This window comes from Spea bombifrons, chromosome 3 (genome assembly GCF_027358695.1).
Source record: "Spea bombifrons isolate aSpeBom1 chromosome 3, aSpeBom1.2.pri, whole genome shotgun sequence".
Taxonomy (NCBI): domain Eukaryota; kingdom Metazoa; phylum Chordata; class Amphibia; order Anura; family Pelobatidae; genus Spea; species Spea bombifrons.
Window position 1 is genome coordinate 118,331,246 of NC_071089.1, and position 72,089 is coordinate 118,403,334.

The following is a 72,089-nucleotide window of genomic DNA, read 5'->3' on the forward strand; positions in this document are numbered from 1 at the left end:
AAGACTTTCCTTACCGTTCTGATTACAGAAAATCAATAGTCATATCCCCAGCTTAATAAAAAAACACCTTTCATTAAAGCCCCATACTTTACTGAGAGGGTAGTAGATAAGTGGAACGGCCTCCCAGCAGAAGTGGTAGAGGGTAATACAGCGAGGGTATTAAACATGCATGGGATAGACATACGGCTCCTGAATCTAAGACGAGACCAACGACTGATTAAGGTTTGAGTCTTTACAGCAGGAGAAACGGGCGACTAGACGGGGGCCGGATGGGGCCGATCTGCCAGCAGAGTCTCTGTTTCTAATTTCATGCTTTTTCTTTCATCCAGTGTAGAAAAAGTGAAATAGATTTAAAAAATAAATACATCGTTTGTTCTGAACTTACGTTATTTTTGCCCAAAGGTGATTTATATTTAACGTTTAATACTTTTTACTATTACATAATCCAGAAAAACGTTTAAAGAGGAACTACATTATACAGCGCTGGGGGTTATATTACTGTATACATCGCTGGGGGTTATATTACTGTATACAGCGCTGGGGGTTATATTACTGTATACATCGCTGGGGGTTATATTACTGTATACAGTGCTGGGGGTTATATTACTGTATACAGTGCTGGGGGGTTATATTTCTGTATACAGCGCTGGGGGGTTATATTACTGTATACAGCGCTGGGGGTTATATTACTGTATACAGCGCTGGGGGGTTATATTACTGGATACAGCGCTGGGGGGGTTATATTACTGTATACAGCGCTGGGGGTTATATTACTGTATACAGCGCTGGGGGTTATATTACTGTATACAGCGCTGGGGGGGTTATATTACTGTATACAGCGCTGGGGGGTTATATTACTGTATACAGCGCTGGGGGGTTATATTACTGTATACAGTGCTGGGGGTTATATTACTGTATACAGCGCTGGGGGGTTATATTACTGTATACAGCGCTGGGGGGGTTATATTACTGTATACAGCGCTGGGAGTTATATTACTGTATACAGCGCTGGGGGTTATATTACTGTATACAGCGCTGGGGGGTTATATTACTGTATACAGCGCTGGGGGGGATTATATTACTGTATACAGTGCTGGGGGTTATATTACTGTATACAGCGCTGGGGGTTATATTACTGTATACAGCACTAGGGGGTTATATTACTGTATACAGCGCTGGGGGAGGGGTTATATTACTGTATACAGCGCTGGGGGTTACATTACTGTATACAGCGCTGGGGGTTATATTACTGTATACAGAGCTGGGTTATATTACTGTATACAGCGCTGGGGGTTATATTACTGTATACAGTGCTGGGGTATATTACTGTATACAGCGCTGGGGGTTATATTACTGTATACAGCACTGGGGGTTATATTACTGTATACAGCGCTGGGGGTTATATTACTGTATACAGCGCTAGGGGGTTATATTACTGTATACAGCGCTGGGGGAGGGGTTATATTACTGTATACAGCGCTGGGGGTTACATTACTGTATACAGTGCTGGGGTTATATTACTGTATACAGTGCTGGGGGGTTATATTACTGTATACAGCGCTGGGGGAGGGGTTATATTACTGTATACAGTGCTGGGGTTATATTACCGTATACAGCGCTGGGGGGTTATATTACTGTATAGAGCGCTGGGGGTTATATTACTGTATACAGCGCTGAGGGGGTTATATTACTGTATACAGCGCTGGGGTCTATATTACTGTACACAGTGCTGGGGGTTATATTACTGTATACAGCGCCGGGGGAGTGGTTATATTACTGTATACAGCGCTGGGGGAGGGGTTATATTACTGTATACAGCGCTGGGGGTTATATTACTGTATACAGCGCTGGGGGAGGGGTTATATTACTGTATACAGCGCTGTGTGGGGACTTGCAGCTTGCTGAGTCTTGCGTAATAAAACCGCAGTGTGAGGGGAAGCAGGAACGTGAGTATGGCGGGGGGCGGTGTGTCTGCGCAGGCTCGTGATGGGATGTCATACGCTGTAATCAGAAACATTTTAACATTCTTAGCAGACACTTTAAACAGCAATGAGTTTTATTTATACATCGCGCAGGACACAGGGCCACTTTACGTGCGGCATATAACTTTCCCGTCCCTGTGCTCTGTATTTTCATATCTTTGCTGTGGAGGGGTCTGGAATGTGCGTACCTCATACAGATCTCACTGTGTGAACGGGGCCACAGGGTATGAATATTCCATGCTCATACAACAAAGCAGAAGTGTCCCTGTTAATTTGGCCAGTCCCTTTTTCCTCCCCTGCTGCCCTCTTTTCTAGGAGGTCAGAATGTTTGCTGGGTATGAGGGGATCGCAGGGTTCTACAGCCCTAAAAGCCCCGATAATGTGTATAGAAACAACAGGGATAAAAAAAGAGTTAAATAAATAAATATTTGATCAGGGGGCGTGTCGTGTTTAATAAAATACGTCTAAAATGTTTTTCCCAGCATGCACCGCTGCCATCCTGCTTATCAATGTTATTGAACACAAGGAGGAAGTTTCAACCGAGTGCCCAAAAGGGTCATTGTTTTCACAGCAGGTCTTAAAACCCCCGGGCTGAGGGACTCGTCGGCGCGGCGACAGCCCCTGCAGTGTGCGGTTTGGGGTAGAATAGAGCGCTTTAGCTATTTGTGGAAACTGCGCTATTCATGGACTGACGAGAAGGCGGTTGTTATGAGGTCTCCAGCGTTCTGCCGCCATCAGAAATCCATCCCGCCCAACTTCTACCCCCGGCGAATCAGAATGCTGGGGGGCGGAGCAAACTGGTAGTGCTGCTGAGCATGCGGAGATCTCCCTGACTCTGGTAGCCCACCTTGCGGGATGAGGGTAGGAGGTCCCGCCGACTTAAGTGGGCGGTACCTCTGATGTCAGTGGGTGGCCCCGCCTACATCAGTGGTTGGTCTTGCCGACGTTGCAGGCATTCCCACTGATGTCACGGGACACACTCCATTTTTGGAGGGGAGTGGGCGGGGAGTGGGGAGGGCGTGGTGCAAATCCCCTCCCCCGCGGAATTAAATCTCATACAGCTGTCCCAAAAAGCAGGACAGGGTGGTAAAATCGGGACTGTCCCATGCAAAGCAGGACAGTTGGGAAGCGTGGAGATCGGGACCGGGTTATTTGTAACCTCTCTCTGCGCCGAATGCACCGGCATCGGGGCGGAAAAAGTCATCAGAGGTTTGGACTCATATCCTGTTCTGACACGCGTACCGATAGTCATATCCGTAATCATCCCATACGGGGGGGGGGGGCATCATGAAGAGTCCCTGTAGTGACTCACCAAATGTGTCACCCAATGGCTCTGATACCGGTCGTCATGGAAACCTTGACTTGTCATTATTTAAGGATACATTTAATTGAGTCACCTGTATTCAAGCAGGGAGATCAGCCATAACATAGTGGGAGAAAAAACACCAACTGGGAGTCTTATATATGATCCCAGCGGGGGAATAGGAAGGAGTCGGATCCAGACTGTGTGACCCCGAGAATCTGCCCCAGAGACCCTGAGACTGGGGCAAAAAGGCTCAAACTCTGAGAGTTCCTGGGTATGATTACTGAAAGAGTAGTGGATGCATGGTAGCGGATCTAGGCTAAGGTAGCTATAAGTCCAGGGACTATTGGGGCTTTTAGGGCTGTAGAACCCTGTGATACCCTCATACCCGCCCACCTGCCCAACCTAAAGAGCCCCGTTGGAGCTGCAGCGGAGGCGAGACCCTCATTGATTTTACATCTCCTGCATCGGTCAGGAGATCAGAGGAGGGCAGCGGGGCAGCTACACGGCACTGTACCCCAAAACGTGGACTGTCCCGCAGAAAGCAGGACACTTGGGTGGTACCTTATCTGCCGGGGTCTATAAGCTCTTTACTGCGCCAAAATGACTACAAATCCCATGATGCTTCTGCCAACAGATGTCCAAAAGCATGATGGGATTTGTAGTCTGCGGCATTGAGCGCCCGAGGTTTAATATCATCTGGCGTTGGCTGCATTTCCGGATGGCCTGTTTCCAAGGGCTATATAAATGTACATCGCTGTCTTGGTTTTTCCTCCCCGTTGAGAGCACGCGGTTCACATGTATGATCAGATGTTTTATTATTTGTGCCAATGTCAGCTGTAGCTGGTTATCCGGGGCCCGTCACTGCTGGGTATCGAGGGCCGGCTCTCTGCACAGTGACGGAAGGTGCCGCACAGCCCGGGTACAATCAGTCCTGTGATCGGCATCTGCGCTCCTTCCACCTCGCGCCAAGCAGGCAGCTGCGATGGAAGCTGATTAACACCGCGCCTGCCGTGCCAGTCTCGTCTTAGATTCAGGAGCCGTATGTCTATCCCATGCATGTTTAATCCCCTCACTGTATTACCCTCTACCACCTCTGCTGGGAGGCTGCTCCACTTACCTACCACCCTCTCAGTACAGTAAAACATACATCACACCTGAGGCTCTGACCCTCTGGTCTCTTGTTCTGGCAAAAATGAAGCTTCGTTCTTCGTGCAGCGGGGCAGGTTGAACGGGGGCCGCAATATCACAGCCCAAAAAACACAAAAAACACAGCAAATCTGTCTAGTATACTGCTATCCATACCTCCCAAGTGCCCCTGTTTAGTTTAGCCAGTCCCTCTTTGGTCCCCAAATCCTTCATGCCCCCTGGACGATACCGGGAGGGTTCCCAACGGGCCTTTTTCTCTATTATTCTACTAATAATATGATTTTAACAGATTCATCTTTTGGGTGACTTTCCCTGCTCCACCACACTGAGCTGATGCTTTATGGCGATGCTAATGAAGTCCGTTCCTCCATAGACTTTCATTAGTCAGAGAGTCCAGCTGGTTGATTAAGACTGAGTCATTCAATTGTTCCCTACAGGGAGTATGATAAGGAGTTGGGGGGGGGTTCTAGTAGATTGGGGCTCAGATAACAGAGCGAGAATCATACAAATTTGTACAAAAAAAAGGAAAAAGTGCAATATTTTTTAAAAAAAACTATTTTTTGACATTTTGAATCTGATTCTAGTAACTGCTGACACTTTACCCGAAGAAACTAATATATTTTGAGGGCAATTTAACCTTTTTAGTAATTCCTAGTTCACGATGTGTGTATATATAATTATATCACTTTATTTTGTGTATAGAACTAAAAAATGGAGATTGTGGGAAAAGTGACAAATCTGCTTTAAATTGTGTGTTTTTTTTGTGTCAGTCCTAATTGTTGATGATTCTATTGAGTGGCTTATATGTGATTTCTTCACACAAGACGGGACGATCCCTGAAAGTTTCTCTGGCCCGCTGTACGTTGGGACTGCGGGATTGACCGCGGGGAAGTGTGCATGTGTAGTTGTATCTCACGGCTCGGCCCTCTCTTTTTTCCGCAGATACGGGATGCGCTCTTCCTAGGCGGCTCCTCTTTGGGCTCCGGGATGTCTCTGGACGCTTTAAGCCGCTCGCGAGGGGGGACGTTTATCCGGCCGGACGCACCCGCCGAGCCGCTGCTTGATGGAGACGTCAGCAAGGAAGACACGAGGATCCTCAAAGTGTGTTTCCATAGCAACAGCTCCAATCTTGTGAAGAACTTCAAACTGGTGAAGTGCAGCATCCATACCGAGATCCGGGTGAGTCTGGGGCTCCTCGGCCTTCTTCTGGTAACAGGACTTATAACCCGCGTCGGAACGTTCCGGAGCACAGCCATGAATCTTCTGTATATCAGTAACAATGCATCGGCGGGGGACCATCCTTTACTGAGAGGATAGTAGGTACGTGCAACAGCCTCCCAGTATACGTGGTAGAGGTTGATAAATAAATGGGGTTGATGTCTCGAGAAAAAAGCCTCAACCTTGTATTTCCAACTATTTCCTCCTGCTGTAACGACTCAAACCTTAATCAGCCGTTGGTCTCGTCTTAGATTCAGGAGCCGTATGTCTATCCCATGCATGTTTAATCCCCTCACTGTATTACCCTCTACCACCTCTGCTGGGAGGCTGATCCACTTACCTACCACCCTCTCAGTAAAGTAAACATTACTTCTAAAGTATCTGAAAGTTCACCTTTGCATTTAATGCATTGTTTATAATAAATTTAACTTAATTTTTTACATGACAAAAAAAATAAAAAATAAAAAAAATAATAATAAAATGATATATTTTAACAATAATAATAATAATGCTAATATACCGGTATATAGTTTTCTATATTATATCCATTAGATATATAAATGATTATTAATTATAATCCCAATATATATATATATTATTGTTTTCTATATTAAATAGATTGTAAGCTTGCGAGCCGAGCTCTCCTAATGTATCTGTTTGTCTCAGTCTGTCAGTTCTCGTCTTGCCAGACGCCTTGAATTTATGTATTGTATCAAGCGCTGCGTAAACTGTTGGCGCTATATAAATAAAAGATAATAATAATAATATATATATAAATGATTATAAATAATAATCCAAATATATATACATATATATATATATATATACCGGTTTATAATAGTTTTCTATATTATATACATTATATATATAAATTATTAATAATAATAATTCTAATATATATATTGTTTTCTATATTATAAATGTTATATATATGTGTATATATATATATATATACATGATTAATAATAATAATCTTAATATATATATATATACACATGAATGATCTCTTTTAACCCTTCAGAGTGTTGCTCTGGGAGTTTTAATAGAGACAGATATGTGAAGCGGATTGGTGTACGGCGCGGATGAATCACCGGGAGATTGATGTAACGCGCGTTGCTGTGTTTGTTCCGCGTTCTTTTTTATTTATTTCATCGGAGCGAGACGTCCTGATTGTGAAGAGATCCATCGAATAGAGAACATGACGACGTTTCGCCCACGCTTTCTTGCGCGGCTCCCTCGACGACCTTCACAGATTGAATCCTGCACGGTGTTTTCATTGTTCAAGGACACGCTGCCGGGATCAAAACTGTCGGATCGGCCTGGCAACCCCGGCGACAGAAGGTCTCGCTTTTCAGGAGACAGTCCGCCAGCTCTCTTCTTTGTAGACCCTTATTCATCGTCTTCTAGATTGTAAGCTCTTTGTCCAGGGCTCTCCTAACCGTCAGTTCCTGTAAGTCCAAAGTGTTACGCGATGCGCTAGTCGTGAAGTCCTGTTTACCCATTGTACAGCGCTGCGGAATATGCAGGCGATATACAAATCAATAAATAATAATAATTATAAGATTAAAGGTAAATTATATTTTTAGCATGCAGCACGTTTAATGCTTTAAGAAATTCTCACTAGCCAATTTATTTAATTGGAAAACAAATATATCAGTGATCTCAAACCAGATAAATCATTATTTTTCAGAAAAAAAACTAGTTTATCCCCGGCAACAGCAATTTATTAAACCAGATACAGAGTATACTGCTGCTTTGACTTAGAAATAAAGTTTAAAAAAAATTCACCAGCCAACAGTAGAACCTGCTGGGTTTGGCCTGGAGTCTCCGGGGGGAATCTCTGCTTCCATGGGTCTCCTGGTCAGTTCCTTTTGGCCACTCCCACTCCACTCACAGGTGCCACCCACTTCCTGCCTACTTCTACTCCTATTTAATGTCGAATGGTTGCTAGCCACACCCCCTGAAGAGACAGAGATCTGGGCAGCAAACCCTTGGAAGCTCCCAGACGTGGCCACAGCGTCTTGCTGCTGGGCAGGGCCGGACTGGGACTGAAAAGCAGCCCTGGAAACATTTGGAGAGCAGCCCCATATAGTTTATCTCGCGTTCGAGCTCTTATACCCTCAAGCACCCCTTATACATACCCGCGTCACACTACTTGCAATACAAAGAGCTTTAAAACATTATTTTTATCATATTATTTGTATTAAAATGCCAGAAAGCAAAAGTGTTAAAAGGCCCTAATGAATGAAATACATTACACATAATGGGATCAAAACATTTGCTACTGATGAAAAGTTCCATTTTATTCAGTGGAACAAAACAGTGATCACATTATTTTTCACGATATTCTTGTAAGACCCTTTTGGCTATTAATACCACAACTGTTCTAGCGCTGCATCATCCAATGAATACCTCAGCCCAGATACATTATTATTATTATTATTTTTAATGTACGCAGTTCATGGTGCAAAGTGGTCTGCCAGTATGTTTAAGTAAAAGGTCCTCTCTTAAGGGGGAAGGACTGTGAAACCAACCAGGGAATAACAAACAAAATTGGGTTTCACTCTGAAGATCCCAACCACCATTGAAGTTTCTGCAATTAACCCTTTGTGATAAAATATGCAGATTAAAATAAGAGTAAATAACACAATACCTTTACTTTTCCTCTCACTCATTTCTGGGCCTAGAAAGTTTTGTCCTCTGAAGTGACAACAAATTCAGGAGGGCGTTTTATCTCTGGATAAGTAAAAATTAAATAAATCAATTTATTACTACAGTAAGTACAGTACACACCGACACCCAGACACACGCACACCAGGACAGCCTCTGCCATACTGAAGCATAAAACACTATGTTCTACGCTGCTTTGTCATTAACTCCCCCTGTCATTAATCCCCTTGTGTATTGATGCCCCAGCCAGGTCCTCCTTTAGTATTGATTACTGTCTTCCCCTCACAACACAAACTTGGGTATTGCCCCTTTTGTGCCTTTATTCCCCCACACCCTTGGGTATTGCCGCCCCCAGCATTGATTTATGTGATACCCCAGCTAACCCCCTCCCTTGATGCCCCTAACACTTTTGTGAAACACACTTGTCTTTTATTGATGCCCCCCCCCCACTGCCATGTGTATTACCCCCAGCCACCCCCTCCTTTTGTATTATTTAATTTTAAAATTTAATGAAATTAAATCTCCTTTGAATATTGGTCTGCTTTCCTCTTTAACCCCATTACTATATTTTGGTAATACTAATACCGGTACTTAAAGTTTTGTGTTTTTGTTTTTTTTCTCCTGCTCTCCTCGTCGACGCGACGATCCTTTCCCTGTCACGAGGAACACTTCTGTGAGGCTGAGCCCGCCTCCTTGAGTGTCACCGCGCCGCCCAATGGCCATGCCGCAGCTCTTCGTCCCACCCCACAACATGTTCCACACAGCCGCCGTACGGCTGCAGCATAAGACGGCTGCTAAGCGACTGCGAGCAAAATTCAAAGCGGCCACTGCGCAGCCGTCACGCAATGCGCTGCCCAATGGCCTTCGTCCCACCCCCACAAAAGGGGGCAAGAGCAGCGGCAAGGCCATTGGGCGGCGCGTTGTGTGCACACCAGCCACTTTAATTTCATTAGTGGCTGGTGGAGGCGGACTGGCGGCCACGCAATGGCCGCTTTGAACTTTCCTTGCAGCCGCTCAGCGGCTGTCTTACGCTACAGCCGCACAGCTGTGTTGAATGTGTTGTGGGGTGGGACGAAGAGCTGCGGCACCGTCAGCCCGCCTTCACCGGCCACTGATGAAATTAAAGCGGTTGCTGTGCACGCAACGCGCCGCCCAATGGCCTTCGTCCCACCCCTTTTGTGGGGTGGAACGAAGAGCAGCGGAAAGGCCATTGGGTGGCACGTTGTGTCCACACCAGCCGCTTTAATTTCATCAGTGGCCGGTGGAGGCGGACAGGCGGCCGCGCATTGGCCGATTTGAAGCTTGCTCGCAACCGCTCAGCGGCTGTCTTACGTTGCAGCCGCACGTGTTGTGTATTTACAACACTTACGGCCGCTTTGAATGTTGGCTGACTGGGCGGAGCGGCCCACGGACCGGCCGGCCCACCGGGAAATTTCCCGGTATCCCGGTGGGCCAGTCCGGCCCTGCTGCTGGGTGTCAAAAAATGATGTCATATCCTGGCGCCCAAATCTTTTTGGCATTGGGCAGCTTTGGGCGGACTGTGCCCGCTCTGTGCAGTCCTCTGTAGTGACGACGGGTCGGCTGGGGGGATCTGTGGAGCAATTTGTGCCGCGGTTCCATCGGAAGCCGCGTTCGCTCCCCCCCATCCCGCCGCAGTGACTGAAGTCTTGTGTGGGGTTTAACCCCTCCCGGGCTGCGTCTCCCAGCGTACGGCAGAAGCTGCTGCTGCAGAGATAGGCCTGAACACGAGACGAGGCGCTCGCTGCTCTTTTCTCTCTTTCTCGTTGTGTTCGGTAGAGATGCGTAGGCTGCCGCGGGGTACGGGGGGGGCAGCAATTACTGAGCGTCATCTCAATCCACGAACATCGTTCTCCTAGTCTGAAAATAATCCTGCGCAGGAGCCGCAGATACAAACCCTGAGCCTAATACCTGCCCCGTGTATCGTTACACTGCATTCTATAAATCACTTATTGGGGGTTATTAACCAAGCTATTATCATCCAAATATTTCATACCTTCCAAGTGTCCATACTTAGTTTGGCCAGTCCCTCTCTCCTCCCCTGATGCCCCTCTTTTCTAGGAGCTCGGAATGTTTGCTGAGTATGAGGGTATCACAGGGTTCTACTGCCCTAAAAGCCCCGATAATGTGTATAGAAACAGCAGATTGCTTCATTAAAGTGATCTGCCAGTTTTGCCCAAATCTTTCGGTTTAGTCCCAGAATGACCGGGGATCTTCTCTGCAGTCTGGCCGCTCCCCTTACCACTGATGTTTCGCTGTTTTCATGGAAAACAAGGACATTTCTGGCTGTAACATAATTATAAAAGGGTTTCTAACCATCAATTATCCTTTTATACTTAAACTTGGATCAGCGAACACAACGTGCCATTGGAACACAGGAGTGATGGGAGTGATAAAGGGCCATTGGGACACAGGAGTGATGGGAGTGATAAAGGGCCATTGGAACACAGGAGTGATGGGAGTGATAAAGGGCCATTGGAACATAGGAGTGATGGGAGTGATAAAGGGCCATTGGAACACGGGAGTGATGGGAGTGATAAAGGGCCATTGGAACACAGGAGTGATGGGAGTGATAAAGGGCCATTGGAACACAGGAGTGATGGGAGTGATAAAGGGCCATTGGAACACTGGAGTGATGGGAGTGATAAAAGGGCCATTGGAACACAGGAGTGATGGGAGTGATAAAGGGCCATTGGGACACAGGAGTGATGGGAGTGATAAAAGGGCCATTGGAACACAGGAGTGATGGGAGAGATAAAGGGCCATTGGGACACAGGAGTGATGGGAGTGATAAAAGGGCCATTGGAACACAGGAGTGATGGGAGAGATAAAGGGTCTCTGTAGGCCCATGAAGAGATTCCATTAAAAATCAGCCGTTTCCAGCCACAATAATCATTTACAACATTAACCCCGTCTGCGTTGGATTTCTGATCCATTTCATGTTATTTTAATGGACAAAATGTGCTTTTCTTTCAAAGAACAAGGTTTCTAAGTGACCCCAAACCTTTGAGCGGTAGTGTGTGTATGTGTATATATATATATATATAGTGTATATAGTGTGTGTGAATAATATATATATATATATATACGATAAGGAAAGAGTATTGCTCAGATTATATGTGCTGAACGGGAGAGAAGTCACTTTTCTCGATGTGTTGGTAAAACCCGTTGGTTTTAGCGCGTTTTGGGCGCTCGTTTAGATAAACAGAGTCTGAGTCAGCGCTCCACCTGTCATGAAAATTCAAGGACGACAAAAATGATTTGTAAGTGTCTCATACTGTGAGTAATGTTATTGATGTTATGAATGTTATTAATGTTATTAAGTGGGCTTCACGCTCCGGGGGCCGCTTCTGCCGTTTCTCCCCCTCCCTCACTAATTTTTTATTATATCATCACATGTCAGGAGACATATCCATCATACAATAAAACGTATATCAAATATATATCATTTATATACATATTACCCGTTTTCATTTAAATTAATAAACTCTGTACTTTGTTAAATCTCCATGTATTTAAATGTCTCATCCCCTCTCTCTCCTCTCCCCATGCCCTCTCTCTCTCCTCTCTCTCCCTCTTCTCTCCCATCCCCTCTCTCTCCTCTCCCCATGCCTTTTCTCTCTCTCTCTCTCTCTCTCTCTCTCTTCTCTCCCATCCCCTCTCTCTTCTCTCCCATCCTCTCTCTCTCCCTCTTCTCTCCCATCACCTCTCTCTGTTCTCTCTCTCTCCCCCCTCTTCTCTCCCATCCCCTCTCTCTCTCTCTCTTCTCTCTCATCCTCTCTCTCTCCCTCTTCTCTCTCATCCCCTCTCTCTCTTCTCTCCCATCCCCTCTCTCTCTTCTCTCCCATCCTCTCTCTCTCTCTCTCTCCCGCTTCTCTCCCATCCCCTCTCTCCCTCTTCTCTCCTATCCCCTCTCTCTCTTCTCTCTCATCCTCTCTCTCTCTCCCTCTTCTCTCCCATCCCCTCTCTCTCTTCTCTCCCATCCCCTCTCTCTCTTCTCTCCCATCCCCTCTCTCTCTTCTCTCCCATCCCCTCTCTCTCTTCTCTTCCATCCTCTCTCTCTCTCTCCCGCTTCTCTCCCATCCCCTCTCTCCCTCTTCTCTCCTATCCCCTCTCTCTCTTCTCTCTCATCCTCTCTCTCTCCCTCTTCTCTCCCATCCCCTCTCTCTCTTCTCTCCCATCCTCTCTCTCTCTTCTCTCCCATCCCCTCTCTCTCTTCTCTCCCATCCCCTCTCTCTCTTCTCTCCCATCCTCTCTCCCTCTTCTCTCCCATCCCCTCTCTCTCTTCTCTCCCATCCCCTCTCTCTCTTCTCTCCCATCCCCTCTCTCTCTTCTCTCCCATCCCCTCTCTCTCTTCTCTCCCATCCTCTCTCTCTCCCTCTTCTCTCCCATCCTGTCTCTCTCTTCTCTCCCATCCTGTCTCTCTCTTCTCTCCCATCCTGTCTCTCTCTTCTCTCCCATCCTCTCTCTCTTCTCTCCCCCTGATCTATTTATATATTAGGATATGGTATTCTGGGTCAATGAAGTGGATCATCCTCTCTCTCTTCTCTCCCATCCCCTCTCTCTTCTCTCCCATCCCCTCTCTCTCTCTCTCTCTCTCCCATCCTCTCTCTCTCCCTCTTCTCTCCCATCACCTCTCTCTGTTCTCTCCCATCCCCTCTCTCTCTCTTCTCTCCCATCCTCTCTCTCTCCCTCTTCTCTCCCATCCCCTCTCTCTCTCTTCTCTCCCATCCTCTCTCTCTCTCTCTCTTCTCTCACATCCCATCCTGTCTCTCTCTTCTCTCCCATCCTCTCTCTTCTCTCCCATCCTCTCTCTCTCTTCTCTCCCATCCTCTCTCTCTCTCTTCTCTCCCCCTGATCTATTTATATATTAGGAAATGGTATTCTGGGTAAATGAAGTGGATCATTTATATAAAGGAGACGTAAATGAAGCTGACAGGAGGTGAAAGTGTTAATGATTGTTTCTCTTTGTACGAAGTGCGGAAAGAGGTTTTTAACCCTTTTGTTTCTCCTTGTAGGAAATCATCAGCTCCATCCTTCTGAGCGGGAGGATCGGTCCGGATATCCAGCACGTGGAGTGTTACGGACTGCGCCTGAAGCACCTGAAATCCGATGAGATTCACTGGCTGCATCCCGACCTGACCGTCGGAGAAGTCCAGGAAAAGTACGAGTGCCTGCACTTGGAGGCAGAATGGAGGTAAACGGGATTTCTCTGCTGCTTTTACTGCTAAGTTTCCGTTCCGTATTCAGCCTCCAGATTTAGTGAAATTCCCTCAAAACACCGAAAACCCACAAAACCGGGAATATAAACCACTAAATATTTGATTTGGGCTTCGTGTCTCAACACAAAGCAAAGAGACTGACTATATCCCTAGAAATAACCCCCAGCGCTTTCCCGGCTCAAACACCACACTGAGCTGATGCTTTATGGCGATGCTAATGAAGTCCGTTCCTCCATAGACTTTCATTAGTCAGAGAGTCCTGTTGGTGATTAAGACTGAGCCATTCTATTGTTCCCCACAGGCAGGATGATAAGGAGTCGGGGGGTTTAGTAGATCGGGGATCAGATAACAGAGCGAGAATCATACAAACGGCTGATATGCAGCTGCCTGAAAACTTTATATTATGGGGCAAAAACTACAACTGGGGTGAAAAAGTAAACGGCCAATATTTTTGAAGCTGTATCTGATGCTAGAATAATAAAAACGCTTGGTGCTCTCCTCGAGTTGCTTCTGCTATTTTATCTATTTTATCGCTTCTGTACCCAATAATATTTGATGACCGTTTCTAAACATTTAAATCATTTTTTTTGGGGGGGGGGGTTTAGAAAACAATAAAATAAAAAAATCTATGTATAAAACCGAAAACGCCGGTTCCCGGGCGTCTACGGCGCGGTGATTGCACGGTTCCGAGGCGTTATTACAAAGGAATTCTATGGAACGTAGAACACAAAGCACTAAAACACTTAAAAAAACATTATTTTCTAGTAAAAGTCAGCACAAAATACACGGAATGTGTTGATTTGGCTAATTTTCACCTGCGGATTCATTTTTTTTTTGCGTTGTTTGCACTTCGGCAGAGAAGTGCGAAGCCAAAGAGTGTTAATGCAGTTTATACCCCAGGGCCAGAAACCCGCAAACGTTAGAAACAATTCCGTGAAAATTTACACTTTTCTCCATGGTAACCGGAGAACCTTAAAATGGATTTTTTCACTAAATTTATAAATCCTGCATAATAACTCCACGTAACGGCAGGTCCCGATTAAAATAACAGAGATGTAGAAATCCTTTATATTTATCCCTCGGGAGCAGTCCTCTTAACTTCCTGTTCTCGGGTTCTGCATGATTTATTCCTCCCCATTGAGTTATCTCTCCCCTGTTGTTAAGTTGCTGATTGTTGCTGATTGGTTCAGGCAGCCAGAGGAGAAGGGAGAGAGCTTCCGGACAGGAGATTGAGTAAATAACGCTAGTTCAGCCGCAGATCTTTTATTCAATGAAAAAAAAAAATTGCCCCTCACTTTTAACCCCGTTGTGCCCAAGGGTCTCATACCCGAAAGACCAAAGATTTTTTTTTATTTTTTGCCCCGTTTTCCACACAAATTATACATTGAATATTTCAGGGCTAGTAGAGCCTTCTGCCGAAATAATATTAATACAAATAACGTGATATTTATTAAAATCAAAAAATATATTTAAAAGGGGGAAAAAAAAGTTTTTCACATTACATAATAATAAAATAATTGTTTTAATACTTCTGAGTTGAGGTTTTTATTTTATAGTTTTTATTTTTTTTATTATATCTATTATTTATATATTTCTGACTATAGATGGCTGGATGGACTATTACATTGAAATAACTTGTGGCCCCATTCGGCCCCCCAGCCTAGTATAGAAGGGGTTAAACGAACTATTTCCATTGATTGAAGAGAAAAAATGCTGTGAAGGAGTCGGTTCTTCATCACAAATAAAACCTTCTCGACGTTTCTATAATATACCATCATTTTCATCACTAGAAGAACCTATCACACAAAGTTGGCCAGCGGCCCCTGTCGGCCCCCAAACGTTTTTCCCCACGAAATTCACGTTTATTTTGTTAATTTTCTGATTTATTTATTTTTTAAACATTTTTCTCCGGTATCCTGCAGGGCTGGACTGTCCAGCATGATACATTTCCTAGGAAGGTTCCCCATTAAAAGGAGGCAGGTGGTCACCTTTGTTCAAGCACGCCACCCAACCGGCAGAATGCTGTCTGCATTTAATAATTAACTATACATCTAAAGGCCATCATCAGGAGTGGGGCTTAATTGCTTATATATGGGGGGTCACCCCGGTGCCCAATCTTCTACGGGTTGCCCAAAGTATTAGGAGAAGAGAAGTAGAGAAGTCACACGTTAATAACAGAAACCTAATAACTAAACCATGACTCCTCAGGAGGTGAAGAATAAAGTCACCTGTTTTCAAGCAGGGATTCCTGCTGTGATATAGCAGGGAGAAAACCACCCATCAGAATGTTCCGGTAACATTAAATCAGAGTAGGGCATGAAGGAGTTGGCTCTTGACTGTAAAACCCCGAGGATCTGCCCATTTACTCTGAGATTGGGGTAAAAAACCTTGAGATTTGGGCAAATTCCGACCGCGATAAGCTTAGCTGCTTTCAATACCCAGGGGTATCATTAAATACTGATTTATTGCATAGACCCCAAACTATCTTGGATACGTTTCATGGTGTGAGGTTGAAGGATCTTTTATTATAAAATGCTGTTTTTTTGCATAAGTAATCATTTTTCTGAAAATACTCGTTTTCTGTCGTTTTCCAGGTACGACCTCCGGATCCGCTATCTGCCGGATGACTATACTGAATCCTTCAAGAAAGACAAAACCACGCTGCTGTATTTTTATCAGCAGGTTAGTTCGGTTTCTCTTATCCTGTATCTTAAAGGCACAGTCGCATACTGCCCAACTGTACCATTTCTCATGGGACAGTCCTGCCGTATAAAGCAGGAAATACAAAATGTACACTTTACATAGAACATTCTGAGAATGAGAGAAGTTACTCTAAGAGGTTTGAGGTGTAAATACTATTTTTAGACAGTCTTTATGTTCATCTTTAAAGCGTTTGAAGCTCTTGATGACCTAGCAATGCGCTTAGGTGTTAATGCCCTTTAAACTCCACGGACCGAACGTCCCTTTCAACTTCATAAACCCCTCTCCAGCTCTAATGAATTATATATATATTTATGAGGTGTTTTCCCTCCAAAGTGACATCATATTCCACAAAGGATGTATTCACCAACCCGGGAATTTAACCCACTGAATTCACTATAATGTAAGACGGGCCGGCCCCTGGGGCTTCTCCTGCGGAGAGGGCTGAGCCGGCCCCGTATAATGTATGGTTAATGAACAGTAGGAGGAGAGGTGCCCGTAAATATGACCAAATGTCACTTCTCTGCCCGGAGGCAGAGCGAAGTGACCCGGAGACCCAGAGAAGGAGGGCTTCACCCGGAGACTCCGGATCAAACCCGGGGGGCCGCCAGCGGTGATGACATCGATGGGAGTGACTTGGGTAATGTTTTGTGGGGTCTTTCGTCCGCAGCTCAGGAATGATTACATGCAGCAGTACGCCACGAAAGTCAGCGAAGGGATGGCGTTACAGCTGGGCTGCCTCGAGCTCCGGTAAGCAGTCCTGAGCGTTATGTGTCTGTAGGGGGTCGGCAGGTCTCCTGGGGTCATTCTATCGCCACAACCAGGGCATCAAAGTGAATTAAGTGAGCGTATGTGGGAGCCGGTTCTACTTATTGATATTACCGAGTGAGGATTTTTTTTTAATATAAAATATTTTTTTATTTAAATCACATTTTAAAGGAACAGTGTCGTCCCAAAATTATTAAAATCTATTTAATGCATATTGTCTCATTTAATTAACGCCTCACTGGGCTGCATCTTCTTGAACCAGGAAGCATACGAAGAACCATATTTGGTAGAAAGGCAGTGTCGTCAGCCAATCGAATTATGACGGTAAAACGTCAGTGTTCTGCTGGAATAGATGTGATTGGCTGTTAATTTTTCTATTGATTTCAATTGGAGCGCTACTGAGCATGTGCAGGAAGTGTACTAACGGACGCTTCCTGCTTTCAGTAGAGGCAGCTGGGGGCGGAGTTAAAGGAAATAATGTTTCTGCGATACCCTCATACCCAGCAAACATTCTGACCTCCTAGAAAAGAGGGGGCGTTAGGAGAGGAAAAAGAGACTGAGAGTTTTTTTTAACCTTTAAATGCCTATATTTTTTTTTTCACTTATTAAATATATATTTTCCCAACGGTTTGTTTGTTTTACAGGAGGTTTTATAAAGACATGCCTCACAATGCCCTGGAGAAGAGATCCAACTTTGATTTCCTCGAGTAAGTGTAACACACGGCACGGGATGCGCATCTCCTGCACGGCGCATAACCGGACTGGGGGGGGGGGTCAGGCCGTTGCAATCATTCTTGCTACTGATTGGCTGCTTGAATATGGCGGCGGAATAATATATATGAGTTCCCTGTCTCGTTGCGGGCGTTTAGCTCTCTGGTCTGAGAATCAGGCCCCCACATACATCCTGTGAGAAGCCACAGGGGACGGGGCGCGTTCACGCTTCGGTACTAATGACAAACACGCCGACGCGTCATCGTGTAACAGGAAATGCTTACTTCTAATACAGACTTTTTTGTTAAACTGAATTCTACTTTACTAGCTTTCCAAATTAAAAGGAAATAAAAAAATACAAATATATGATTATATTAATAATTTAATAAAATAATTCATAAATATAAATATAATAAATAATAATTAATAAAATACATTCCGTGAGTTCCCTTTCCTATTGGCTGTATTGTCTCTAGATCCTCCCCCAACCAACAGGATGCAGCCAATGATCTATAGGGCCTCCCAACGCCAAACTGGGGAAGAAGTGCAGAGCTATGTACAACCCCCCCTCCCCCAACCACTGCTTCATCTGGAGTTGTATGGTGGTAAAACGTCAGTGTTCCGCTGGAATAGATGTGATTGGCTGTTAATTTTCCTATTGATTTCCATTGGAGTGCTACTGAGCATGTGCAGGAAGTGTACTAACGAATGCTTCCTGCTTTCAGTAGAGGCAGCTGGGGGCGGAGTTAAATGAAATAATGTTTTTATACACATTACCAGGGCTTTTAAGGCTGTAGAACTCAGTTTTCTGTGGAAGAAGTGCAGACCTATGTACCCCCCTGCCCCCAACCACTGCTTCACCTGGAATTAGGAAGAGAGATATATTTTTTAACTAAATATGAAATCATCCTGGGTGATAAAATGTGCATGTTTTATATCCACATAAAAAACCCCAAACTTAATCGTTCTTACGTCTCGATATTTTTAGGAAGGAGGTAGGACTGGATTTGTTCTTCCCGAAACAGATGCAGGAAAGTCTGAAGGTAAGGAAAACAGCACATCTCTGAAAATTAGACGCCCCCAAACCCCCCTCCCAAAAAAAAAACAAACCATGATCTCCTTGAGCATTCTATAATGTAACGCTATGATGTCATAGTTCAACGTAACAATTTCACCCGCAGTTGCTTTTTGGTGAATTTCTCCGCAGCCCAAGCAGTTCCGTAAGATGATCCAGCAGACGTTCCAGCAGTACGGCTCCCTGCGCGAGGACGAGTGCATCATGAGGTTCCTGAGCACGCTGTCCAGCTTCACCTCCATCGACCAGGAAACCTACAGATGCGAGCTGGCGGTGGGTCCTACGCTTTTATAATGCCTTGCGGGAAGCTGACTGTCGCTGATTGGTTGAGGCGGACTTTTGTAAGGGTGGAGGAGGAGGGAGAGAACTTCAGGACAGGAAGCTGATTAGATAATGCAGGCTCTGCCACGGGCTGCCACCGACCCTGGCATCTGTGAGGTTTACTGCTTAACTAATTGCTTCTAGAACAATTCCGCCGATTAGCTATTGGTGGGTTCAGTAAATAATTTATTTACGCAAAAAGCTTTATTATGAATTGTTCCCTATTTATATTTCTTAGAAAATATTCATGTTTCGATAATTGTTTTATCCCTGGAAACGAACAAAATCGATATGAAACGGTTGTATTAATTTATGGGACTCCCACCATGTTTATACGACAAATATTTTGTATTTCGAGGTGAGATTACAAGTAAGTGTCCCGGTACAAGGTTTCTAATGTGGTGCTATTACCATAGCAACCAAAAACACTGTACTGCTGATTGGGCCATCCCATTGGCCGCTATAGCGATAAGACCGCTTTCGAACCATTATGACCAATTTCCAAACTCACCCGACAGCAAGGTATCATTAGATTGCAAGCTCTTTTCAGCAAATCCCCCGTTGCCTCGAGTAACATTTAACTGTGAGGTCTGTGTGAAAGCAAGATGGCGGCCAGGTGCTATCATTCTGTTTCTTTATTATTCTTATTTATGGATTTATATGGCGCCGTCATATTTCGCAGCGCTGTACAATCGACTACATTGAATAAAGTTGCTAAATTGTGCTTTTTCCCCGATCTTCTCTTCCAGCAAGGATGGAGCATCACCGTAGATCTGGTCATTGGTCCTAAAGGGATCCGGCAGCTTACCAGCAAAGATGGCAAGGTATGGGGAGCACAGGGGTCTGGGAAATCACCATTTTATCACAGATTTTATCTATTAACCATTGATTTATTAACGCCATCTTAACATCCTGTTTTCAGGATCTGCACGTTTATTCCTCCCCATTAAGTTATCTCTCCCCTAAGTTGCTGATTGTTGCTGATTGGTTCAGGCAGCCGTTGTATGGGTGGTGGAAGGAGACAGCGGATTGATTAGATAATGCTGGCTATGCCACATACATGTTTTGTATGGTGTTGCATTTGCCTGATGGGGTTCTCTAGGGGTTAATTAATTATGCTATCCAGCATGGGTTACCCTGTAGGGGCCGGGAACATAATACCGATTTATCTCAAATGGGTAGATCCGATTGCTGGATGAGCATTATGGGAGCTGTACAAAGCATTATATACATTTATAATGTGTGTGTGTGTGTATATATATATATATATATATATATATATATATATATATACAATGAGATAAAAGATTCCACCTGGAAATTCCAGAATCTCCCCCTAGTGGCTAATCCTGGTCACTGCTCCGCACCAAGTCATTAAACTTGATTTTTTTTTAAATCTTTTTTTATGTGCCATTGGAAGTTTGGGGTCATTTAGAAATTCCCTTGTTTCTAAAAGAAATGCAAATTTTGTACCTGAAAATATCATGAAATGGATCAGAAATCCAGCGCAGACGGGGTTAATGCTGTAAATCACTATCGTAGCTGAAAACGGCTGATTTTTAATGGAATCTCTTCATAGGCGTACAGAGGCACTTTATCACTCCCATCACTCCTGGGTTATAATGGCCCTTTATCACTCCCATCACTCCTGTGTCCCAATGGCCCTTTATCACTCTCATCACTCCTGTGTTCCGATGGCCCTTTATCACTCCCATCACTCCTGTGTCCCAATGGTCCTTTATCACCCCCATCACTCCTGTGTCCCAATGGCCCTTTATCACTCTCATCACTCCTGTGTTCCGATGGCCCTTTATCACTCCCATCACTCCTGTGTCCCAATAGCCCTTTATCACTGCCATCACTCCTGTGTTCCAATGGCCCTTTATCACTCCCATCACTTCTGTGTCCCAATGGTCCTTTATCACTCCCATCAATCCTGTATTCCAATGGTCCTTTATCACTCCCATCACTCCTGTGTGCCAATGGCCCTTTATCACTCCCATCACTCCTGTGCTCCAATGGCCCTTTATCACTGCCATCACTCCTGTGTTCCAATGGCCCTTTATCACTCCCATCACTTCTGTGTCCCAATGGTCCTTTATCACTCCCATCAATCCTGTATTCCAATGGTCCTTTATCACTCCCATCACTCCTGTGTTCCAATGGCCCTTTATCACTCCCATCACTCCTGTATTCCAATGGTCCTTTATCACTCCCATCACTCCTGTGTGCCAATGGCCCTTTATCACTCCCATCACTCCTGTGTTCCAACGGCCCTTTATCACTCCCATCACTCCTGTGTTCCAATGGCCCTTTATCACTCCCATCACTCCTGTGTTCCAATGGCCCTTTATCACGCCCATCACTCCTGCGTTCCAATGGCCCTTTATCACTCCCATCACTCCTGTGTTCCAATGGCCCTTTATCACTCCCATCACTCCTGTGTTCCAATGTCACGTTGTGTTTGCTGATCCAAGTTTAAGTATAAAAGGCTAATTGATGGTTAGAAACCTTTTGTAATTATATTACAGACAGAAATTTCCTTGTTTTCCGTGAAAGCAGCTGAGTGACCCCTATCTTGTGGCGGGTGTCGTGTATTTAATGCACTTGGTATATTATATCGGTATCGTTTCTGTCCACAGCCCACGTGTTTCGCTGAATTCAAACAGATCAAATCGATAAAATGCTCGTCCCTGGACGACGGTCGGGCGCTGCTGCTGCTGGGGGTGTCTGGGGCTCCTCAGGTAAACGAGACGCGCCGACGACGCAGAATTAGCTGCGGGAAGACAGAGACCGTTATGTACAATAAGCCTGTTTCACAACAAAACTTAGTAGTAGAGATAGGTCGGGGTGGCCCGGCTTCCGAAATATTTTGGCTTAGTAACGCCACATTGGAAACACACCTGATCTCAAGTAAATCATCTCTGACTCATTCCTTTATAATTGTAAAGAATTCATAAGTTGAGGGCTTTTTTTGTTATCCTTCTGCCCGTTTTTAATGTCTATTTTATTTCACTTTTGTTTTAAAAGCCATTAGCCATCAAAACATCGTCTCTGGCCATCGCCGAAAACATGGCGGACCTCATCGACGGTTACTGCCGGCTGAAGAACGAATCAGAAGAGTCCCTCATTGTCCACCCCAGGAAAGGTAATGCGTGTTCCACGTGTGATGTACATTACATAAGTGCGTGTCACGTGCGCGGAGACGTTTATATCGACTCAAATGAATTAAAAGCGAAACCTGTGCTTTATAGATCAAAAACAGAAATAAACTACAACGTAAAAGCCTTAATTAGACCCCAAAAAGATTGTTCTGATCCGCGGGATTTTAAACACATGTCACTTAGACACAGGAGTGATGGGAGTGATAAAGGGCCATTGGAAGTGATCACTCCCATCACTCCTGTGTTCCAATGGCCCTTTATCACTCCCATCACTCCTGCGTTCCAATGGCCCTTTATCACTCCCATCACTCCTGTGTTCCAATGGCCCTTTATCACTCCCATCACTCCTGTGCTCCAATGGCCCTTTATCACTCCCATCACTCCTGCGTTCCAATGGCCCTTTATCACTCCCATCACTCCTGTGTTCCAATGGCCCTTTATCACTCCCATCACTCCCTGTGTTCCAATGGACCTTTATCACTCCCATCACTCCTGTGTTCCAATGGCCCTTTATTACTCCCATCACTCCTGTGTTCCAATGGCCCTTTATCACTCCCATCACTCCCTGTGTTCCAATGGCACGTTGTCTTCGCTGATCCAAGTTTAAGTATAAAAGGATAATTGATGGTCAGAAACCCTTTGATAATTATGTTACAGCCAGAAATATCCTTGTTTTCCATGAAAACAGCCGAGTGACCCCAAACGTTTTTCTCTTACAGAAAATGAGAAGAGAAACAGTTTGCCCCAAATCCCAACCACGTAAGTAACCCGTGCAGATGCTTTTTCCAGAAAAGTCTTCGGACAGATATTAGGCATTCTGGCCCCAGCTAGCTGTGTATGGGGGGGGGTCCTTTTGAAACATTACTTTCCAATGGAGAAACTTTATACATTTTGAAAAGTTGTTTTGCTAATAAATGAGACTAATTTAAAAAAAAAGCCTGACGCGTTCCATCAACAGCTTACATGGAACGTAAGGAAGTTTTATCTTACTGAGAGGTTGGTAGATAAGTGGAACAGCCTCCCAGCAGAAGTGGTAGAGGGTAATACAGTGAGGGTATTAAAGATGCATGGGATAGACATACGGCTCCTAAATCTAAGTTGAAACCAACAGCAGGAGAAACGGGCAGACTAGACGGGGGCCGGATGGGGCCGATCTGCCGGTGGGTTCTGGGTTTCTACTTGAGGGTAAACATTGAATTGTTTGGATTTTTCAGGAGTTGCAGAACCACACTTTAGCCTCTAGATGGCGCTGCAACACAAGCAATCATTTCTAGGTGCACAGCGTTTTTCTCGGTGACACAAAGTTTTGATGGCGGCCATGTTGTGAGTTCTCTAGGCTTTCGTGAATCCGCCGCCCCACAGTACGACGCTGCTTTATGGCCATCGTGTGAAAGTTATATTACAAGGTCTATCACACGCGGAAGATGAGTTACGAGACAGACTATACTTAGAATAAGGGGAGGGGGTTAAAAGTGCAGTATTACTTGTGTCGCTGAGATACATAGGGGTAACATACCCCCCCGCGGGGCAGTTTTCTTGAAAGAGGTGTAGTTAGAAGTTTGATGTGCGACAGATACATTTAAAAGGGAAATATAGTTGTTTATTCTATGTAGTTATCACATGACTTATTTCCCATGATGCTGCATTGCCATTAAATTTAATAGCAGGTCTCGCTTTACGACCTGCTGTTCGCCGGGGGGCAAAGCCTAAGCGCTGAGTGACAGCATGATATGATAAGACACGCCCCCCACATCCTTGTCTGGTATCTTGCGATGTTGCTATGGAGTCTGAACGTTCTCTAGTGACACTATGAGACGTAAAGTGAGACCGGACCGCTGTCACACGGAGGCGAGGGGGATAGTTAACGCCCACAAACCTCCCAAAATGGCAGCACACAGGCAGGTAGATAACATATTTAAGTAAATAGGCAGAATATGTGGAAAAAATGACATATTATGACATCAAATTAAATATTCAAATGAATAATAATAATATTTGATGGTAAATGGTTAAACGGATTAATTTGAATGTATTATTAGCCTGGAATTAATTTAATTCATTAATGGGATTTTTTTCCTCACTTAATCGCATTGGGTCAGCGCGGGGCGCTTTATTATTCTTGTAAAAATGAGTAATTATCTCACCGCGCAGAACGTCATTATAAACGAAGAGAGAATATTCCAGATCATTTCTCTAACAGGCAGAAGGATTGTACTCACTTTACAGCAACGCTGCAAAACGGTATCAGATAAGGGGGGAAAAAACCCTGACTCGCCTGACCTGACTTTGAGGTCTAGCAAACCCCTCCCAAATATTTGCATATTTGGCGCTCTAATTAATTTAAACAGGAGCTCTTCATGCAGCCGAAACTCGCGGGGGTCCCAGGAATTCATTCAATTCAAAATGCATATGAAGGTTTAACCCTTTCTTGGCCAAACAAATAACCAGTGGGCCGCCTGCCATCAAGGTGTGCCGCTCCACCACGGTGCTCCAGGAGTCTGGGCCTCCGCGTATTATGGGAGATCGGGGGTCGCTTCTGGTTGTCACGACCTCCACCTAACTGACGAGTCTAATATGTAGACCGGCAGCGAGGAGCATACAAAATAATGATGGGGAGGAAAAAGTATTAAGAGCAGCAGAGATCTGTCACAAGCATAAACACCCTCCGCTCCCTACGAATCCTTGCGTGACGGAGTGTTTGTGCATTCCCTCCGCTGAGTAAGATGCTTGCGCAGGCGGCAGTCCCGTCAGCCTACCTGGGAGCTCTCTAAATGAGCTGAAATATTAACCCTTTAATAGCCCATCATGAAGATTCTATTTACCGCCTCGCCAAATGAATTAACCAAATGCCTCTAACACCATCCCCCTTGACCTTATTTAGAGATACACTTAATTGAGTCACCTGCATTCAAGCAGGGAGATCAACCATAACATACTGGGAGCAGAAGCACAAACTGGGAGTCTTATATATGATCACAGTGCTCTCCTCTGTCTGTTGCTTTCTCCAGGGAGGTCCCAGAGCGGCGATCGCGACTCGGCCCCGGGAGCAGTTTCGGTAAGTTTTAAATACCGAAGGTTCCTCAATCTGAGCTGTAAGTATTTACAAAGCCGCGCATGTTCTCATGTATCTTCTTCTCCAAACATAACAATAAACAAGTGTCTTCAACATCTTGTGTCCCTCAAACAGGTGAAAGCCCCCAGTATGAACGCGGTCCCACCGAGCCAAACGCTCTCAGAATGCGTGTTATGGATACAGTTACATACATATCTGGGGGCTGATAGATTTTGCCCCAAACATTAGAGTTTTTACCCCAATCAGAGGGTGAAGGGGCAGAAACAGTCTAGAGCCAACGCCTCCATATTGTACTTAGATTCAATGATATCCGAGCATCGATGCTCTTCTCTGCTGAAATCCCTGCTTGAATACAGGTGACTTCATTTAGAATGCCAATGCCGCATTAGAATCAATGTGATTGGCTACTTCTCCGAGATGCTTCTAGGTCTCAAGGTCTGGTTCCTAGGGCCACCAGTTACTTAAAGCCATAGGTGCTATAACTACTAGACCGCTACTATATGTAGAATTCCTGCGCGAATTTTCCTCCAATCCCACCCCCCCTTCATGATAAAATGTTTATTTTTATTTTTTTTATTTGATGTTCTTTTAGATTCTGAAGTTTATGCTGAAATACCAGAGGATTCTGATTCGAGAACTGCAGGTAAAAAACTACAGAATATAGATAAAAAGCCCCATATTAACCAGTGTCTCGTTAAGGGTTAATATACTGGGGTAATTATTGTGTTTAGAGACTGAGTTTAAACCAATAAAACCATCCCAAACCTGCTCTGTTACCCAAATAAATGAATTAGTTGGCCAAATCCACCATTTAATCCAAAATATGTTGGTGTGAAAATATTTAGCAAAAGAATTCCACCAGAAAAATGATTTATTACAAATAATGATATATTAGAAATAATGATATGTTATAAATGGAGCAGGCAATTCATAAAATCTTTGCCACCCAGAAAATAACCATTGGTCTGAAAATGATTTCCCGACGATACGGAGGCTTTGAAGGGTGGTGGTGGTTGTGGTTGTGGTGATGGTGGTGGTGGGATTCCATACATCCAAGACGTTGGTTAAGTGGACGTTTTCATCTGATTTCCGTTGTAGTTACCCGGTACGCGATCAGCCGGGATGATGTTCTCCTCGGCAGGATTCTTGGAGAAGGCTTCTTTGGAGAGGTCTACGATGGAGTCTACAAGAACCAGGTCAGAAGAACAAGGCGGCGTGGAACTTATCGACAAATGTTTATGTCGGTAACAAGACCGGGTGGTCTGAAATTACTTGTGACTTATTGCCCATCGGAAGAAAGCCCTCCTAGATGCTTTTATTCCTGGTTTCAGATGGATGCAATCTTTGGGGCAACAAAAATTTTTTTATTGGACAACGTGTCCAGGTGCTTATTTCAAAAACCATGGACACTTCCGTGGCCAACATTCTGTTTTTAAGGTTTCAAGACCTTTAAGGTATCTTCAGGTATCTCGAGGGTCTTCTTCTTATTCTAGACATATGTTGGCCACTAAAAGGTATCATAAACTACCATAAACCAACTTCTTGACCTTGACCGTGAGCTCTATGTTTATTTCTCCTACTCCTCTGGAGAATTTATTTTTTCTAAGCCAGTATCCTAATTTCTCCATAAACGACCCCCTTCCTTTATCACAGTAGACGAACGCCCCTCCTATTGGCCAACCTGCCCTTTTTGTCCAGTCCGCGCTCAGGAAATATATATTATTTTTCGGGTCCTTGAGGTTCTTTTTCGCGTTTCCGGGAGACATATTTACTGGAGGAATTTTATTTCCATTCTTGTTACTCATTTTATTGTAGAAAGGAGTAAGAGTCAACGTTGCCGTGAAGACGTGTAAGAAGGATTGTGCTCCGGATGTCAAAGAAAAGTTCATGAGTGAAGCGTGTAAGTGGCATGTAGTTCCTATTATATATATATATACTGTATATGATCAACATGTAGTCTATGAATTAATAATAATAGTACTTTTATTGACAAATTCCTGCCTTTTTCCTACTTTTTCAAGCAGTCATGTCTAACTAAGAGACTCTCGAAATTGAGTTTGCAAAAAATGTGATTCATTTCTTTTTTTTCCTCCTAAAAGGGGGTATTTTTAGTATCAGTATGCGTTGCGGGGTATTAATGGGGCAGATATTATTTTCTGCTTTACTCTCCATGCTCCTCTGTAATCCAAGCAGCACTCCATGCCGTCGGCACCTAATACCGTCGGCACCTGTGATTAATTTATTCGCGGAAGCAGATCTGCTTCTCGCCGTAATTTTTTTTCAAATTATTTTTATAAAAAAAGGACACTAATTAAATGCTAATTTTGGAATTCTCAGAATTCATAGAAAATAAAGTTCCTAGATTATATTGCCTGGAAAATATATCGGCGGCAATAGATACGTAAAAGGTACCCTCCAGCCTTCAAAGCACCTTAATGTATTTACCCATTGCACAGCGCTGCGGAATATGATGGCGCTATATCAACGAATAAGAAAAATAATAGCTGAGTGTTACCTTGTATTTCCCATTTTTTGTTACATACAATGCATACAGGGATTCTGTATAATGCCCTATACATTTAGTATGATTCTCTGCCCCTCCCCCACCTTGGCCTAAGTCCATTGCAGAAGAAGGGTTCACCCAAACCTTAAACCCCGGGAGCTCTGGAAAGCTTAAAGCTTCATATAAGAATTAATAAGAAAAAGCGATTCAACAAGTGAAGCCTAGAGGGGCCAATTGGTTCTCTCCTGTCTTCTATTTATGTATCTCGTATCTTCCTGTCCGTAGACCTAATGAGGAACCTGGACCATCCGCACATCGTCAAGCTTATCGGAATCATCGAAGAGGACCCCATTTGGATCGTGATGGAGCTCTACGCGTACGGAGAGGTAACACAAACACAAGCGCCTCCCAGAAATACTTCTTTAACGCTGTCACGTGACACAAACAAGCAGCACTGATAGGTTGTTGCCATAGCATGTGATTAAACCTGCAAGTGAAATAATTTTATTTTTTGGACAAAAAATGTATCCCGGTCTATATCTATAAATCCCATCATCCACTGGTATCTCGGTGTTGTCCAGTTACAAAAGACTATGCTCTGAAGCCAAAGGATTCTGGGACTTGTAGTTCAATCTAGCCAAAGAAGTTGGTATCCCTGGATTTAATATTATTCCACCCCCTTTTCACAGAAATAAATGAATGTATTTTTAACGGATCTCTCTGCAGCTCGGCCAATACTTGGAACAGAATAAGAGCACCATCCAGGTCCTGACCCTGATCCTCTACTCGCTGCAGATCTGTAAAGCATTGGCCTACCTGGAGGGTATTAATTGTGTTCACAGGTAGGGGGAGCCACATGGGGCAGGCTGGCGGTAGGGGGGGATACACCTGGTCGAAGGGGGGAATGCCCTCAGGGCTCGTTGGTGGGTACGTAAGGGCTTTGCTCTTGGGTTCTCGATGACCCAACTGGGTGCGACCCACCGCTTCCCTCTCTCGTTCCAGGGACATCGCGGTGAGAAATATTTTGGTTGCAGCACCTGAATGCGTGAAGTTGGGGGACTTTGGGCTCTCCAGGTACTTGGAAGAGGAAGAGTATTACAAAGGTGGGTATTGTAAACTCTAATGCCATGGGTTTGGAATTCACGCGTGTTCCGCTGTGTTCTAGAACACGTAAGATGAAACGAATAAAGAAAAGAGGAGCGGCTGAAGCCTTTCTCATCCCCGGCGAACCAACGATGGTTTTTGGTAGAGATTCTTTAAAGACACAGGGAAAAAAATATATATTTTTTGAATTTAGTGAACAATTTTATTTTAGGAAGCAGATGAAATTTCTAAAGAAATAACATTTTTCATGTAATTATTATTATTATGAGGTTATTGCTATTTTTTCTTATTTTCCCCCGCAAATGCTCCATGAAAACCCCCTAACGGAAAATAATATTTTCAAAAGCATTTTTTCCCCCCTTAATCCATCGTTTAATGGATACTAAAAAATAAATAAATAATGAAAAGTGATAATATTAAATAATAAAAATTATAGTAAAGGGATAAATTATTTAATTATATTTCAGGCAAAGCAAGGTTTTTTTCTTGTGACGTTTTCTTTTATTAGGGATACATTCCCTTTATTATTCTACCAAATACAGAGTATGATTCGTACTTTATTGTAATTCTATAAATAAAACATTTAGATGTTTTTTATTTAAATAATTCTGGTATTTTGAATGTCTTTGATGCTAATGACCCGTCAGCCATCTGATCATTAAGATCCATGTTTCATGTAATACAGAACTTGAAGTATTTAACAAAACAAAAAAAAATTACATTTTCACACGGAAGAAATGCTCAATTTTGCAACCTAAAAAAACGTTGGTCCTCCCTCTTTGCACTGAATATGATGATGTGATGATGATGTGATGATGATGATGTGATGATGATGTGATGATGATGATGATGTGATGATGATGTGATGATGATGTGATGATGATGATGTGATGATGATGATGTGATGATGATGATGTGATGAGGATAAACACGGCAGTCTCTTCTTGCAGCTTCAGTGACTCGGCTCCCAATCAAGTGGATGGCCCCGGAGTCAATCAACTTCCGACGTTTCACGTCAGCCAGCGACGTCTGGATGTTTGGTAAGAATCCATTATTATGTCAGCGTGATTCTAGATTCAAAAAGGGCAGATTAGATGGGCCAATATTTTTTTTCTATAGTTTATGGATGTAGTTAATGCTGTAAATAATTATTGTAGCTGGAAACGGCTGATTTTTAATGGAATCTCTTCATAGGCATACAGAGGCCCTTTATCACTCCCATCACTCCTGTGTCCCAATGGCCCTTTATCACTCCCATCACTCCTGTGTTCGAACGGCCCTTTATCACTCCCATCACTCTTCTTTTCCAATGGCCCTTTATCACTCCCATCACTCCTGTGTTCCAATGGCCCTTTATCACTCCCATCACTCCTCTGTTCCAATGGCCCTTTATCACTCCCATCACTCCTGTGTTCCAATGGCCCTTTAATTATCACTCCCATCACTCCTGTGTTCCAATGGCCCTTTATCACTCCCATCACTCCTCTGTTCCAATGGCCCTTAATCACTCTCATCACTCCTGTGTTCCAATGGCCCTTTATCACTCCCATCACTCCTGTGTTCCAATGGCCCTTTATCACTCCCATCACTCCTGTGCTCCAATGGCCCTTTATCACTCCCATCACTCCTGTGTTCCAATGGCACGTTGTGTTCGCTGATCCAAGTTTAAGTATAAAAGGATAATTGATGGTCAGAAACCCTTTTTGTAATTGCCTTGTTTTCCATGAAAACAGCTGAGTGACCCCAAACTTTTCAAAAGTAGTTTCTGTATAGGTAGATATTAGTTTTGTGAACATGGAACATGTACGGGCTCAAAATGCATTGTTTTCAATGGGTTTTGGGACCGCCCATTGTCCTTAAGGGGTTAATGTCTCCTCACCACTTCCATGTCCCTGTATCCTTTCCTGCAGTGGCTCTTCTTCTCTTGCCTCTTCTTGTTCTTCTGCCTTCTTTCTTCGCTCCGTAAACTGGGCGTCCTGGAGCGCTTCCACAAAAGGGCGGAAGATATGGGGGAGTGGCTGTCTCTGTGGCTCCGCCCTTTTTGCGGTAGTGCTCCAAGAGGCCAGATTAATGCAGACAGATTCACGGAGAAAGAGAGGGAGCGGCATCTTTCAGGGATCACTTCCTCAGGAGCAACTGCGAAAAATGAAAATGAGCCCATAAGCGGGGTTTTTAATGATATTGTAGGCTGTAAACCATCTAATAGATTGTAAGCTCATGGGAGCAGGACCCTCTTCTCCTTCTGTACCAGTATGTCTTAACATGTGTCAATCTTATTGTCACTTCTGTAAATTATCATCTTTAATGTTATTTTTACCCACTGACTCTGTAATTATATAACGGATTGCATTACGCTTTATTGATTGGCTGAGTAGAACTCACCGATGATGTCATTATATCAGTCCGTCTTCGTGGTGACCTCATTAAATAAGGGTATTCTTCCTGCTGTTCTATAACCTTTTTTCTTCCATATGCTGTTCTAGGGGTTTGTATGTGGGAGATCGTTTCCTTTGGGAAGCAGCCATTTTTTTGGTTGGAGAATAAAGACGTGATCAGCGTCATAGAAAAAGGAGATCGCCTTCCAAAGCCGGAAATATGTCCCCCGACCCTGTACACTTTCATGACCCGCTGCTGGACTTACGACCCCACCGAGAGGCCAAAATTCACCGAGCTCGTCTGTAGTTTGAGGTAGAGCTCCATGCAAATTTAGCTGCATTATGGTTCATTCAATTGGGATCATTTTTTTTTTTTATGTGAAAATATTAACTTTGAAAATGCATTGTTTTAATATGAATGTTACAGAATGTTTACAGTAATTTGAACCAGAACACAGCCCCTATTTTTTAATGCGCGTTGGAGTCCATTTTTTTTCATGGACTCCAACGCATTTTACGGCATGCAAATCGGGGCAGGCATTCTTAAGTTATTGGAGTTAGGAAATGAGACTTCTGTCTCGTTTAACTCCACCCCCAGCTGCCTCTACCGAAAACAGGAAGCATTCGTCAGTACACTTCCTGCACATGCTCAGTACCACTCTCACTGAAATCACTGAAGCAGCAGCCAATCGCATTTATACAAGCATCACATGAGTGTACATGTCGTTGGGCGCTACATCTCTCACTGATTTCAATGGAATGTCACCCCCCATTGACCAGAATGGGAGCTCTATTGCGCATGTGCAAGAGGCATACTAGGGTACGCTTTCTGATTTCAGGAGAGACAACTAGGGAGGAGCTAAATGAGAAATTCCACTAACCAATGAATGTGCGTGAATTTGCATGCAGTAAAGTGCACTGGAATCCATGCAAAACGGGCCCCGATACGCATTCAACATGCAAAAAGGTTAAAAAATGTATTTTAAATAATTGTTTAATAATAAAAAAAATTCCTGCTGTAGAACCCTGCGATACCCTCATACCCAGCAAACATTCTAGACTCTAGAAAAGAGGGGCATCAGGGGAGGAGAGAGGGGCATCAGGGGAGGAGAGAGGTGCATCAGGGGAGGAGAGAGGGGCATCAGGGGAGGAGAGAGGGGCAACAGGGGAGGAGAGAGGGGCATCAGAGGGGGAGAGAGGGGCAACAGGGGAGGAGAGAGGGGCATCAGAGGGGGAGAGAGGGGCATCAGAGGGGGAGAGAGGGGCAGCCAGAGATGGGACAGATAAAACAGGGTTACTTTTTGGGTGTATTGAAGCAGGACCATGGGGTGCATTGCATTTGGGTGCCACTAGATGGCAGGAGGCATAGCAGGTGCAGGTTGGGGAGACGATATCCACCTCTCTGACCGGCCCATTATGGGGGAGTGTAAAGGGGCTGTAATATAAACCAGCAGATCATCGCACCCCCTTTATGTGTAATAAAGTTTTAATGCTTCAATATTCTAATTTTTTATTATAATTTTGTTGTATTATAAAATCATTTTCTATTTTATAACAGTTCATGTATGTGGGCGTACTCCGTCTTTAAGAAGCGTTTCGAAGCATCTCTTCTAGTAAAACACGCAGCGTCGTTCCTGAAATCCTCTAAATACCCGTTAAATTCCGTTTTCATAGAACTTCATAAATGAATTGATTTGCCGTATAAAATCTTACATTTAATCTGATTATTTATCTTTAAAAGTGGAGAAAAAACACCCAAAAATTGAATTTTCTGCAATAGGTTATAATATTTATTGAGCGGGAATAAAAATGAAGTTTTGTCTCCACTTGATGTCTCGGGGCTTCTAAGGACTCGATGATTTTTTCCGGCGACACCGTGATTGATGGGCGTAATGCATGCGCTCAGAGCTCTCCTGGGAGCCAAAACATAGTTCACGTCGCCAAATCTATACCTTCTCACCGTGATTATCCGACAATAAAAAGCCCATCTGCCGCTTCTGATTTTATCTAATTTTAGATTCGAGAGCCTTCTTTTAAGACACAAGAAAAAATAATTAAATTTTATATAAATATAATATATATTATATAAATATAATATATTATCATTAATAATAATATTAATAATAAATAATGATTCCTTTTTATTTTTGTAGGCAGAGGTTTAGAAACGTTTTTTTGGGATGGAGGCTAAAGAAATAAAGATATTTTTTAATGTAATTTTCAGATTATATTAATTAATAATTAATAGAATTAATAGGATAATATAATTTAATAATTTCTGTGCGAGTTTAACCCTGATGTATCCAGCAGCCGTGAGTTCTATATTCCAAAAAACACAATAATTGTAATTTAACTTTTCTTCGTTGAAATTCTTTAGTATTAGTATAATTATTAACATTTTTGGGATCAGTTAGTTAAATAAGATAAGTTTTTTTTTTATTTTTTTGTTTATTTTTTTTTAAATCTGTTTTTTTATTGTTTTTATTTTATTTTCTAGTGATATTTATCAGACAGAAAAAGAAATCGCAAAAGAGAAAGAGAGGAATAACAGACAGCGGCCTCCGAAAATCATTGAACCTCCCCAAATGCAAGAACCTCCCCCGAAGGTGAGCGGCGCTCGGCCGGGGGGCTTATTCAGCTGCTTAGCAATCTGGACGTGAAGGCGGCCATTTTGAACTAGAAACGTTCCAGTTTCATTTACTAGGAAGCGACAAAAATGTTTTAAACCGTGATGATTACTTTATTTAGTGTTTAGTAAGTCTGAAGAAGAGACCTCTGAGCTTCCTTTAACCAAAGACTGTATTAATATATATAACTTTTCCTACTCTCCAGCCGAGCCGTCCGAAATACAAGGCTTCGGCCCCGGGAAATTTGCTGGCTCCGAAGTTGCAGTTTCAGGTAAGAAAGACGGGTTTTCCAACTCGTTTAATTTGTACATGGTGCCCCGGGATGGGTACCGCCGTCTCTTTCCCAAAAGCCAAGAGGAGGAGGAATAACTCCCAAGATTCTGCCCGATTTGGCGCAATTGATCGAATTGTTACATCAATTTAAACTTTAATAAAGATTTTTTGTTTTTTTTTAAATTAAAGGCCATGGATTAGAAAAACGTTACACCCGGCCTATAAATCCCAGTATTCCCAGCCAGCCCTGTGCCGTGGCCTGGAATGACATGCGTCAAATCTGCCTCTATTGTGAGATCCGGCAGCCTTATTACCCCCATAATAATTAATTACCCCCATAATAATTAATTACCCCCATAATCCCACCAATTACCCAACGGCTAATTTGCCCTTATGAACCAATGCAGGTGGTATTTTACTACGTCATCTGTCCTGTCTGACTGCCGTTAGCAACCCGTGCCTGCAAGATGTGTTAAGGCTGCTGTCCCACTTAGATACATAGAATTTCATGCCAGATCGGCCCCATTCGGCACCCGTCTAGTCGCCCGTTTCTCCTGCTGTAAAGACTCAATCTTTAATCAGTCGTTGGTCTCGTCTTAGATTCAGGAGCCGTATGTTTATCCCATGCATGTTTAATACCCTCACTGTATCACCCTCTACCACTTCTGCTGGGAGGCAGTTTTACTTATCTGCCACCCTCTCTGTAAAGTAAAGATTCTTCACACTCCATCTAAGCCTCTGACCCTCTAGTTTTAGATAATGACCTCCTGTTCTAAAGATTAAACACCAGCCGCGGAACGCGTTGAAACTGTAATGTCACAATATTAAATAAACGGAAATATTACGCCGCAATTTGAAAAACATTCATTTCCCGCCGGCCCCGTGAGGCTGTGTGCTGTGCTGTGATAACACTTTTTGGGCAAAAGACATTTTTCGAGAAAGAAGGAAAAAGCTTTATCTTACCATGACAGGGAGATAAATGAAATATGTAATTTTGGGTCATTAAGAGAATTTTTGATGAGTCTGTTCTTTGAATTCTTACAAGGTCATTTAATGCCGCTCATCGCCATTTGTTAGGATTTGGATCGCCGCTGTCTGTAACGATGGGGAGGGGGTCTCTGGAGCGAACAATGAGATCTCACAGAATCCCAAGTAATAAAAATTATTTAAGAGAGCAAATTATACGCAAAAATCTGTAAATAAAACACAAATATTTCGAATATTTTAAAAAAATACCTTGGTATTTATTTTTTATGAATAGAAGCATTTAAATACATAAAGAGATTTAACAAAGTACATGAGGGGAGTTTATTTCAAAGGAGGAGAAAAGAGACCAGAATCTAGAGGAAACACTAGAGGCTCAGAGGCTGAGATGGAATGTTAGGACATTTTAATTTACTGAGAGGGTGGTAGATAAGTGGAACAGCCTCCCAGCAGAAGCAGTAGAGGGTAATACAGCGAGGGGATTTAAACATGCATGGGATAGACATACGGCTCCTGAATCTAAGACGAGACCAACGACTGATTAAGGTCTGAGTCGTTACAGCAGGAGAAACGGGCGACCAGACGGGGGCCGAATGGGGCCGATCTGCCATGGAATCTGCCAGGTATGGTTATATAGTATCCCTGTTCCAGTGACGTTAAGGCGCTTCCTCTCTCTGTCTGCCTACTCTCCCTCGCAGCGCCATCGGCAGCCATTTTTGCCCTGCGCCCCCCGTCTCTATGTCCGTACCGCCGACATCAGTTACCCTCTGCTGCCGGCGGCGCCTTTGTGTCTGTTTGTTGTTATGTGTGATCTTTTCACCGCTTGATGTCCGTGCTGCTAACCTTCTGTTTTTTGTGCCGACGCTTTTGCCCCTTTTTCCGATGCCCAGGTGCCCGAGAGCCTGTGTGCCAGCTCCCCCACTCTCTGTAGCCCCACTGAGTACCAGTCTCCAATAGACTCCACGCGGAGTCCTCCGCTCCTGCGCCATACCGTCTTCAAACGCCGCAGTATGAGGGTAAGGCTTGCATGCTTGCAGTGGCCACGTTCGCCAACTCGTTCTTTACTCGTTGTGGTTCCTACTTTCTTCTTGGTTAAGATCACTTTTTATTTAGCGCTTGATTTCGGGCCGAACTGGTTGGCCTCCATTCATTTCTCTCTCTGTCTCGTTCCGGCGTTTCTCCTCAAGGAAGAGGACTTTCTGAAGCCCAACAGCAAAGAAGAAGCCCAGAAGATCTGGGAGAAGGAGCGGGCCAAAATGATGCAGGTCCTAAACCGTCAGCAGCAGCAGATGGTGGAGGACAACAGGTGGTTAAAGCAGGAGGAACGGACTCTGGTGAACAACCTTAAGGTGAGGGTGAAGGTCAAGGGCCAGGCATGGTGATGACCCAATGGGCCTCCTCTCTCCACATGGACCATTGAAAGAGGGATCGATTATGAGGAGCCTAAGCTTCAAAAACACAAACCAGTTAGAAACGATTAAACTTCATAAATAACTAATATTTCCGGTCAAATTTCCCAGAAAGATCTCGTTTCCCGTGAGTATCCAGTTGGCGTCCAGCGATGATGTCAGCGCGCATCTCGGCAAACGTGGATTATGTAGGGCTGACCCTAGAGCCGTCCCCATGTAATCCCTCATTTAGATTCGTTTTAAATGTAGATAAAATAAAATGTAAAACAATAAATGAAAAATAACTGTTGAAAAGGGTAGTTTTTCTTGAAACCTACCCAAGAAAGTGAAAGGAACCCCCGATGATGTAATGGGGATATTTTTTGTTGGTAAAATCTGGAGAGTTTTCAGGGGTTAATATAGAAAAGGGAATTACGGGTTTTATCAGCAATCCATCAGTTCCTATGAATAATAACGGCACCACAATGTGTTAATATTCTTAAATATCATCAGGGGTGGGCTGGCCTGGTTGGTGGGGGGGGGATTTGCCTCCCAGACTGCTCAAAAATGTTGAAAAAAGGAGATTGTATGACTTCAAGGATTGAGGGGAGCGAGAGGGCGAAAAGATCAGGAAGTGAGTATGTATGTGCGTACATTAGCACAAGGGCGTGTGTGTTATCACAAGTGTGTGTGTGTGTGTGTGTTAGCGCGAGTGCGTTAGCATGAGTGTGTATGTGTTAGCACCAGTACGTGTGTGTTAGCGTGAGTGTGTGTGTAAAGTGGAAGCCTGTTATGTTGCCCCTGTCATGCTTGCAAAGCTGTTGTGGGTTTAATGGCGTCTTTACCCGGATTCATTAGTTGACTGAACGCTGGAAATTTCTGTTTCCCAGACGGGACTCGTTTCCCACCTTAGATTTCGTGCCAGGTTTCGAGATTCGGATATGCAGAGAGTAAAGTGTAATTGGGTCAGATTAAACACCGTACGTTAATTTAATGCGGAATAAAGAATTAGCGACCTCTGTGAGGAGAGCTCCCCGCTGACGCAAAGGTGAAATCTTTAATGCAGAGATCCAGCGATATCGTTCCAGTGTCAGGATGTAGCTTCATTATAGGTGAATATTAACCGTTTGTGCCCATAAAACATGTATGAAGGCTCATTTTGGCAGAATATATTTAATGGAGTTCAGTCAGAAGGACAGATCCGTGGGTTGCTACGGTGATTGCACAGCTTTTTTTTTGCGACTATACACCAGAATCGCTCTCAGTATAACTCCCAGTATCCTGACATTTACGGCGGCAGTTGCCACGGTTAAGGCCGGCATAAAATGTTAACGTGTGATGATGTCATGTCCTGGATTATGGACGGCTCCCTTTAACTGTTTAAGTGCTGGAGGTACTTGTAGCCCCTGCAGTGCCGTGGAGCCTTCTGGCAGTTAAAGGGTCTGCCGCTCTATGGAGCTCGCAGGGTCCATTAACAGAAGACAGAATGAGCTTTAACTTGAAGCTGTAACCCGACGGCGTGTCCCCCGCAGAGCTTCCGACAGCTGCTGCTTCATCTGCCATGCGGGCTCCTTCTGTTCCCTGCTTGAATTAACGCTGCCGGCCTTCCAGAAAGAGCTCCAGGAGGTTCGCTTAGCCTGTTTTTAAAAGGAAAATTAAAAGCCAATCGGCGTCAAGAATCCTCAGAGCATGGAGGAGGCAGGGAGCTGCAGCTCTGAGGCTGCAGCTGCTCCTTAACATAACTTCTAAAGAATGCATACTAAAGTACTCTTAAAATAATATGCGTTGTTATTTGACGAGGCGGTCAGGGGCCGTAGACAATCCCGTTAAATCTCAATCTGTTCTCTTCTTTCCAAACAGTGTCAGATTAGGACCCCCGGGGTCCAAAACAAATCCTCTTACCTCTCAAGCCTGTGGCTCTTCCCGTCCTTCCACATGGTGCCGCGCTACTGCCGTGGGGTCACATGATGTTACTCTGCTGAGCTCCTGGCTACACTAACATAAAGTCAAATGCGAGGGAATCGAATGTAAAAAAAAAATTAAATAAAGTGGCAAAGCAGTAAAAATATTCCTGCATTTCATTTAAAAAAACTTAAAAATGAAATCAGAGGCTGTCGCGAGGGTAACATTATAAAAAATGAGTAATCTGAAATTGATTAAACTGGTTGAAATAAGGGAATTAATTTTCTTGGCTATTCCTCCATTATGTGGCCTTTAGAATTGTAAATCCCAAGTGCGTTACTTTACATTTATCGACGTTAAACTGCAGCTGCCGCGCTCCACCGTTCTTCTAATTTACTTAAGTCATTCAGCGTTTGAGTTGTTCCGCCCCAGAATGTCTACCCTGTCGCAGCCCTTTGTATCATCCGGCTCTCAATATCGATCCCTGAGGGGCCTCAGTAGAGACAAGTACTTCCTCCCCAATTTACCCCGTTATCCATTTAACTCTTTTGGCATCCAAACACTGCTCCTCCCTGATCTATTTTTTTAGTCACCCAAAACAATACATTTGGTGGGTGGGCATGATCTGGGAGATCGGTTCCACGCGTTCAGAAAACGTTTCTCCTGGTCAAATCATCTTTTTTTTTTTAGCCACATAAATTAACCCTCTGTGTCCCGAAGCTCTTCATAACCTTTAATTCTTTAATGGAACCCGCTTGCGTCTCCGTAACCAATGCCCAAAGTATGTTGCCTATGGTCGGCGAGGTCCATCAAACCACTAATTGGACCGTGATGGCCCCGTGCCCGTTAACCAATACTGTTCTGTATCCTAAAGGGATTTAATAAATGAAAATTATCTGACTTAAAATGTTTTAATCTACAGGATCTTAAACAGAAAACTGTAGACCAACCGCCTCCGGAGGTGAGTAAACAAAAACGAGACAAAACCTACGGAATTCGGACCCGGAATTTCCAAGAGCGATATCTGCAGTTTGTAGAATACACTTAACAAAAAAAAAAAAGAATTATCCTATATTTAATGATATAAAACATATTTATATATTGTATAGCGCTGCGGAATATGATGGCGCTATATAAAACAATAAATAATAATAATATCATATATTTATATTTCTTAAGATGCCCTAAAACACAAAAAGGTCCATCGTCAAAGTGTTATATCTGTTAAGACTCGTATTTTTTATAGCATATGGAAGGTAAAGATTATTTTGGGTGAAAAGCCTGGCACAATGTGGCAAACATTACGCAGGACATGCCCCTGAAGGGTTAAAGTTGTGTAATTGGCCTGATTTTTTTTCTGAGAAAAATCTACAAAAAGGGTAGTATATACCCAGAAAAGGAATTCAAAGAGATGAGCCAAACTGGTCATTTTTTGCAGCCACCATGTGTCCATTATTCCATTTTTTGGTGTTTTTTTTTTTATATATACTTTTTTACGTTCACAATAAAATAACCATTTTTTGTTTTCTTGCAGCCTCTTCCTGAAAAAGAAGTCGCATACAGTGAGTAACGGGACATGTATAAGACATAATAGGCCATGGGGTTTACACTCCTCTCCCCAAGGCTGTACACCCACCACGGCTTCTGATCATCACCCATAGTCGGGGGGGGGCGCACAATTAATGCGTTAATTAAAGAATATCCCTTAGAACAGTCAAGTTGCTAATAGTTCTGAACTTCTTGAGACAGTCCTGCTCCCCCGTTCCGCTTTTCGTTCAGCTCCTAAGCTAAGATGTTAAGGGAACATTCTGGAATAGTGTGATTAGAGGAAACGTTGGATGCCAAGATGACCATGAATTGCGATGGGGCACATTTCATAGAATTCTGGCTTCTGGTATGAAGAGCCAACATGAAGCCCTCCAGCAAGTCCCGTGATCGTTAGCTAGTCACGGGCACTCTTATTGTCTTTTGAGGTCCTTGTTTGGTTTGAGGGAAGTTCTACAACAGCTGCTGACCCGGCAGCTCTCTCTTTAAGGGAAACTTGTAATCGGTAGAAGCCATGGATTCCCCACCAGCACCATGACATCTCCCGTATTGCAGTTTGAATGGTATTCTCAGTTACGTATTCTGGCCCCAGGCTAACTAGATCTAGGGTGGCAGATCCAGGAGGCGGTGGCCACAAAGCCAGGGTTAGATTGACCTGTTTGGTCATCAGCTTCTCCGGCACGGCGCTTACTCAATTGGCCGGTTGGGGATATTGGAGATCTCTCTTGTAACTGCTCTGTGTCTAGCTGGAACGGTCTAAATATCATGCTTTACCCGGTGCCCCGTGTTACGTCATATCGGCCATGAAGGTCAACGGTAAGAGGGGGCGGCTTCAGGAAGCTTCTCTGGGTCGTTCTCGCGTTCGCAGCTATGGAGATACAGATGACTTTGTTGGGTTTTGGAGAAATAAATGACAGTTGTTTTTTTTTCTGTAGCTGAATTCACTGTCGCCCCACAAAAGCCCCCCAGAATGGGAGCGCAGGTAGGTAATGTCGTCTCGCTGGGCAGATCCCATTGGTCACCCTTGTCATCTGACCACATCCTCTGCTTCTGCTCTGTGATTTGGTGCCATTGGTTAAGGTTTTTAGGGGAGGTGGGGGTCCATGTAAGTATTATGTGCTACTGGCTAGTCCTGGTGAGCCCTATGTTGACGTTCCAGTGCCTACTAGAAGTATGATGGGAATTGTAGTCCACAGCTGTTGCATTTTTGAAGGCTGGGAATTTGATTCCCTTGCCAGAAATAACTCCTCAATTATGCAACATTTAAGCTCCTTCAGATTTTTTGTTGGGAACGCATAATCGGCATGTGACATAAAAGCAAGCATTGATAGGCTGTTGCCATAGTAACTAAAATCTTCTATACAAGTTCCCTTTTTTTTGTCTTATGAAGGCCATGCAGCAGACTCCTACGGCTAATTTAGACCGCACAGACGACCAGGTCTACCAGAGCGTGATGGAACTGGTGAAGTCCGTGCTTCATCTCAAAAATGAGATCTACCAGCTGCCGCCCGAGGCATACGTCAACGTCGTCAAGGTGAGAATGGAAGCAAGGCCTGCTCACAAAAGAAAGCGAGAGGGATCCATGGACGTAGCGTAGTATTTAAAGTGGGTTAAACGTATTGTAGAATTTTTAATCAATACTTAAGGTTTTTGTTTCTTTTTTTATACTTGAATTTCAAAATCTGAGAATTAAGCAACTATCTGGTGATGTTTACATAAAAAAAGCATTCTCTCCCCCCCCCCCGGCGAGGCATCTGGGAAACCCAGGAGGAGGGAACTCATCCCTGAATTGGATTTATGTTCAAGTTTATTTGTTGTTCTAGTTCTATCAGTTCTTTTTCTTTTCTTGTTCTTTTTTTGGCTCTAATGGCAGATATGGTGATATGTAATAGGAGAAATGTCCAATCGGGCCAACAGTATAAACCAGGAAGCAATTGTGAACTCATATCTGTTGGATAAAAATAAACTGGCTGCTGTCTGATGATGTCATTATTCCTATAGAATGTTGGCCTAACACTGAAGAAGCTCATTGCAAGTGTTGACGAGATTCTTGCATCTCTCCCTTTGTCGTCGCGCACAGAGGTAAGAAACAATTTAGCATTATGACATTTTTTTTTTATTTTTTTTAAAAAATCAATTTTTACAGGACTTCAATCAATTTAATTGCTTGAAAATCAGTATATATGTTCCTATTGTTTTTTTCTTTCTTTACTTCCTGATTTATTTTTATTTTATTTTTTAATTTTATTTGCTTATTACTTTTTTATTTTTTTTAATTATTTCTAGAAACGTTTGGGCAAACACCCATGCTATAAGTAATGTTTCTGAAACAGTACCCCATAACTAATGTTTTCCTGCGTTTTTTTTCCATCAAATCACAGATCGAAGGAACACAAAAGCTGCTAAGCAAAGACTTGGCGGAGCTAATTAATAAGATGAGGTTAGCCCAGCAAAACGCCGTGACGTCCCTGAGCGAGGAGTGCAAGAAACAGATGCTGACGGCCTCGCACGCTTTGGCCGTTGATGCCAAAAACCTGCTGGACGCGGTGGACCAGGCAAGGGTCAGGGCAAACCTGGCGAAAGTGGCCTCGGAGTAACACTTCCTGCGAAAGAAAGGATCCAGCACAAGAAGAAGCTGTATGTTTGTTCACCGCTGCCACCTTGTGTTTGTTAATAGGTATTGCAGGTGGATGATGGGAAAAAAAAACAAAAAAAGCTTAAGAATATTTTTTTAATGTGTACGAATTTTTTTGAGTCATTGGGAATGGCCATTTCACATAAAAAAAAGAATCGAAAAAATAAATGCTGCTTTCTGCAAATGATATTTAGAGATATCGGATATTGATCGGTAAGAACTGATAATACTGTGAACTGCGGAGCCAATACAGGTATATTTATTTTGTTAGATAAATTCCAACAATGCATTTGTCAACAGCGGACAATTCGCTTCCAAAGGATACGTTTTATTATGGTTCTTAAAAATGTAGTGGACTTCCTGTATATATATAAATATAATTAGTTTTTTTTTACCTCTATGACAGATGAACCAGTTAATTGATTCAGTAAATTTTATGGCTAAATGAACATTTCTTTTTAGGTAAGGTACTTTTTAAAAAAAAATTCAAACTGGATGTAAAACTGCTTTTTTCTTGTGTATGTGAAAGTATTTGTGAACAAATTGTAAAACAAAAAAAACATGTTTTATAGACCAAGCACATTTTTTGGGGGTGGGGGGGTGGTGCAGGGGGACAGATAACTGAATTTTAGTTAAAAATCCTTCAGCTTTTTTTCCAGCTTGGCAAGAAAGCCTTTTAATGACGATAAATCATACGGAGGACAGTTTCACTGCATTCCATGGGTGGATTTTCTTTCTTTAATCTTTTTCGGTTCATTTGACTGATGCAGGCTCAATGTGGGTGGGGCTTAATGTTAGCCCCACCCAGTCATACTCATAGCCAGCCTACTGACTCTTGTGCATGCCCTTCTCAGTTTTACTGTATGCCCCGCCCACTAACCTTGTTTTTCTAACCTTTAACCCCTTAAGGACAATGGGCGGTCCCTAAACCCATTGAAAACAATGGGTTTTAGTGTTTCCTGGGTTTTAAATCGAAAAAGAAAAATTGACCAAAAAATAATAATTTAGCACAGTTTGCCTGTTAACGCAATCTATGGCCTCCTTTCCTTCCTATATACGTCCGTGGCATTTCTTTGATTCCGTCTCACCTTTTGGATGGCCTTTCACTGTTGGACTAGTGGTGTTCAAAAAATATTGAAAACAATAAAACACGTAACTACTCGGCTTTTTACTTCTCCCAAAATAGAGTAAATTGAATTCTTGATTTCGAGATGTTTAACCATTTCTAGGTGTCTAATGCAGATTGACATATGTGACAGACCACCACGTCACTGACCACCACGTCACTGACCACCATGGTTGACCCAAGATTAACGTTCTGCCCAAAATGTCTTCTCTTTATTACCAAGAATGGTATCCTGGAACCCTCTGAGACATCGAGTTTAGTCGGGAGACTTGGAAGCTCAACTCACCAAATTCATTATGAGTTATGGAAGCCCGACCTTTCCGTCACTAGATGATGTCAGGAGTCTAGAGGTCGGTTGTCCATTGCTGCAATTGGCTGAGAATCAGCCGTCATAATGGCCATTTTTACCGGCCTTCGGCAAAGTCTGGATCCTCGAGATCATCCATACCGAGAGCAGAGCTTTGCCTTCATCTCATTGGCAGGCGCCTCTTTCAGCTCCTGTTCTTTTTAGTGTTTTTGCCTTTTTTGGGGGGGCATTGGATAATTCTGTAATATACATTTTTGAAAATTATATTTTTGGTGGGTGCTCTTCAATCTATCTTTCTTGATATGGGCAAAATTTTTGCAAAACGAAAACAGATTTTTACGAAGTACAGTTAAGCTTTTTTTTATTAATGTGCTCACGGGAATAATTTGCGGCCCGGATATATAATTAACACCGTGTTGGCGCCATATAAAGAAAACTTTAGGAAAACTAATAAAAAATAGAACTAGCTATTGGCAAGCGTTCTTTATTCTGGTTCCGCACAAGAATAATTTTGGCAGCGGCATATCTACCCCCCCTGCACGGCCCGACTGCCAATCACGTGTGCCGCCGGGCGGAAGTGATCTATTATTTTTATAATTATCGTATTTTTTAACTAATGATGGCTCCTCCCACCTAAGCCTCTCCTACTTATGTCCACGGTCATGTCCGAGGTTTTAACCCCTATTTAGCCATGCCTCAATTTCTCTCTACACCTACCCCACGAAGACCATCGGCTGAAACACCAATATTTCCTTACTTTTGGGGGGCTAGGATGTCTGCAATGGGAATTTTGCCCAAAATCGGTCCATTTTCTGTAGTCGGCAGTAAATTCTGATCCTGGTTTCATTTGTCATTTTGAATAAATATACCTCCGGTATAACATGAAGCTAAATATTAAAAGGGAAATTGAGTTTTTTACTACGTGGGTTATTAGAAAGTAGAGTTTTATTGCCGGTGTTTTTTTAGCGATTGCTGTAATCCCAAATTTTAAAAAAAAAAGTTTTTTTTTTAAATTGATTTAAAATGTGACTTAAAGAATAAATTAAAGTAGTATAAATCTAACGTGGGATATGCAAAATCATGTCTTTAGCTATAAATTCTACTTCGTTGGTAGAATAATAATAATATAAAGACGATAACATTTTTGCAGAACATCTAACGTTAAGTTAGGGTTTTACAGGGAATGGGGTTTTTAAGGATTTTTTTAATATATAAAATAGAGTTTAAATAGGAGAAGCCCTGTATACACCGAGATGTTTTCTGAATCCCAGAATGTCTTAAGAACATGTTCGATGTTCCAGCAGGGACATCATTCAGGACGGGCTCATGTTTTCGGTGTTGTTGCTGCTTGTACATTATTGTGACCTTACATTGGTGATTTAAGCCATTTGGTGCCGTGGAGCCGAGCGATTTTTGCATCCGCGGGGGGCTTAAACATCGCGTGTCCCTGTTTCGTGGTCATTACCCTTTTTTTTCTCTTAGTAATTAAGATTGTGGTACTGCTGTATGTAATGATGTTATGTAAATGGACTGTACATTATATACTGTGTAATAATGTTAATTTACATATCGGTGTTTCTGGTTGAAGACGTTCGTGGATTGCAGGTTTTTGTGTAAAATCTTTTTAACGGATTATTAACAGAAGCCGCTGTGCTCGATACGGGACTGAACTCTCGGCGTGTGTACATATGTACTTACTAAGTCTGTATTGCAGTAATAAAGTTGTATCATACAAAACTTTAAATTCCCGCTTAATCTATTCTATTCTTAGGTTTTGTTTCTGCAACATTCATGTGTTAAAGGGACACCCCAACCATCGTATGATAGCCGGGTGGTCTTTTTACACTTCTGCGAGGGTCCCCTCTGCTATTTGACTTGTAGGCTATCTGTTAGACCAAACGGCCATTCTCGCCAAGCCAGGAAAGTAGAGGCGACTCTGTGGGGGAAGCGGCAGACTTTCCATAAACATTAACCTTATCCAGACTCCAGACCATAGGGGGGTCTATAAGACCCTATAAGAGTAAATTTATTCAAGTCCCTGAACAAAAAGTGAAATGTCAGAAGACCATATAAGTCAAGCAATCCAGTCCGGCTCTTCTGCTCGCGGGCCGGTTGTAGGCGTTTCGGCATCGGACGGGGTCAGCGTGGGCTCCCGGACTGCTCAGTGGCCCCAAACGCTACAAACTGCGATGCTCTGTGGCCCCAAACGCTACAAACTGCGACGCTCTGCGGCCCCAAACGCTACAAACTGCGACGCTCTGCGGCCCCAAACGCTACAAACTGCGACGCTCTGCGGCCCAAACGCTACAGACTGTGACGCTCTGCAGCCCCAAACGCTACAAACTGCGACGCTCTGCGGCCCCAAACGCTACAAACCTGCGACGCTCTGCAGCCCCAAACGCTACAAACTGCGACGCTCTGCGGCTCCAAACGCTACAAACTGCGACACTCTGCGGCCCCAAACGCTATAAACTGCGACGCTCTGCGGCCCCAAACGCTACAAACCTGCGATGCTCTGCGGCCCCAAACGCTACAAACTACGACGCTCTGCGGCCCCAAACGCTACAAACCTGCGACGCTCTGCAGCCCCAAATGCTACAAACTGCGACGCTCTGCGGCTCCAAACGCTACAAACTGCGACGCTCCGCGTGTTCTGACTCGTTTCTTTCAGCATTAACTCTTTCAGCAGCCCACACAGGCCGCCCCCCCCCCCCCACGTGTATCAATGGGCCTCGGCCCCCCAACACCCTGTCGCCGGTCACCGCTTTTCCTTCCTTGGACCCCTCTTCATAAATACCGACCACCGCAGACCAGGAACCCCCCAGAACAGCTGCAGTTTTGGGGATGCTCTGACCCAGTCGTCTCGCCATCACATTCATTATAAAATAGGAAAAATCCCCCCCCCCGTGAATTTCTTTTTTGTTATTCTTTTTCTGCGCTGGGAATTCTTGTACATTTTTAGTTTTGGATACATTTTTTTAAAGGCCACACTGTAGAGTTGAGTAATTTAAATGATCTTTACAGCTGAATTCATGTTAATTATACTTTATTTAAGATCTTTTTAGCGGCTGGAATGGACAGTCGGGGTGACGCTGAGAAAATCACAAACCCTTTCCATTGAGGAAGAATGAATTAAAGATGACCCAGAACCCAGAACCATGACTGCGAATCATTACTGAAGCCGGGCTTAAATTAAGTGCAATGTTAAGGCTTACTCTTTGCTTTAAACTAAACATTATTTATAAAACAAGACTATAAAAATATATCTAATGTATGTGATTTATATCACAATATACAATATACAATAATATAACCCCCCCAGCGCTGTATACAGTAATATAACCCCCCAGTGCTGTATACAATAATATAACCCCCCAGCGCTGTATACAGTAATATAACCCCCCAGTGCTGTATACAGTAATATAACCCCCCAGCGCTGTATACAGTAATATAACCCCCAGCGCTGTATACAGTAATATAACCCCCCAGCGCTGTATACAGTAATATAACCCCCCAGCGCTGTATACTGTAATATAACCCCAGCGCTGTATACAGTAATATAACCCCCAGCGCTGTATACAGTAATATAACCCCCCAGCGCTGCATACAGTAATATAACCCCCAGCGCTGTATACAGTAATATAACCCCCGGCACTGTATACAGTAATATAACCCCCCAGCGCTGTATACAGTAATATAACCCCCCAGCGCTGTATACAGTAATATAACCCCCCAGCACTGTATACAGTAATATAACCCCCCAGCACTGTATACAGTAATATAACCCCCAGCACTGTATACAGTAATATAACCCCCCCAGCGCTGTATGCAGTAATATAACCCCCAGTGCTGTATAAAGTAATAACCCCCCAGCACTGTATACAGTAATATGACCCCCCAGCTCTGTATACAGTAATATAACCCCCAGCGCTGTATACAGTAATATAACTCCCCGGCGCTGTATACAGTAATATAACCCCCAGCGCTGTATACAGTAATATAACCCCCCAGCGCTGTATACAGTAATATAACCCCCAGCGCTGTATACAGTAATATAACCCCCCGGCGCTGTATACAGTAATATAACCCCCAGCACTGTATACAGTAATATAACCTCCCCAGCGCTGTATACAGTAATAACCTCCCAATGCTCTATACAATAATATAACCACCAGCACTATACACAGTATTAACCTCCCAGTGCTGTATACAGCAATATAACCCCACGTTCTGGGGGCCCCATGGTGAATCACATTGCTGCCAGTGTGTGTGTATATGTGTGTGTATAGACAGGCTTGTGTAAGGGCAGTGTATGTGTGTATGTGTGTTTATGAGCAGGCAGGTGTAAGGGCAGTGTATGTGTATATGTGTGTTTATGAGCAGGCGTGTGTAAGGGCAGTGTGTGTGTAAATGTGTGTGTGTATAGACAGGCGTGTGTAAGGGCAGTGTATGTGTATATGTGTGTGTAAGAGCAGTGTCAATAAAATAACCTCTGTAAAAAAAATAGCTGAGGGGGCACAATATTCCTTTGCCTCAGGAGAAAAAGGAGCCAGCTATGGCTCTGCTCACAACAAGCAGGCAGCGCGGGAGCCTGAAACGCTGTCCCTGCATTTATTTGTAAACGATAGAGAAAATCTTTTAAGAGTTTTCCTCTCTTTCTCAGGTCTGAAGCAATAACCCAGGAAGAGAGGAAAAGACGAGCTCTCGAAAGCCTGTCTTTTAACTATTTATGTAAATCCAATAAAAAGGTATCATTGTATTCTGCAATACTCTGGTATTTTGGCATCTTATTTATATTTATTTATTTAGTTTTTTCAGTGACATCATTTAGCGGTGGAATTTTAGTGCGAGCCCAGTTTTGCCGAAAACATTATTATGGGAAAAAACTACAACTAGGGGAAAAAAGAAAACGACATAATATTTTTTAAATATATTTTTATTTGATACCAGGAATAAAAATAATGGGAAATCAATTTTATATATGAACCCTCCACTAGCCCGTAGTCACTTGATAATGGCTACCTGATAATGGCTGTGAAAATATTTTTATTTTTGTGTTTTGAATTTTGTATTTTGCCCACTAGATGTCAGTCAATGATCTCAGTGTAAGGAATAGAAACGGGGGGGGGGGAGAATTGCATTGAAGGTGACAGAAATACCCAATTAATGAGTTCTAATCTCATTAACAAAATTTAATTACGTTCCGTAAAAATCACAACTATTTTTCCCCTGAACATAAATAGTTCGCTATTCTGGGTAACTCATTTTGATTCCAATATTCACCTTTTTTTAAAAAAAATTCAGGTTAAATATCATGATAATTGATTAATGATGTTACTTATATAGCTGCCCCTTTTTCTTTCCTGCAGCCGGGGAAATCTAACGACCCTCTATGAATTTTTGTTATAGTTTTTTTGAAAGTTTATTGATCGCCATTTAATCTTTTTGGTTAATTTGCCCTTCAGCTGGAATGGGGTGTTAGCGGCCTTAATGCAATAGAGAGCACAAGGTGTATTCAGCCACAAAACCGGGGTGATATCCCCAAAACCTATATTCATTTCCAAAGTTCTGTTAGAAGAAAGAGGGGGAGAATGGGCACAGGGCCGGACTGGCGATGTCGAGGCGGCCCTGGCACTTTAAGTCCAGCGGCCGCCTGTTGACGTAGATTCGGCTGTTTTTATGGTTGCCTAGTGTGCCAGATGCCCAGTCTGGGTCCAAAGGGGCAATAGATTTATGTCCTAAGGCAAGTGAGATGTAATTCTGACCCTGCAAAAGGACCTTTGACCTTTTAATGTAGATGGACAATGGAGCTGGGGGGCTACCAGACACTTGCTTACATGGAAGGACGGCATCGTTGGATATTATTGCCCCTGTAAATGTTGGAATATTCTGTCTTGTTTGGTGATCTCAGTTTCATCTTAAATCAGTAGTTTAGCGTTCAAATGTGTCGGCGTCCAAATGGCTGGAGACATCAACGCAAATAATTTGCCATCTGGCGGCTCCATTTCAGAATCTAATAATCAACCTCAATAGCCTGCATTATAAAACTAGCAAGTTAGACTAAAATGGCGCTTCTAGCTTTTACCAAGATTTTAGTTTACAGAGTTACCCTCCCGCGTAGGAGGTTCCCATAAGACGCGAGTATCGGATAGATGACAAAAAGGCTAAAAAAAACCCCAACCCCAACCATGGTGGAAACAAGAATATGTTATTTATCAAGCTTTATTAGGTGCCTATTTCTCAAAACTTTTGTTTAGATTTATACTTTTTAAAGAATTTCTAGAATTTATAATTTTTTTTTGCCATTCGATATCATTTCTATGGGACTTTTTTGCATCAACAATGAACGTTATGGAAACCATAATGTAATTAAGGCTGTGAACCGAGTTGGACATGGCCCCCGTTCCTAACATATGCATATATATTATAATATATTTACATATATATCGCTAAGCCGGTAGAAATGTCCATAGGGATCTAGAACCTCAGGCCGGAGTGAGCCCAATGAGAGCTATTAAAAATCTCCATCTCTGTTTAAAAAGAACAATAATACTATAAAAAAAACATCATAATTCTTTTCCCCTTTTTTGTATTTCTTCTCCTTGTTCCACGGGAAGCTCCAAAATCCTCTTGGTCCTGACTTCTCCTAAATGCTTCACGTGAATAGGGGGATTATCATTGGTTGAGGCCTGATATCCTCCAAGCCAATAGAAATTGAATCTGTTGTCTCAGACCGCCATATCTCAGACCACCCACTTTCCGTAAGATGAATGTCGAATAATTATTAAATGATTCGAAATATTTTTAGGCTTCGGTTTTGTTGACCACATACATTTAGTTTTTTTTCCTGAGAATCCATAATTTGTATCTATAATTTCCTTTTAAATCTATGTAAACGTAGTGGTGGATTTAAACATCTAAAGTATCATAAATATCCTCTTAATACCCAGAAAAATATCCTCTTAAAAAATGACATCATAATAAAACAGGATACCATATTGAATCAATGATGTCATTTACTTTATTCATGAGCGCCGTTTCTCTATGAGATGTCCTCCATTTGTGACAGATGCCTGGATCCGGATACATAGGTCTCGGCACGTTCATGGAATCCGAGTACAACCCGTGTTGGGTCAACGTCTTTCAACCGGAAACATTGAGGCAGTTAAAAATAAAATATGGTTGTTTCCAGAAAACTCGCCAAAAATACGCAAAATAAATAAAATCCTAGATCATTCCGGCCATGAAAGGAGGTAGAAACAGTCCGATTGTCCCCAGCAAGCAGACAATGATAAACATCCAGAGGAATATTCTGTCGATCACCATCGCGACGTACTTCCAGTCTTCTTTCACCTACAAACACACAAAATAATATGACGTATTCGGTATATCGGTGACATGTATCGTTTTTCCACTTAAGATGATAATACATTTATCATGATAGCAAAAATATTACGCTTTAAGCATTTAACGTCTGCTTATAATAAAGTTCATATTTAGAAATACTGAAATGTATATGGAAATGTCACGAAATTGGGTATTTGTAGTTAGTTTGGACCCTTTTTCGGGCTGGCGGTTGCTATTAGTTATCACCTATATGCTGGCGTAACTACAGGGGCCTCTAGGGGGCCCCGGCGTGACCCCTTGTTCCTCTCTCTTCATGTCGATTCAAAATAGTTTAGACAGGGCCCTGCCGACCTGGAGCGGTGCAGTACTGGGGTCACGTGACGTCACAGTGTGCGAGCAGCCGGAGAGAAGCTGCAGGGGCGCTGAGAGGTAAGCGGGGGTGGGGCGTTGTTTGTTTGAATGAATGTGAGCATGGGTGTGTAATTGTGTGTGTGTGGGCATGGGTGTGTATTTGTGTGTGTGTGTGGGCATGGGTGTGTATTTGTGTGTGTGTGAGCATGGATATGTAATTGTGTGTATATATGTGAGAGCATGGATGTGTGAGTGGGGTGAGATGGAGTGTGTTAGAAGGATTGTGTATGTGTGTGTTAGTAAGCATGAGTTGTGTGAGTATGTTTACAAATGTGTGCCAGAGTGTATGTTGGAAGGGGGGCAAGGGGGATAAAAGGCAGAGACAAGTTATTTGGGGGCCCTGGGGCAATTTTCGCACTTGGGCCCTGTGGTTTCTAGTTATACCCCTGTCTATGTGTAAAATCTCAACTTGCAACATTAATTTCTTTACAATTCAGCAATAAACATAGAGAGACCCGTAGAATTTGGTGGCGGATAAGAACTGTCCCGTCCATCTAGTCTGCCGTTTTATTTCTGTTTAAACATTCAAGTGTCAGAAATGAAATATATTTCTTCAACTTGCTCTCAACGTTCTATCATATTACACCAATTTATAGCCATTTCACTGCAGAAAACAGCCATGTTACATCGTTCGGTGCAAGGTTACCAGGTGCTTTTGCCACTACTGACGCTGTAGACGGAGGCTATGTGTCCCTTGCCCGTAAGAAGTTGTTCTGGGCTGGTGTGAACCTGTCTGTGGATTTGCTACAATATCCTCAACACAAGAACATACCATACATACTTGAGTCAAAACAGACACAAAGTGGTTATTAAGCCAACGATTTGGCCACAAATGGCCTTCCTCGGGGTTGACAAACAATATCTTGTTAACATTAGGGGTTTGCCAACAGTAACAGGTCTTGACTGCCATATACGATGACCTGTTCATCATGGAATAATGGTTATAAGAACATATAATAATGTTGTATACAAGTGGGACAAAGATACTTACAGAGAAGTCAGCATCTTCAGCTCGTAAATGGTCAGCGATATAGTGGACCCCCTCCAAAGCTTTCATTATGCTCGGGGATAACAAGAAATTTGGTTCAATGTCCTGACGAGGGGTTTGACTCTGTCCACCAGCACTTTGGTGGTTATAGTCATAACGATACTGAAGGCCATGACCATGAGAGGACACATGTCGTACGTGGGAAGGACGAATCTCAGCTTCAGGGTCCCCCCACTTTTCGTCCACGTCAGTCTCCATCCAGTATTTGGAAGTACTGAGCTTAAGTTCTGGTGTGTCGTATTGGCTTATAACTTCCTCCACTGGGGCTGGTGGGCGCTTCATGAAAAGCCATCTAGGTATGTAATCCAAGAAGATAGAACGCACCCAGAGGGGCATCTTGTGGGTGCTGGGAGACCGATGGTGGACGTTGAGCACGAAAACTGTTATAACGATGGACAGAGTGACAAAGATCATAGTGAAGAGGAGGTACTCCCCAATTAACGGAATTACCAGAGAGGTAGATGGTATGATCTCCGTAATCAGAAGAAGGAAGACCGTGAGAGATAAGAGGACGGAGATACAGAGCGTAATTTTCTCCCCGCAGTCCGACGGAAGATAGAACACGAGCACAGTAAGGCAGGAGATTAACAGACACGGAATGATTAAATTAATTGTGTAGAACAGGGGTAGCCTCCGAATGATGAAATAATACGTGATGTCGGGGTATATCTCAGTACAGCAGTCATACTTTTTAGAGTTGTACGTTCCCACGGCGTTGACGATCGCCCACTCCCCACTTTCCCAATAGTCCTTCAAGTCCACGTTGCGTTCCATGCTCTCCAGGTCGATGTTGGCTTTGTCGTAGGTCCAAGAACCAAATTTCATCTTGCAGTTCTGCTGGTCGAAAGGAAAGAAGGTCACGTCGATGCTGCAGGAACTTTTGTAGATCGCCGGTGGGACCCACTGGACTTTCCCGTTATAAAATAGATGCGCTTTAGTCATGTGAGTGATCGCGAATTCTCCGTCCGCACTATAAGGGAGAGAAACAACGAAATTATTTACTTATAACGAAAACATTTCTGAAAACTCGAGACAGTCTGTAGCTATGAAGTTATATCGTTTAATAAGTCTCTCATTCGCCATGAGAAAGTGAACAAAATCACCGCTTCAGAATGACCTCGATGTCATTAGTCCTTTTAAATGCCATCAAGATGAGAAGATGGTAAAATACTACATATTGTCTATAAAATTCAAAACTGCTATTTTTGTAGAACACATTTTCCCCCCAAAACATATTAAGAATCTAAATTCGACTAAGTTTTTACAAGTTTCAAAGAAATAGTTTTCTTTTACACCTTTGATTTTAATGTTATTCTCCTGGCGCTCGCTCTTAACAGGTTTTATGAGTGTTTTCTTGTTATAAAAGGCCAGCTTCTCCTGAATCGGTGGTTTATTAGATGGATTTTGTTCTTCTGTTGTGATGAGATTCGCCTCAACTTCGATCAGGAAAATAACGGGTTTCGGGCTGATATCGTAAGATTTTATGCCCTAGACTGGAGACTACGTACTTGCAGAGATGACATCTTAAGGGGGTCACATGGTAGCCACTTCCAAGCCCCCAGCTTTTCTACTCTTCCTCCATCTGCTGTCCAGTCTGTGTCATCCTATCTAGCCCCCGTCCAGAATTCAGTTGATTTTGTTCTACTTTATAAGTAGTTAAGGGCCCCTTTAGTTGCCCTTCACCACCTCGACCGTCCATTGCCCCACTGTGCCAGTCCCTCCACCGCCTTGACCCCATACCTCTGCTCTTCTCTACACATACTCTCCTGACCACCCTCTTTACTCTGCCCACCACTTGCATCTCCCTCCATCACTCCTTCCCACTCATGTCTCACGGATCTTACTCGCGTTCCACGTAGTCTCTGGAATTCCCTACCTCGTTCCTTCAGACTCTCCCCTACCTACTCTAGCTTTAACCGCTCACTAAAACCCCACCTGTTCAGAGAAGCCTACAGAGATCAATCCTCCTAATACCCTCAACCTGCATCCTGAAGAAACCATCTCCCCACCTTCAAGATCCCCGGCCACTGACTTCTCCACATCATCCTCGCTACAATCAACTCCTCCTCACCCTCTCGTTGTAAGCTCCCGATAGCAGGACCCTCTTCTCCTCCTGTCCCAACATGTCTTCTACCTCCACCAGCCCTCAAGTATCGACTGAACGTTAAAATAACGAATTCCACGGCGAGGCCTCCAACTGAAGACCTCTGTGTCCAAACTCAAGGCCCTACCTTGAAAGTCTTTGACAATCGCAGGTCTCTGTTCTACCTCAATGACAGAGAACCCTAAATTACCCAAATCCTGATAGAATCCTACCATAAAAATATTATTCTACCCCAAACCGCAATATCATACTCTGATTCATGAGAAAGACAGGCAAAAGGCGCCTCATTCCCACCTGTTTTTTTAACGACTTTAATCTCCCGTTGGCCAATAAATATTATTATATTATATGTTTTCACTGGGATTTTGGAGAAGAAAAAAGGCTCACAAAAAAATGACATAAATAAGTAAAAATCCTTGGTTGTAAGTGATTGAGTATTCCGGCCCCGTGGCGCTCCAATACAGCGAGATAATTGCTTTGTTATGCAAAGTGTGGGGGCCGAAAGGCATTGACAGACCCCGAGACTATTCTTTGTGATCGCGACTCATTAAAGGACTAAATTGCTATGACGGATTTTATTTGATGAATCCGTTCCGGTTCTCTCACAAGAAAATAAAGTATTTTTAAAAAATTCTAACCGTGTTCCACATTCATTTTTCTTTTTTTTTTTTTCCAGATAATATCCTTTCCTCGCATACCTTACACGAGCAAACGGAAAAAGTTAGTTTTGAGTAAGTTTGGCGGGAATTGCTCATCGGAAAAAATAAATAGAATTTTTGGGAAGATTTTTTATTTTTTTACATTTGTTTATTAGAGAATATTTCATAAAACTACCACGATTTCTGTGTTTAAAAAATGTCTAGTTTTTTTTGTTGTTGTTTTTTTACTTATATTTCTAATTTGGCCTCACAATGAGAAAAGGAGAAGCAAAAGCTTCCACGTCCTCGCTCACCAGTATCTAAATCCCACGCATTTCACGTCTATGGGGGAGAAAAAGAAGAAATATCCCCCAAAAATACTCACTTATTATAAAGGACGATATCCGGGATCCAGATCATCTCGGAGGGAACGCGTATGGAAGTGACGTTGTCGTAATCTGCCGGGTTCCAGCGTAATTTGTAATCGTTCCATTCCTTGGAGAGGGAAAAAAAAGAAAAAAACATTTACGTTTTCTGCCCCGTGTTATAAAGAGGTAAGATTTACGGTGAAATCGCAAAGTTGGGGAGACGTTCGTCCAGTGAAGACCCCCACAGCGTTTCCAGAAAGGGATTATCCGGACACACGGGGTATTGGGGAGGTTTCTTTAAACTTTTCTCTCTGATTTAACTATACATTATACAGGGGCCGGTCACCCTTACGAAAAAATTACTGCAGTTTTTCTGAAGTAATACTGCCATTTTTTGGACATGAAAAAACTGCAATACTGCACTTTTACTGCACATTTACTGCAGTTTTACTGCATTTGTACTTCACTGTACTGCAGTTTTACTGCAGTTATTTTTGTACGGAAGTACAAATGCAATAAAGCTACAGTACTTTGAATTACAATGCAGTATAATTGCAGTAAAAAAAAGTGCAGTAAATGTGCAGTAATAATGCAGTACAGTGAAGTACAAATGCAGTAAAACTGCAGTAAATGTGCAGTATTGCAGTTTTTTCATGTCCAAAAAACTGCAGTATTACTTCAGAAAAACTGCAGTAATTTTTTTGTAAGGGCACTGATTTAACTATACATTATACAGGGGGCCAGCTTACTGATTTAACTATACATTATACAGGGGCCGGGTCGCTGATTTATCTATACATTATGCAGGGGCCGGCTCAATGATTTAACTATACATTATACAGGGGGCCGGCTCACTGATTTATCTCTACATCATACAGGGGCCAGCTCACTGATTTAACCATACATTATACAGGGGGCCGGCTCACTGATATGTCTATATATTATACAGGGGGCCGGCTCACTGATTTAACTATACATCATACAGGGGGCCAGCTCACTGATTTATCTAGACATTATACAGGGCCAGGTCACTGATTTAACCATACATTATACAGGGCCAGGTCACTAATTTAACCATACATTATACAGGGCCAGGTCACTGATTTATCTATACATTATACAGGGGGCGGCTCACTGATTTAACCATACATTATACAGGGCCAGGTCACTGATTTATCTATACATTATACAGGGGGCGGCTCACTGATTTAACCATACATTATACAGGGCCAGGTCACTGATTTATCCGTCTCCAAATGATTGATCTATATTTGTGGGTAAATAAAAATTTTCCACTTTTACTTTTGTACGGAAATAGAATAATTTTCACGCCCCGCTAGAATGCACAGCATGCAAAAAAAAAAAAAAAAAAAGCGGTATTAGTCACACTAAAGGAGGAATAATGGCAAATTCCCCTCTTGACTAGGCATCCCTGGGGGTTGGGGGTCCACAAAAGACCACCATTTTTTATTTAAAAATACCAACAAAAAAAAAGAAACCTTTTATTGTTTTCTTTTTATTGTTTCCCAATCACTGATCCCCCCCGCATGTTAGCAGGGATCAGTTTTTTTCCAGCAAGCAGGCAGCTGATCTCATGATAGATCATGATAGATCACGATAGATCAGCTGTCAGCATGCTGTCTCTTTTTCCCATGATGCACCACGGTAACAAGCTGCCTCATCAGCACGTGCGCTCCACGGGGCTTTCATCCCTATTGGCGTATTTCCTATAGAGAGAGAATAAAAACGCACCATTTGCTTTGTCCTGATTGGATACGGACCCCAGCAGTCTCCACTGGAACAGGAAGTTCCTAATTAACTACTATTCCCATAATTCCTACTGCCCCCCCCATCTTAACTCTTCCGTATCCTCTTTCAACTCCTCACCTTTAAATATTTCCGGTACAGCGTTACAAAACATGTGGCGTTACTTAATTATTAACGGTTAATATGCGTAATCTGACCCCAAACGTTCTTATCGTGGTTACTACGCATGTTCTTTCCACAACGATCGGCCTTATAAAAGATCCTCAAACACGTGAAAATAACCTAATCCAATAAGTGTAACTTTTTCATTAAGGAAAAGAACATTATACTCATCCAAATTTATTAAGCCGCATTTCCGCAAATAACAATCACGCGGCATGAGTATTAACATTAATAGAACCCCGACAAATATCTAGAACTAAGCCATAAACCTCAAAAAATATGAACCAAAAATATATATATAATCCAGTGAACTCTAAAGAATCAAAGAATACAATAAATGCCATTTATTATTGATTTATTTATTAAGCACCATTAACCCCTTAATGACAAAGCCTGTACATGTACGGGCTCAAAATGCATTGTTTTCAATGGGTTTAGGGACCGCCCATTGTCCTTAAGGGGTTAAATAGAAATGTCTAAGTAACCAAAATGGAAAACCCCCGACGTCGAGCTGATTTCGGATCACAGCCTTTTATTAATGTTTTGCTGAACAAGCAGCGCCGTTCCGATTTTAGACATTTTAGAGCCACGCAGCGTATTGTCTGTCCGCTAAATGCTACAAGATGTTATTATCTTCCCATCGCTTGCGAAACGCGCCGTCAGAAGCTGTCAGGCTTCCGAGCTAATTATCCCACGGATATGACATCAATTTAGATATCACTTTGAATACGCGATGTAATACTTGGAATTAAAGTAAAGCCCCGTGAACTGAACTGGGATGATTTAAAAAGAAAATTGGGACACAAAAAATGAAATTAACAAATTCATTAAATATAGTAGGGTAAGAACATTTATAAAATCTAAAAAAAAAAATTTTAATGTTATTTTTTTTCTTCTATTTCCTATCGTAAAAACAATGAGCACTAGAATAATGGGTATTTTTAAAAATAATTTTTAATCAATAAATGACTACGGTATATTTGGTGTTATGTTTTTTTTATTTTTTTTGCAAATATTTGGTAAAGCACAAATTCATAAAAAATTAAAACATTTTTATATAATGAAGGTGGTTAGAAACATGATCAATCTATAAGACTCTTGGGTGTAAAACCTGTGATTACTAGTAAAAAAAAATTTAATTGGTTATAGAAATTGTAGTGGATGCAGGGAGCAGCCATTCAGCTGAGGTAGGGGTTTCATGGTTGTGCAGAAAACATTAGATTGAAATTAAATACTGAAGCTTATTAAATTGTTAAATTGCTAAAATTCCGACCATTTTGTTGAATATAACAATTAAATAAAAAAAAAATAAAAAAAAATTTAATAAAAAAAAAAAAACATAAAAATAAAATAAAAATAAATAATACAATATATACACCATAAAAAATGTTTAGGGTATATATTCCACCATGAGTTGCATTACCTGTTTCAACCAGACATTTGTTGTCATCATTTGATTTTTTTCATCCTAAAATAAAAAAAAAATAAAAAAATGAAATTAGCAGGACATTTATTTATTGGAATTAGAATCACGTTCAGCCTGAGTATTGCAGACTTGTTCCCGTCTCCATTACAGTCTGCCGGTTCTCCGAGTACCGGGATATCGGGCCTGGCAGCTGCCACAAAAACAAATTGCTTTTCTGCGTCCTTAATGGAAAAGCGTAATAGGCCAGAGCGTAATTTTATTAACGCCAAAGAAATAATATAGGAGTAAGTGCTTACAAAAGCAGAAATCTGCCGGTTCAGACACATTGAGAATGTTATCTGTTGCCGGCGAGGAGGAATCAAGTAGGCCGATGGGCTCTCCGGCTGGGGTGGCCAAATAGAAAAAAAAATAAAAAAAATAAAAATAAATAAAAAATTGCTTATCTATAAATGGAGGTTCCTGAGCGTTACTCATCAATAAATAAACCCAATCCTAAAGGCAGCAGAAAAAAATGTATTAATATTTATAGCATAAAAATGAAAGTAAAATTGGGACATCAATATTTATATCCGCTGATTGGGACCAGTCGGGCGTGAAGAAAAAAAAATTATAAATAAAAAAAATAAAATAAATCTGCAGTCTAATATTAATAATACTGGGCCATTAGGAATTGCCTTTTTTTAATATAAATGCGCCCGTTACACTAGCCTGCTTTCTCTAAAAATGAAAGCTGAAGATTGAAAAGTCTCTCGAAATCGTATTTCCCGGCGGGCCGGAGGGCAGAGATTTGGGTGCGGAATTTCGAATATAGGCGTAAATATCGCTGGTTTACCAAGAGGTGGCAATTAAATTGGGGAATTTTACCCTACTTAGGGTATTGAGTATTGATCTTAACATATTTGAAGGGGAACAGTTGAAGTTAGAATTTGTAAATTTATTTAATTTATTTTATTTTTAATCGAGTTTTGGAGATATTTGGTTGAAAATTAAGAGGCTATTTTATGTCAGGGAAACTGAGATCCTAACATACAGAAGCAGGCGGGTCAAAGTATATTTTTGACATGGCTGTACAACATAATCTGTAGTGTCTGCCCCCCGGCTGGTGCCCTACAGGGGTGGACTGAACTGCCCCCCCGCTGAGGGAGCTGGAGTAGTTTGGGAGATCATAGAGCGCCTTCTAATCGCTCCAAAATGAAAGGAGCACAAGGGTTGGTGCTACAGACCTCCTTGCTGAGCACCAGGATATGATGTCATAACCCCCGCGCTCAGCAAACATGCAGCTTTCATCGCAAGCAATGACATCATAGGGCAACCAGATAAACCCAAAGGATGTGAGAACATGAAATATTTTATTTCCCCCGTTTAATTTATAAAGCCGCTCCCTCCTGTTTCTATACACATTATCGGGGCTTTTAGGGCTGTAGAACCCTGCGATCCCCTCATACCCAGCAAACATTCTGACCTCCTAGAAAAGAGGGGCATCACGAGGGGCTTGAGAACCAAAAAAGAGGGACTTGTTATCCCACACAGGGGCGCTTGGCAGGTATGCGATATCACTCACCACATCTATCAGCTGAGCAATGGACAGGCCGAATTTGACAATTACAACATCGGAGGTATTTGGAACGGGTCGGGACCAGCGGTTATAGCCGGCGAATAAGTGTTTGAAGAGGCGTTCCTCGGCGTGCATGCGGGTTCTTTGAAAACAGGACGCTGAAAAAATAAATCAATCAATACGTTTATTGTACAGCACTCCGGAGTATGATGGCGATATATTATATATTATATGACTATACTCTGTATACCTTCTTAGTTATCGAGTGGAGGCTGAAAGTCACCCTCAACATTTTCTGGAGGATATTTTTTTATCAATTCAATAGAAGTAGAACCTTCACCCGCACTCACGCCTCACTCGCACTCACACCTCACTCGCACTCACACCTCAGGATTTGCACTTAACACTTGAAATGCTTTGGAATGAAAAACGGGATTAATGCACCCAAAATATCAGACTTTTCTTATTCAGCCTTCTAAGGTATTATGCGGACAGTATCCGGCACGCTCCGATGTATCGTAATACAGCCCAGGCCATCAAAAATGGCTAACACGTTAAACCACCCCAGAGTAGAGGTAAAGGTATTCAGATCTGACATCACAGGACAGTATCAACGATAATGCCCCAATATCATGACTGTACTGAGTGAATCAGGACAGTTGGGAGGTACACTGCTGATGACACTGGTGTTTGTGTACAGCCGTTTGGGAACTGCCTTTTTTCCAGTATTCATTTTAATTCCAATATTATTATTATTATTATTATTTTTATTTCCTGACTAGTAAAATAGTGCAAATGGTACATGGCACGGCCGCCCTGCATGGGTAAAGGGAGCTTTTGCATTAAGGTGTAAAGGGTACGTCTATACTGTTATGCATTACAGGAGATCAGCGGCAACCGGAAAGTGGAGATCACGGGCCGATTGTGGCGATCGGGGGGGTCTCGTCCAACCAGCGCTGGGACCCCAATTGCCGCTGAATGGTTAAAGGTCAAATAACTTGTAGGACAGTCGACTCGCTGTCAATGAATCCAGAACCTCGGAGTTATAATTTCCATAAAAGTATTTTTTTTATTAAGAATAAAAATAAGCACCATAAATATTAAAATACAGCGAAATCGTAGAAAATACACCCGAGACGGGATTTCTCGGCATCACCTGCCACGGAGCGAGACGTGCTTCATTCGAATGTTAATATTTAATGATTATCCCGATTTGATGTGTTTGGGACCTAGCGAGGGGCTGGCCAATCACGGACAGCCCCCGGGGGGCGTTCGCCAGATGGATTCCGCTCGCCGTTAATTTAAACTTTTTTGCTGAATCCACATGGTGCCTTTTCCCATGAATTCTGTACTTATATTCGTTTCCATGCATCGGCACGGAGAATCCAGATTTCAACTCAATTGAGGGTTAAAAAAATAAATAAAAATAGTTTGGAAAATGTTACTAGAGAAAGTCTGAGATGCTTATTGTCTGGGGGTGGAATAACTGTGGATCACGGCGCGACGCTGGGAATTTAATCACGTTTTCAGCTGCTTGAGTTTTTTCCCCAAATCTTACATTTACAGTTAAAGTCAATTAGTTAAACTATGGCGTTCATAGTGTTAACAGACAATAAAATAAAATGATAATAAAATGTATCCGAAGCGTTGTGTAAACATTTAAAAGAGGAGCTTCTCATCGATAAAGAGAGTGCTTCTAATATGTGAAACTTAAAAAAATAAAAAAAATAATAAAAAATATTTATCCCCTTAAGGACAATGGGCGGTCCCTAACTCATTGAAAACAATGCATTTTGAGTCCATACCATTAAGGGGTTAAACATATATAAAGCTGTACATGCTGGCAGCTGATCCATTGTAAGGTCAGTTTGCCGGCACGCAGTAACAATGGTCTGATCCATGCGAACACACGGGGATCGGACATTGTTACTTCTAAAGTGCCCCTCCCCATTAAAAAAATATATAAATATCTGTGTGATTATTTATTTATTTGTTTAATTCGACTCGATAGCCGTGGAAATACTCGTTATTTCGATTTTCTTTTAAATTATGTACGCTAAAGAAAAAAAATGTATAAAACCGTGTTAGGAGCCCAATCCCGAGATAAATGAATCGCTTACAAAAGCGTGACACGGATTTGAAATATGTGATCTTTATAGCAATCAATGGACCGGATCGGATCAGTATACCATCCAACTGCGCTGATTTTAGCAGGGCAGTCCCTCGCCCACACTAGCTAGCTTTTTGCGGGCAGTGGGGATCACCGGGCTGCTTCGAAAGATCCTTTGATCTAAATGTTAATTTCATAGGAAAAGAAATAAAATGTAAATAATAATGCAGGTTATAGAGGGTGCGGGAAGTCGCTCCCGTTCCATCTCAGGGGTGCTGATTGGCCGGGGATAATTGGGTTGAATCCCCTGTAAATTTGTGTATTTTTCGGGGTATTAATGACTTTCGGGATCCCGTGTCGGACTCCGTACTTCGCTCAGCGATATTATATCCGTTTGGATTGTCAGGCCGCTCGCCGTAATGCTGTCTGCGCAGAGGAGTAATGCTTCTAACTTAATACTCCCCGAAAGGTCAGGGCGTGTGGAAATAATGTCCGCTAATCACATTACACATCCACCGAACGTTCATTCACTGATGTGAGCCGGATGTGCTCTGCTTTTTAACCATTTCAGTTCAGGAATTTAACATAGAAACCTGGAATCTGCTGGCAGATCGGCCCCATTCGGCCCCATCTGGTCTGCCCAGGTTGCCGGCCTCGTCTTAGATTCAGGAGCCAGATGCCTATCCCATGCATGTTTAAGTCCCCTCACTGTATTAACCTCTACCACTTCTGCTGGGAGGCTGTTCCACTTATCTACCACCTTCGCAGTAAAGTAAAACTTCCTTACATTCCATCCAATTCACTGACCCATAATCCTCCATGTCCTTTTCCATTTCTGTTTTTGCTTGAAGGGTCACATGAAGAATTTTTTTGTATTTTTTTATATCCCTCCTGATTTTAATGATAGCGATTTCTCCCAATTCCCCTTTTCTTTGCTCGGTTTATTCCCAGCACCGGATTTCATTCATTCATTTTGCTTTAGTTTTGCTGGGTATCTACTTATCTTGAAACTCGTCTATAGTCTTGTTTTTCTTATGCGTTAATAAATATCATAAAATCATCCTAGTTGAGATCTTTCTATCACACTAGCGTTTTTAGCATTATAAAGTAGCAGCCATTTTACCAATTTTCCTGAAAGGGGGTATCAGAACAGCATTAGCTATACAGGTCAGAGAGTATATAATATATAATATGAGGAATATACAGGATATAACGGGTTATAAGGACGGGATTAGTTATACGGGGGGAGAGTATATAATATATAATATGAGGAATATACAGGGATATAACGGGTTATAAGGACGGGATTAGCTATACAGGTCAGAGAATATATAATATATAATATGAGGAATATACAGGGATATAACGGGTTATAAGGACGGGATTAGTTATACGGCCAGAGAGTATATAATATATAATATGAGGAATATACAGGATATAACGGGTTATAAGGACGGGATTAGTTATACGGCCGGAGAGTATATAATATATAATATGAGGAATATACAAGGATATAACGGGTTATAAGGACGGGATTAGTTATACGGCCGGAGAGTATATAATATATAATATGAGGAATATACAAGGATATAACGGGTTATAAGGACGGGATTAGTTATACGGGGGGAGAGTATATAATATATAATATGAGGAATATACAGGATATAACGGGTTATAAGGACGGGATTAGTTATATGGCCGGAGAGTATATAATATATAATATGAGGAATATACAGGGATATAACGGGTTATAAGGACGGGGTTAGTTATACGGGGGAGAGTATATAATATATAATATGAGGAATATACAGGATATAACGGGTTATAAGGATGGGATTAGTTATACAGCCGGAGAGTATATAATATATAATATGAGGAATATACAGGATATAACGGGTTATAAGGACGGGATTAGTTATACGGCCGGAGAGTATATAATATATAATATGAGGAATATACAAGGATATAACGGGTTATAAGGACGGGATTAGTTATACGGCCGGAGAGTATATAATATATAATATGAGGAATATACAAGGATATAACGGGTTATAAGGACGGGATTAGTTATACGGGGGGAGAGTATATAATATATAATATGAGGAATATACAGGATATAACGGGTTATAAGGACGGGATTAGTTATATGGCCGGAGAGTATATAATATATAATATGAGGAATATACAGGGATATAACGGGTTATAAGGACGGGGTTAGTTATACGGGGGAGAGTATATAATATATAATATGAGGAATATACAGGATATAACGGGTTATAAGGATGGGATTAGTTATACAGCCGGAGAGTATATAATATATAATATGAGGAATATACAGGATATAACGGGTTATAAGGACGGGATTAGTTATACGGCCGGAGAGTATATAATATATAATATGAGGAATATACAGGGATATAACGGGTTATAAGGACGGGATTAGTTATATGGCCGGAGAGTATATAATATATAATATGAGGAATATACAGGGATATAACGGGTTATAAGGACGGGATTAGTTATACGGCCGGAGAGTATATAATATATAATATGAGGAATATACAGGGATATAACGGGTTATAAGGACGGGATTAGTTATATGGCCGGAGAGTATATAATATATAATATGAGGAATATACAGGGATATAACGGGTTATAAGGACGGGGTTAGTTACACGGGGGAGAGTATATAATATATAATATGAGGAATATACAGGATATAACGGGTTATAAGGACGGGATTAGTTATACGGCCGGAGAGTATATAATATATAATATGAGGAATATACAGGGATATAACGGGTTATTAGGACGGGATTAGTTATACGGCCGGAGAGTATATAATATATAATATGAGGAATATACAGGGATATAACGGGTTATAAGGACGGGATTAGTTATACGGCCGGAGAGTATATAATATATAATATGAGGAATATACAGGATATAACGGGTTATAAGGACGGGATTAGTTATACGTGCTGGAGAATATATAATTTATAATATGAGGAATATACAGGGATATAACGGGTTATAAGGACGGGGTTAGTTATACGGGGGAGAGTATATAATATATAATATGAGGAATATACAGGGATATAACAGGTTATAAGGACGGGATTAGTTATACGGTCGGAGAGTATATAATATATAATATGAGGAATATACAGGGATATAACGGGTTATAAGGACGGGATTAGTTATACGGCTGGAGAGTATATAATATATAATATGAGGAATATACAGGATATAACGGGTTATAAGGACAGGATTAGTTATACGGGGGGGGGAGAGTATATAATATATAATATGAGGAATATACAGGGATATAACGGGTTATAAGGACGGGATTAGTTATACGGGGGAGAGTATATAATATATAATATGAGGAATATACAGGGATATAACGGGTTATAAGGACGGGATTAGTTATACGGGGGAGAGTATATAATATATAATATGAGGAATATACAGGGATATAACGGGTTATAAGGGCAGCAGGTCCAGGATGGGGTTGGAATCTCTTCTGCGGCAAAACCGGGAACCTCAGGCTCCCTGCATCCCCGCGACTCAATGGGCCATTAAAATGAAGATCACTGGTGGGATATGACATCATATCACAACACCCAGATAAAAACATGTAAATACATCACCGTATAATGTACTGTAACGTAAAAGCTTAATCCTTCCATTTATAATACATTTTCTTCTATATATATATATATTGCGGAAATTACATTTATTGCTGTAATAATGATATTTTATAGTTTATAATGACCGATCTGCTTTAAAATACATGTTAATGTGTGAATCATTAAACATGCCAATACCATTAACCAAGATCATCATAATAGTAACCGGAGATGAAGAATTCTCTTCTATAATTACAAAAAAATTCTCCTAATTAGCTTTTCTGTGAATTTTAAAAAAAATAATATAATAAATGTTTAATTATCAAAATAAATAAGCGGCGGATACATAACTAATGGCGATTTTACTGCCCTTGAAAGAGATTACTTTAAGCTGGATAATATACCGGGATCCATCTCGCCAGCCATTTTTGTATTATTCTGTAAATTAATTCGTTCTGACACATTCCGCTTCGCGCCTTTCTCTAAAAACAATAAATAATTTATTGATTATACAGAATTCCTTTAAAATGCAAATTCGTTTTTTTTTTTTTTTAACTAAAAACAAAGGATTTATAGATCTGCTGGAGCTCACACCTGACCCAGTCCTAAATCCTTAATTCTTCCATTTCAATTTTTAATCCAAGACGTCTAGAAATGTGAAGAATTGGGGTACAATGGAACTTTACACTGATATTGCTCTATTATTTATTATTTAAATATTAATATTAATAATTATTAATAAATAAATATTAATATTTATTACAAAAAATATTAGCGCTTCTGGAATTTTTACCCGGTTATAACTAAATTGGGGTAATTTTGTAATCCATAAACAAAGCAGGGGTCATGGCTCGTGTTGAGGCAATTTAACTCCTCCCCCTGGTTGCCTCCACTCAAACAAGGAAGCATACTTAAGTATGCTTCCTGCACTGCAGCGCAGATCTCTCATTGAGCTCAGTTTTGAATCGCTTTTGAATATGCATTAAAAACCAAAAAATGGGGACTTTCATTTCTGCATTTGTTTTTGGTCACAGGGTCGAGTGTCCAATGATGCAGGAAGGCTGAGGGGGTTGATGGCTGCTTATGAAGAATCTTATAATTATTGTGGCATCCAGGGCTGTGGAACAAATACCCATCACACCTTGTGAGATAAAATGGGGAGGAAAGAGGGGTACGGGGATTTGGGTCGAAAAGAGGGACACTTGAGGGGGTATTCAGTGTGTTCGCGGGTGACTCGATGTCTAAATACAGCCAGGTTTTCATCAAATGGCATAAAAATAAGACTCAACGGCATAATGTATGACGCAACGCGCGGCTTCCTAGTGGATGGTTCTGTCACATGACAGGAAGTAGGAAGCTCAACCAATCATACTATGTCTGTATCTCTGCAAATACTCCTGCTGTAGGAGAGGGTCCCCGTCTAGCCCCCCACATCACCCAACACCCAACAAGCATTGTATTCATGCTGTGCGGGGCAGAGAAATACATAAATTACATTTGCACCGAGGGGGGGGGGCTGTGGTAAATACCCCTTTTGACCCATTGCTAACCCACCAATGGAGTCACGTAGGCTTTGGGGACCATCTGAAGAAGGCTGATTGTGAACCAAGTAATATCTCGCTGCCCCCTGGTATAAATATGTTATATGTCACGGGGGTCCCACTAAAAACCGACGGGCCCTGCCCTGCCAATGGCGCACCTCGATCGCCAGTCCGGGCCTTTTTCTTCACCCGCCTTCCACCGGCAGTCTTATTTTGATATTTTAGTTATCCTGGAGTCCAAATCCAGAATCAGAACCTTAAACGATGCAAAGAAAGAGAACTTCCTTCTCAGCATTCCACGCGGTTGTCCTAATTCCACCCCACCGAGGTCACTATCTCCTGCTTTGTCGGCCCCTGGGGTGCTGGTAATATCTCCTGCTCTATGTGTTTCTGGCTTAATACCCGACCTGTCTGCATCTTAACCATTAAAGATTCATTCCTGGCCATTAGGTAGCCGCAGCGCTCCGCTGGGACTCCGGCTTCGTGGAGAGGCCATGAAATCTCTGGTCCAGGGATCTATTGTTTTATATAAAGCTATCATATACCGCAGCGCCGTACAAAGGCCAACTAAACCACAAATACACCCTCATCTTCTGATGTTTAAAGGGACAACCGAACCATCATATGCACTAATCATAGAGAGTCTCTAATCGATTCTCGGGGGCCCAGAAGAGAATCAGCTGTAATATAACCCCCAGCGCTGTATACAGTAATATTACCCCCAGCGCTGTATACAGTAATATAACCCCCAGCGCTGTATACAGTAATATAACAACCCCCAGCGCTGTATACAGTAATATAACCCCCCAGCGCTGTATACAGTAATATAACCCCCAGCGCTGTATACAGTAATATAACCCCCAGCGCTGTATACAGTAATATTACCCCCAGCGCTGTATACAGTAATATAACCCCCAGCGCTGTATACAGTAATATAACAACCCCCAGCGCTGTATACAGTAATATAACCCCCAGCGCTGTATACAGTAATATAACCCCCCAGTGCTGTATACAGTAATATAACCTCCCCCAGCGCTGTATACAGTAATATAACCCCCAGCGCTGTATACAGTAATATTACCCCCAGCGCTGTATACAGTAATATAACCCCCAGCGCTGTATACAGTAATATAACCCCCCAGCGCTGTATACAGTAATATAACCCCCCAGCGCTGTATACAGTAATATAACCCCCCAGCGCTGTATACAGTAATATAACCCCCAGCGCTGCATACAGTAATATAACCCCCCAGCGCTGTATACAGTAATATAACCCCCAGTGCTGTATACAGTAATATAACCCCCCAGCGCTGTATACAGTAATATAACCCCCAGCGCTGTATACACTAATATAACCCCCAGCGCTGTATACAGTAATATAACCCCCAGCGCTGTATACAGTAATAACCCCCAGCACTGTATACAGTAATATAACCCCCAGCGCTGTATACAGTAATATAACCCCCCAGCGCTGTATCCAGTAATATAACCTCCAGCGCTGTATACAGTAATATAACCCCCAGCGCTGTATACAGTAATATAACCCCCAGCACTGTATACAGTAATATAACCCCCAGCGCTGTATACAGTAATATAACCCCCAGCGCTGTATACAGTAATATAACCCCCAGCACTGTATACAGTAATATAACCCCCCAGCGCTGTATACAGTAATATAACCCCCAGCGCTGTATACAGTAATATAACCTCCAGCGCTGTATACAGTAATATAACCCCCAGCGCTGTATACAGTAATATAACCCCCAGCACTGTATACAGTAATATAACCCCCAGCGCTGTATACAGTAATATAACCCCCAGCGCTGTATACAGTAATATAACCCCCAGCACTGTATACAGTAATATAACCCCCCAGCGCTGTATACAGTAATATAACCCCCAGCGCTGTATACAGTAATATAACCTCCAGCACTGTATACAGTAATATAACCCCCAGCGCTGTATACAGTAATATAACCCCCCAGCGCTGTATACAGTAATATAACCCCCAGCACTGTATACAGTAATATAACCCCCAGCGCTGTATACAGTAATATAACCCCCAGCACTGTATACAGTAATATAACCCCCAGCGCTGTATACAGTAATATAACCCCCCAGCGCTGTATACAGTAATATAACACCCAGCACTGTATACAGTAATATAACCCCCCAGCGCTGTATACAGTAATATAACCCCCAGTGCTGTATACAGTAATATAACCCCCAGCGCTGTATACAGTAATATAACCCCCAGCGCTGTATACAGTAATATAACCCCCAGCGCTGTATACAGTAATATAACCCCCCAGCACTGTATACAGTAATATAACCCCCAGCGCTGTATACAGTAATATAACCCCCAGCGCTGTATACAGTAATATAACCCCCCAGCGCTGTATACAGTAATATAACCCCCAGCGCTGTATACAGTAATATAACCCCCAGCGCTGTATACAGTAATATAACCCCCCAGCGCTGTATACAGTAATATAACCTCCAGCACTGTATACAGTAATATAATTCATTAGTCAGGGAGTCCAGCTGGGTGATTAAGACTGAGGCATTCTATTGTTTCCCGCAGGCAGTATAAGGAGTCGGGGTGTTTAGTAGATTGGGGGTCAGATAACAGAGCAAGAATCATACAAACGGCTGATATGCAGCTGTCTGAAAACATTTTATTATTGGGCTACTGATTTTTTTTTGTGTCTTTTAAAAAAAGTCCAATATTTTTGAAAAACTGTTTTTCGTCTGATACTAGGAATAAAATAATGTCAGGAGCTGCTGTGTAATTCTGTGTTCAGACCCCTGAAAAAAGTAGCTTCAGGTTTCATAAATCACTAAACCGGAAAAACGTCTAAAACCCAGGTTTATGAGAATGGATCTATTTGAGTTTTCTAAGCATTAAATATCTGCAGATTTTGGGTCGTGAATAAACTCAGGACGCGTTTTCCAAAAATCATTCTCTTGTTTTAAGCCTAGAATTTGCCAGCAGATCAGACCCCTGAGTGTTTGAATTCCCTCACTGTATTGGCATCCTACCACTTCTGCTGGAGTCCGTCCCACTTATCTACTACCCTTCCAGTAAAGTAAAACTACTCATACAATTTATTTGGAAAGGGTGGAGAAATATATTTAATAAAAATTTAAAATGTGAAGATTCAGAATTCCCAATTCAGTTCTTAATCGCTGTTTTTATCCCAAAAAAGACGATAGGGAAGATTCCGCTTACCTGTCGCCATTAAATGAAAGACGAGCGCCAGAATTCCGCCCCGGCAGCGCTCCATGCTGCGCGGCGATCCGCGTTCTCCGAAGCCTTTCTGGCAGCGATGTCGGATTCTCCTGGGTTCTCAGCCGAGCGAATCCCGCCGCATTATACGCTCAGAAAGGGACCCGCGAGGCCTGGTTTCGTGGCGTTAAGTGCTTTGTTGGAAGTAGAAAGCCCATTAACCTGGATACGCGGAGCTGTCCGGGGGGCCGACTCCGCGGCTGGGTTAAAGGGCTCTGTCCGAGGTGCTGGAGCAAGTCAACCGTGTCGTTCGAGCGGCCGGCCGGCGTCCGCGGGGAGAAGAATCTGGAGAGAGTTATTTTCTTACTTGAAAGACGCCCTAAAAACAAAACAATAAAATAAAAGCTACTTCTCTGGTTAACCCATGAATTTTTGGCCTCATTCTTAATCAGTCGTTGGTCTCGTCTTAGATTCAGGAGCCGTCTGTCTATCCCATGCATGTTTAATCCCCTCACTGTATTAGCCTCTACCACTTCTGCTGGGAGGCTGTTCCACTTATCTACTACCATCTCAGTAAGATCTAAGCCGCTGGCCCTCTAGTTTTAGCC

The 72,089-nt window shown here is 42.5% G+C and overlaps 2 protein-coding genes across 2 annotated transcripts; one reads left to right on the forward strand and one right to left on the reverse strand.

Moving 5' to 3' along the window:
- Nucleotides 1-5,381: 5,381 nt before the first annotated feature.
- On the forward strand, nucleotides 5,382-43,283 carry PTK2B (protein tyrosine kinase 2 beta). The gene is made up of 30 exons (XM_053460737.1): nucleotides 5,382-5,613; nucleotides 13,359-13,537; nucleotides 16,157-16,244; nucleotides 16,933-17,012; nucleotides 17,675-17,737; nucleotides 18,730-18,784; nucleotides 18,949-19,089; nucleotides 19,887-19,961; nucleotides 21,780-21,881; nucleotides 22,168-22,285; nucleotides 23,021-23,060; nucleotides 25,310-25,356; nucleotides 25,967-26,017; nucleotides 26,473-26,570; nucleotides 27,190-27,274; nucleotides 28,163-28,263; nucleotides 28,604-28,719; nucleotides 28,880-28,980; nucleotides 29,932-30,021; nucleotides 31,465-31,669; nucleotides 33,854-33,962; nucleotides 34,189-34,254; nucleotides 36,131-36,256; nucleotides 36,428-36,589; nucleotides 39,453-39,491; nucleotides 40,065-40,092; nucleotides 41,011-41,057; nucleotides 41,466-41,609; nucleotides 42,077-42,157; nucleotides 42,457-43,283. Exons 1-30 carry the CDS (start codon nucleotides 5,422-5,424, stop codon nucleotides 42,670-42,672), a joined length of 3,045 nt encoding a protein of 1,014 aa, XP_053316712.1. The 5' UTR covers nucleotides 5,382-5,421; the 3' UTR covers nucleotides 42,673-43,283.
- A 7,858-nt stretch (nucleotides 43,284-51,141) lies between these two features.
- Nucleotides 51,142-56,190, reverse strand: CHRNA2 (cholinergic receptor nicotinic alpha 2 subunit). Its single transcript, XM_053460740.1, has 3 exons — nucleotides 56,077-56,190; nucleotides 52,893-53,919; nucleotides 51,142-51,496 (listed from the first exon to the last, which is right to left on the reverse strand). The coding sequence occupies exons 1-3, from the start codon at nucleotides 56,109-56,111 to the stop codon at nucleotides 51,371-51,373; spliced, it is 1,188 nt and encodes a 395-aa protein (XP_053316715.1). The 5' UTR covers nucleotides 56,112-56,190; the 3' UTR covers nucleotides 51,142-51,370.
- Nucleotides 56,191-72,089: the final 15,899 nt, after the last annotated feature.

What these genes read in the sequence shown, in the direction of transcription:
- PTK2B (XM_053460737.1), top strand. Translation starts at nt 5,422, where the DNA reads ATGTCTCTGGACGCTTTAAGCCGCTCGCGAGGGGGGACGTTTATCCGG. An exon ending in CTCCGAAGTTGCAGTTTCAG is followed by an intron (nt 34,255 to 36,130) that starts GTAAGAAAGACG and finishes TCCGATGCCCAG; the next exon opens with GTGCCCGAGAGCCTGTGTGC. An exon ending in CCCCCAGAATGGGAGCGCAG is followed by an intron (nt 41,058 to 41,465) that starts GTAGGTAATGTC and finishes TGTCTTATGAAG; the next exon opens with GCCATGCAGCAGACTCCTAC.
- CHRNA2 (XM_053460740.1), bottom strand. Translation starts at nt 56,111, where the DNA reads ATGATCTGGATCCCGGATATCGTCCTTTATAATAA. An exon ending in GATATCGTCCTTTATAATAA is followed by an intron (nt 53,920 to 56,076) that starts GTGAGTATTTTT and finishes TCTCCCTTATAG; the next exon opens with TGCGGACGGAGAATTCGCGA. An exon ending in CTGAAGATGCTGACTTCTCT is followed by an intron (nt 51,497 to 52,892) that starts GTAAGTATCTTT and finishes GTGTGTTTGTAG; the next exon opens with GTGAAAGAAGACTGGAAGTA.